The 72,089-nt window shown below is 38.5% G+C and overlaps 4 protein-coding genes across 8 annotated transcripts in view; 3 read left to right on the top strand and 1 right to left on the bottom strand.

Annotated features, from left to right (window-relative positions):
• Positions 1 to 8,778: 8,778 nt before the first annotated feature.
• Positions 8,779 to 44,734, top strand: hipk1b (homeodomain interacting protein kinase 1b). 5 transcript variants are annotated; one of them, XM_056468738.1, is made up of 17 exons: positions 8,779 to 9,081; positions 14,381 to 15,075; positions 16,811 to 17,184; positions 19,168 to 19,291; positions 20,191 to 20,310; positions 23,101 to 23,187; positions 23,272 to 23,456; positions 24,435 to 24,585; positions 27,048 to 27,234; positions 29,212 to 29,330; positions 30,212 to 30,346; positions 34,819 to 34,979; positions 36,922 to 37,074; positions 38,478 to 38,621; positions 38,862 to 39,073; positions 39,547 to 39,674; positions 41,539 to 44,734. In XM_056468738.1, exons 2-17 carry the CDS (start codon positions 14,383 to 14,385, stop codon positions 41,938 to 41,940), a joined length of 3,375 nt encoding a protein of 1,124 aa, XP_056324713.1. In that variant the 5' UTR covers positions 8,779 to 9,081; positions 14,381 to 14,382; the 3' UTR covers positions 41,941 to 44,734. The 5 variants fall into 5 exon arrangements, with proteins under 5 accessions (XP_056324713.1, XP_056324714.1, XP_056324715.1 ...); XM_056468739.1 differs by having other exon boundaries at positions 38,481 to 38,621; XM_056468740.1 differs by having other exon boundaries at positions 34,822 to 34,979.
• Positions 44,735 to 46,723: 1,989 nt separating this feature from the next.
• Positions 46,724 to 53,183, top strand: b3galt6 (UDP-Gal:betaGal beta 1,3-galactosyltransferase polypeptide 6). Its single transcript, XM_056468528.1, has 2 exons — positions 46,724 to 47,030; positions 51,563 to 53,183. The coding sequence occupies exon 2, from the start codon at positions 51,570 to 51,572 to the stop codon at positions 52,575 to 52,577; it is 1,008 nt and encodes a 335-aa protein (XP_056324503.1). The 5' UTR covers positions 46,724 to 47,030; positions 51,563 to 51,569; the 3' UTR covers positions 52,578 to 53,183.
• A 6,093-nt stretch (positions 53,184 to 59,276) lies between these two features.
• Positions 59,277 to 63,420, bottom strand: si:ch211-160o17.6 (protein FAM107B). Its single transcript, XM_056468813.1, has 4 exons — positions 63,396 to 63,420; positions 63,168 to 63,303; positions 59,475 to 59,619; positions 59,277 to 59,378 (listed from the first exon to the last, which is right to left on the bottom strand). The coding sequence occupies exons 1-4, from the start codon at positions 63,418 to 63,420 to the stop codon at positions 59,277 to 59,279; spliced, it is 408 nt and encodes a 135-aa protein (XP_056324788.1).
• Positions 63,421 to 68,966: 5,546 nt separating this feature from the next.
• The window catches only part of tmem167b (transmembrane protein 167B), a 6,313-nt gene continuing 3,190 nt past the window's right edge, over positions 68,967 to 72,089 (top strand). The window contains exons 1-2 of the mRNA XM_056468769.1: positions 68,967 to 69,069; positions 71,344 to 71,475. Of these exons, the coding sequence (XP_056324744.1) occupies positions 69,060 to 69,069; positions 71,344 to 71,475 (142 nt within the window). The 5' untranslated portion in view covers positions 68,967 to 69,059. The remainder of the gene's footprint in view (positions 69,070 to 71,343; positions 71,476 to 72,089) is intronic.

Raw genomic sequence — 72,089 nt, forward strand, 5'->3', positions numbered from 1 at the left:
ACCAGTGGAAGATCAGGCAGTGCCAGGAAGAAGTAGGGTATTGTCTTTGGCAACAATGTCTAATGCAGCCCTCTGCCAACAAATATCACAAGGTGTTTGGAAACTGCTAACTATGATGAAAGACGATGACATCTCTGCTGCTGTGCGGAGTGACTTTTGCATTCTTCAGCTGGCCCAGTCATTTTACAATAAACATGGGCAGGATCCCACTAAATATGACTATATTCGACAGAAGCTCCGGGAAGTTGGAAGACTTCTGCTGATTCTGAGAAAGGAATTTTCTGTACAGACTCTTGAAGATGCTGTAAGACCTGCAAATTTCAATGTGGTTATCCAGGCTGTCAAGAAGGTATCTGGGTTTGATGATGGAAAACACTCATTCCAGACTCCAAGCCTTGCCCTTAAGTTGGGCCACTCACTGAATAAGATATGTGACATTGTACATTGCAGAGCTCTAATGGCAGAAGATGGTAAGGGGATAAAGTCAACCCAAGCATTCAAAAAGCTGTATGATGCAAAGTGGTCTGAACTCGTTTCCCACACAGCTTTGACCACCTTGAATGAGGGGCGCTTTAACAAGCCATCTACCCTCCCTTTCACAGAGGATGTACAATGTCTTCACCAGCATCTTGAAAAGGTTGTTGATTTAGCCTCTGAGAACTTGAAACAGATGCCATCAGCACAAGTCTATGGCGACATATGCAAAGCAACCCTTGCAAAAATAATACTGTTCAACCGGCGACGTGGAGGAGAGGTTGCAAAAATGCAACTCAAAGGTTTTCTAGAGAGGGACACAGCTCCCCTACATAAAGATGTTGCTGTTGGGCTAACAAAGTTTGAACAAAAACTTTGTACACATTTCAGTCGGGTGGAAATTAGGGGTAAAAGGGGGCGAAAAGTGGCAGTTTTGCTGTCACCAGACATGGTTGATGCCTTAACACTCCTCATAAGCAGAAGAAGGGAGTGTGACATCCCTGAGGAAAACCAATTCCTGTTTGCTCGACCAAGCTGTTTGAGTTGTTATAGAGGACAAGACTGTCTGAGGATCTATGCACACGAGTGTGGTGCACAAAACCCGGAACTCCTCCGGTCGACCCAACTGCGCAAACATGTGGCAACTTTGTCGCAGGTGCTTAACCTGAAAAACCACGAGTTGGACCAAGTTGCGGACTTTTTGGGCCACGATATTCGTGTGCACAGAGAATACTATCAACTTCCAGAGGCTACAACCCAGCTGGCCAAGATTTCAAAGTTACTCCTCGCTGTGGAGAAAGATTCTCTTTCAAATCTCCAGGGCAAAACCCTAGAAGAAATTGATATTGAAGGTAATGCTACTAAAGTTGTTTTTTTGAAATGACATTTTGAAGTTTACTGTACGTATATTCATATCCTAAAGATAATCCCTAACGTACGGACCATAGATCTTAACAATATAATGTTCACCAAATATTAGAGTTATCACTATGTCTTCTATTTTTACTCTAACGTTAGCAATGTTAAGCTTACTTGATACTCAATTTTTTTTTAGACAAGTTAGACTTTTCTGATTCGGAACATAGTGAAGACAGTGATGCTGAGGAGGCACATCCACAGACACAAACAGAAACAGGTAAAAACACATAAACATACAAACATCAAATCAGTAATGTCAGTGTAAGAAGTGGGCCATGTGATGCACCAAAACATTATACAGTAGTTCAGAGATGTTACAGAAGCATAATTCATATAGACCAAACACTGCTGCTGTTTGTTATAGTATTTTATTTTTCTATTCACAGATACAGACCCTGCCTTAGGAGGCCCATCTAAAGGTATGACAATACTAAAACTTTAACTTCAAACCCACATATATCAAAAGTATATATACTTTAGAAACCAAAATGAGTGTTATAAATGTTTAAAATTCAGTTTAAATTGCTTTTGATTGCTTAAATTGTAATATTGTGTAAATGATGCAAGTTTTTGGGGAACACCTTACAGTATGGGTACATGAATTACCATGAATGAATGCATAAATTAATAGAGAATTATGTATTACTTCATCCATTAAAATCTCAATTATCAGGAACTAGCATGAGTTCAAAATCTTTTATTCATGACGTCATAGATGAAAAACACCTTAAGACATTCACTAAGAGGAGTACATCATCATGATTAATAGGTTATTATGCATGATCATGATGTTTTCTTTTTCACAGAAAACAAGATTTTTAATATCCATTATGGGTAAAGCTATGCTTATGGTACATGTACTGAATTATTATTTTTTTCAATCAAGTAAGACTGCTTGAATTATTAAAGGAATATACAAAAATCTGCATAATCATGCATGCATACAGGTTAGAAAAGTATATCAGTAACAGTAATTAATGTGAGTTGTGATGATGAGTGATGAGCACGTATATGTCTTCACATCACGTCTTCATAGCAGCCTGCATGTAAAAGGACAGACCCCCAACACTGGGGTATGTGAATTATGTTGACATCCAAATACAGTAGTCATCATTAACTAAGCATTAATTTCTCATGACCTCATTATGTGTGACCCCTCAAGTACGGTGGTAACCTGGTCCACTGGAATACTGATAAACAGTGTGTTATTAAAGCGATAGTTCACCCAGAAATGAAAATGTGATGTTTAACTGCTTACCCCCAGGAGTCAGTGATGTAGATGACTTTGTTTCTTGAGTAGAACACAAACAAAGATTTTTAACTCAAACCGCTGCAGTCTTTCAGTCATATATGGCAATCAATGGGTCCCATGGCTTTGAGAGTCAAAAAACATGCACAGACAAAACCAAATACATGCTCTGGCATAGTAGTATTCTGTCTCGTGTATACGTTACTTATTTGTTTACACAGTGCAGAGAGATTCTGGTTGGGACAGCTAATCAGAATGGTAATTGCCTGTGCTTAAACTGATTGTTGCAAACAAATTTTGTTTAGCCGTTGTATTCACAATCTCTGCACTGTGTAAAGAATGAGTGACATATACAGTCTGTATTTGGATGTAAGACTGCTGTATTTGGATGTCAACAAATTTTGCATACTCTGTGCTGTGATTGGCCAGTGTTGTGCTCTGTCTATATATAGCCTATTTTCATAGGCTACTATGAAGAAGACATGAACTTGATATCTCATATTCAGTTCTCACATTAATTGATATACTGTTCTAGCCTGTATGCATGCATGAGGTAATATTGATTATTTTTCTTTATTCCTTTTAATAATTCAAAATGAATTGAATTGAAACATGTACCATGAGCATAGGTTTATCTACAATGTATAGTAAAGACCTTGTTTTTTGTGAACAATGAAAATCATGATTGTGCATAATAAACATAAATCATGATGATGTACTCGTCTTAATGTCTTAAGGTGTTTTTCATCCATGAAGTCATGAATGAAAGACTGAGCTTGTGTTAGTTCCTGATAATTCATGAGATTCACACTTGCCATGAAGTGTTTCCATGTTTTGAATGTGTATTTTTTTTTAAGATCATTGCATGAAGGACAAATATCACAGCAGGAGGGAAGAGCACGAACAACCTGGTAAAAGCACACAATCATATAAAGAAAGAACACTGTACTAGGGAATTCTTTAGATCAATCATTTTAGCTGGTTTTATAATAAAGGAGGATTTTTTGCTAGAGATTTAAAGTTTCCACTTAAATGTGTAGAATAATTTATCAAATGTTTGAGTATGTTTCATCAGAACCTATATACAAAGCCATACTATTCATGCCACAGGAATGAAGAAAGCTAGGCAGCCTGTTGTGAACCCACCAGGCACCTCAGATGGTATGATCATCTACCTCACTCAGCCAGCATATCCATTAAGGTTTAATTTAATTCATGCAGACCAAGCAATACTTCTGTTTGTTATAGGGTTTTATTTGTCTATTCACAGATATTGAGACTTCCTTTGGAGGCTCATCTCAAGGTATGATGAGAATTTTTTTTTTTTTAATGTTTTCTATATAGGCCTGTCATGATAACATTTTGTTGGTCGATATATTGCCCCATAAAATAATCGCAATAAGTGATATTATTGACATTTTAAGACCGTTTTATGCCAATGAATGTAAAATCATAATATAACAGCATAATAATGCAAGAAGGCCACACACTTTCAATTGATGAACAAAGATTTCATTCATAAATTATTTAGATCATGAAAATTAAGTGTCCAAATATTAGATACCTTAAAAAACTTGAATAAACAGTAAATCCACATTTTCTTACAAATAGAAAAAAGACAAATGGACTAAGAACTGTTATGGAGATTTTTCCATCTACAGATTTTTTCTTTTTTTCCTCTGAAAAATAAGATAACATAAACACTATTGCTGAGAAACACAATCCCTATTTAACATTTTTTATGTTATTGTTTTTTTTATGTAAATATAAATGGTGATGTATTGCATTACCAAAAATTGAGGTCATGTACATTTATTGTGCGATAGGTCGATATATTGAATATTGTGACAGGTAGGGATGCAACAATTATAGATTTTGGTTGTACGATTATAGTCTGAGGAATAATCATGGTTTTGCGGTTATCTTAGTGATTATTATTCATTAATTCATTTCAAAACACTATTAGTTAAGAAAATCATGTGAAAACTCATATTTTAAAGTGTTATTTATTGCTGCTCAGTAACAAAATAATATAGCACAAAATAATGATAAAAAACAAATAATAGTCCATTTCCAGTCCAGTAACAATTTTACACTGAAAATAAATAACAGAATAATAAATTAATAAAAATAAGAATAAAAAAAATTACCTATTGAAGAGAACAACTGTAGTTAAAGGCACTTGTGATCAACTATATTACAAAATTGTTTGGTATTTTCATTGAGTGTTTTTTTTTTTTTTCTTTTTGGACCAGAGTAGAGACATTGAAAATGAAAAAGCTCTAACTGGCTTTTGACTTTACAATATAGCCTCCTTTTGAAAATGAATAATGCAGTACAGTAAGCATGCAGAAATGTAAGCATGTTCACATTCTCAGTACTCAGTCTTGACTGATGAGGAGACAGGATGTGGCCATTTGCGCTAAACACCCTTTCCGAGGGCACACTTGTTGCAGGAAAACCATGGTACTATCTGGCCACTTTTGAAACCATTGGAATGTTTTCCACATGTTTGATAGCATTTCATGTGCTGAAGCTTGTGACCTGTTCTTCTTTGCACTGGTGATTTGCTGTAATAGCCCAGACAGGCTCTTTTTGGTGATGGTGGATGAGGCCCTCACTGCAAGGAAACCAAACACATGGAAATAATGCAAAGCTTTCTTCATATTACTGGCATTGTCTGTTGTAATTTCAGACAGGTTCTCTTTTTTTTATCTTCCAGTCCAGGAGCATGTTTTCTATTATTTCAGTGATATGCTCTGCTGTGGTCTTCTGAAAAAAAAAGAGTCTCAAAACAGTGAGTCTTTAGCTTCCAAACAGTAGAGAGGTAGTGAACTGTAAAGGGTTCTCCTCCACCACCATGGCTGGTCCACAGATCTGTGGTAACCCCAAACCACACACCCTCTGCCAGGTGGTCCTCCACACTTGCTTGTACTACCTTTTACATGGCTGGGATTTTGTTTGTGGAGCTTCTTGTAGGAACATTGTATTGTGGCACTGCCTTTTTCATCAGATCAGGAAATCCAGGTTTTTCCACAATCTGAAATGGCATCATATCTTTGGAGAAATAGGCCACTGCTTTATTCAAATCCTGGGTTTGTTTTGAAGTGCGAGCTTTCATTCATACATAATCATTTTAATAATTTGTAATAATTCGTCTAACACAGTTTGTTTAGGTTGCACTGAAAGCCATGCACAACTCTCACCACTACAGTGTTGATTCATTAACATTTAATTTCCTACCAACATATTTCATTCAAGTAATTTGTCACAGAATTGAACTTATGCATAACCTTTACTTGAGCGTGCAAAGCTGGATGGTGATCCTGCAGGTCCTGCATCAGATTAGATGTGTTCGATCCTTTATCAGCAACCTTTTTATGGCACGTTTTGCAAAAAGTTTTCAGGGGCTTCTTCAGAGGAAACCGTTTCACTGTTTGGTGCCTCAGCCATAGTTAATCCTGTGTGCGTGCATATTAGCCTCGGTCTCTTATAAGCTCTGAACTTTAAGCTAGCGCACAGTTGGCAAAACTTTGTTTAGTTGCAGCAGTTTTGTTTTGTGGAGCGGAAATGCTGTGTTGAGAAGACTTTATGATTAATTAAACATGACAAATTAAACGAATTAAATAGTGACAGGCCTAAATCTATATTAGGAAATAAGCAACCATGAAGTCAGGTCTTCAATTTCATTCTTTTATTTACAATTTGATATGTGATATATGAGGAATGTAACATTGGGCCAACAGTTAAATCCAATTTTACAAGGATGTAACAAAAAAACGTAATAAATAAATTGCTCCTATTACTAAAACAAACATGATTAATGAAAACAGCAGCCCATAATTTTTTACTCTTACGGATTAGTGATCTATACAATAAGACTTGACTAAAGACAAGGGTTGGTAAGAGTGTGGCTGGTTGGGAAAAGAGGCAGAGGAGCTCTGGTCGTCATGATGTTCACCCCAGGGTTCAGGAACCTGTTTTTCTCTTTTGTAGGGAATCACAAAAATTCTGCTGAAAAAAATCTGGACGATGCTAAAAGGAAGCAGAAACGAGCCTGGTCTTCAACTGAAATTTCAGCAGTACAGAGGCACTTCCGCGACCACATAGCAGGGGGTAAACTCGCCACTAAAATTGAATGCCAGCAGTGCAAGAATGCTGAGCATCCAGCTTTGGCTACTCGCACACTCCAAAACATTAGGGATTTTGTCAGGAATCGAGGCTTAACCCTAAAAAAGAAACCTTCTCATTAGGTGTTTTTGTTTTTTTACTTTTTGTTTATATGCAAGCGGAATATTCTTCTGCTGTTGAAGTTTGTTGATGGATATGCTTTTAGCAATGTTTAGTTTAACTGTTATGTTTTAGGAACAGTTAAATTATTTAAGATCCCCTCTTTACACTTGCATTAAGAGCGTTTGTTTTTTCGTTACACACAGTACACAGGATGTTTCTTGATACACAAAATGGTCTTGTGATGTAAAATATTAAGGGCAACTACTGTAATGTTGTTAAAATTAAACTTTGCTCGTTGTTCACAGACCGTGCATACTGTTATATGTCCACCGCTGGTTTGAATGTTGATTCTTTGCTTAAAATATGATCACCCACTCTGGGTTTGTCTGCAAACAACCGGCTAGACTTGCATTGTGGATAGATCGATAGATAGACAGACAGACTATCCCTTATGTCACTCCCAAATAGTACACCCTTGAATACACACTATTAAAGGGAAGGTTTTTACAGTACTATACAAAATTATTTTACATACTTGCACAATGTGTGGACCATGTGCTGAGTCTGACCATTGGTCCTCATAGATCAGGTATGTCCCTTTAATACACAGTCTTTACTATTGTGTATGTGTTAAACCATTGGCCCTCATATATCAGGTATGTCCCTTTAACACACAGTCTTTACTATTGTGTATGTGTTAAACCATTGGCCCTCATATATCAGGTATGTCCCTTTAACACACAGTCTTTACTATTGTGTATGTGTTAAACCATTGGCCCTCATATATCAGGTATGTCCCTTTAACACACAGTCTTTACTATTGTGTATGTGTTAAACTATTGGTCCTCATAGATCAGGTATGTCCCTTTAACACACAGTCTTTACTATTGTGTATGTGTTAAACCATTGGTCCTCATAGATCAGGTATGTCCCTTTAATACACTCAAATGACACTTTTGTGTGTTGTATAGCTAGTGTCCTTAGAAATCACATTAGTCTTTATAATACAGTTTTGTGTCGTAGGCGGGGCTTGTGTGTCAAATTATTAATAGTCCTCATAATTGGGTATATTTTCAGGTTGTTACATTATAGATTGTGTTTTGTGTAAACAAACTTTAAAGTGAAATCTGTGTTGTATGGGTCAAAATAGATTTTTTGATCTTCATCACATCTCTGTACAGCAAGTGAAAAGGGGTGTCCCCCTAATACACCAACACACCAGTTTGGGCTGCAGTGTCCTGGTAATTCACAAAAACCAGTATGTGTGTGTGTGTGTGTGTGTGTATATACAGGTCCCCCTCTGCTAAATGACTAAATGTAAATATAGATATATATATATATATATATATAATATTTGTGAAATAGTGAACACTTTTGTTGATTGTGTACAATATTTACCAACAATATATAAAATTATATTGATGACGATGTCCGAGAAGACGTTAATAACATTAACATCCGTCGTAACATCATATGGTTTACCTAGATCGTGTGTGCCCGAAACGTGTGTGGTTCTGCGGGCCTGCAGCTAGATATTATTGGGCTTAGGGTCAAAGCATAAAAGGGTCAGTTTCAAAGAATTATAAAACATTATTTGTGTGGTATTTTGAGCTGAAACTTCACACACACAAACACACACTCTTTGGACATCAGAGACTTATTTTCCGTTTTGTAAACAGGGCATAATAGGTCCCCTTTAAATGTAATCCTCATTTGTCACTTTGTAAATATTCACTCATAATATAGTCATCTCACTGTACGTCAAGCTAGCAGTGATGTGTTTCCAGTAGACCCGAGAAACATGTTTTTAGAGGGCATGGTGACGGTATTTTCACATCATCAACTTGTAATCTCCCTGCGTGTTACAAAACGTGTTAAGCAGTCTGCGCATGCGCACTTCGGGCCCGTGGACAGGAAGCCTGACCGAAGCAGCTGATAACCAGGCTTCGGATGTTCCGGGGAGCACAAAACAACGGGATTTTAATCAGGGATTTTTAATTCGAGGACAGAAGTCGACGATTTTATGAGGAGTGTGCCTGGACGCCCTTCATAGTCACTGATGGAGCCGTATTTTTATACCGATCGCTGTTTATTGTCGAGTTAACTGTAGGGCCGGAGCAGCTCAGTAACAATGAAGGCCTAGAATCCAGATCTGAGGGATTTAAAGCTCCTCTAACCTCATACACCCGGATCATCAACACGCTCAGGTATTAATATACTTAACAATAAGCATCCATAATGCACATGCCCTCAGAGTGTCTTTAATCACGCTAATTTAGACATATAATGAGTTTGAAAATGTTTTTGGTGTTTGAGAGGTTTGTTTTATTACATCTCTGGTCATTTTTTCCAGCTAACGTTACTTCTCTGGTTATTTTTTATTCACTTAATATTTAACATGTTGCATTGTAACTGTACATTTGACGATTTATTACTTTTCGACCGATATTTTATTTAAGAAACAACGTTACAGCAAAATAATGACGTCTGCAGATACGAAGATAATGTCGTGTAATTAATTCATCGACTGCCATGTTAATGTTTAAAGATATAAAGTAGGAAAAGCATTGTTTGGTCTACATTTGACATTATTTTGTTTATTTTATTTTTATATTTTCTTCCCCTCATTAGCGTTTTCTCGAAAAGGGTGGAGCCGTTTGGTTGTTGTACATGTACATTGGTTTAGTATCGGTTTAAAATTTGGTTTAGACGCATTACTACAAGTGTTTTTTGTGTGGTAATCTTTACATTTTTCGATTGGATGATGGTGATTTTTGTTTTATATGTTTGGATATGATGTGTCTGCACTGCAGTCGCGAGGGACATCCCACATGAAAAAAACACTACAGTGTTTCTGACCCATACTGTTGTAAAGTACTATGACTTTAACACAAGTACTATGTACTATGAAAAGTACTATGACTATAACACAACAGCTATTGAAATATAAACACATTTCCCAATACACAGTTTTCTACAACTATAAGGTATAGTATATACTACTCCAATACACCACAGTTAACTGGTAAAATTGAAGTACAGTATTTATTACACTATCAGTAAGGGTTGGGCGATATTGCAAAATAATTCTTTCATTATCATGTTTCATATCATTCAATATCCATAATTATTGAATATTCTTTTGACAATACATTTAGGAATATTAGGATTTTTTGTAATTTAACCACTTCATTTTAATTTTCCAACATTACTGAGGCAAATCGTTTTAATAGTAAATATATTTATTTTTAATAACTAACTATATGATCTCTTTATAATAATCATAAGTGTTAAAGAGACTTTTTTTTTTTTTACATTTATTTAAAGATTTACAATGGCAGAACAGTGGTATAGGTGTCTCATGTCAACATATACAATAATATAGCCATCTATTATACAATCGTCCATCGGCTAGTAATTCAAGTCTTTTGTGAAGGGTAAAATTAACAAAAAATAAATTAATTAAAATAAAATAAAAATAGTCTTTCAAGATACATTCTCCAAAAACTCCCATAGAGGATTCCAGATATGCCAGAAATCATCAGATTTCTGACGCAAGTTATAAGTCAGTTTTTTCTAAGGGTACGAAAATGGCAATCTGATTTATCCACATATTGACCGAGTAATGTTATGAGAGGACCACAACAAAAGAATACATTTTCTTGCAAGATATGTAAAAAAGTGGTTAAACAGACTCTTAAGCTTGATAAATAAAATGTTACAAAGTGTGTGCAATGGTAAAGGTAGATCAACATCTGTAGGGGGGGTCAATAATAATGATACCGTAAACCTCCAACTCTGTAAACCAAAGAAATTATGATAATCAAATCTGAGCTTTCAAGTAAAGGAACCAACCATTGTTATTCAAATAAATATTATTCAAAAATAATGTGAAGTTGAGTGACTATATTACCCCCTATGCTAAAAACAGGTGTGGTGCTAGTGGCTGGGATGCACAAGAAAAGAAACCAAAAAGCCACTCTGGCGACATCCTTACATCTATTTTTTTTTATTGACAATCTCCTCACTGCTGCTATAGGACACTCATTTTCGCATATGCTGCTATTCTGACCTGAAGTGACAAGCGCGTGGTTTCCTTCGCCATTTTCTATGGCGTCTCTCATAACTAGCCGACCATCATATCTCAGAGGATGACAAACGGACACATCATTGCTGCAGCTTCGATGCAAGCATGCTTATGGAGAAAAGTAAAAACTGATGAAGTGTTTGGGTGCGCTGTGTTTGTCTGCGGTAATTAGTCTACCGTTATTACTGAAATGTGTATATTCCATACAAAGTGTGAAGCTGATTGGTTAGTTCTACTTGCATGAATCGCGGTGCCCTTGTGGCATTCTGAAAAGTTCTGGTGCGTTTCAACTAGGGGTACCTGAAAAATGCACACGTGTCACGTATGCGCCCCTTGCACAACATGTGCGTGTCACTCCCAGTTCCACGCCTCCATTGGAAATGACAAGTCACCCTAAGCTTATTGGCATTGCTTCAAGGTGCGCGCTCAGCAGCCACATTTTAATAAAACTATAGCGCTTCATACCAAACTTTTTTTTAAAAATCATTATCGACAATGTTGTTCGGTCAATAAATATCGATACCGATTTTATCATCCAGCCCTACTATCAGTTCATTAGTTAACATTACAGTATGCTGTATTATAAATAAACAATTGAGGTAAAGTTCGTTTTATAATCATAATAATAATTTGAGAGAAGTATTCTTATAATTTTTAATTCTAAATACTGAAATCATATTAGCAGCTAATGACTATCAAAGTACAACATTGTTCACAGTCAATGAAATAGAGCTAATGTTGTTTTGAAGTCATGTTTACTTGTGACCTAAGACCGAACATTCAAATTAGCGTGGTATACAATATAGAGACGGCTAAAATTAACGAATGTGCAAATATAAAACCAACTTTACCTCAATTAGTAAACAGCGTTGCAAGTACTATACAGATTAACTTGTATATTTTGGTTCAGAAACAGTATTTTATCCACGCTAGTATTTTTATGTGGATCTCTTCAGCGTGTCTGTTTTAAGCCGATAGCTTTATGAATGGTTAAGAATTAGACTAATATCTTGAGTTCTGTCAGAATGCTTTTATTATATTAAAATAAACCCTGTGCTTTTACGATTGCATTCATTGAATGTTTGGTTAGTTTTGTGGAACTTTTAGTGTTTTGTAGATTAGTAGCTTGTGCGTGTTTTCTAGACTTGCTTTAGATGAGAAACAATCTGTGAAGTGTGTTTTTGTCGTAACCAAAACACTGATGGTTACACAATATACCATCGTTAAAGGTAATATTTAAACATGGTTGTTTTGATCATCACTGTCAGATTTTCTGTCTGGTTGTGGTAACATTTCAGCAGGTAAAACTTTATGGTGCAATATGTAAGATTTTTTTCTTATTAAAATATAAATAAAAACATTAGATCAGCGTTCTGTATTTTGAAGACTTGTGTACTTAAATTGTACTAAATGTGTTGAAGAATGTTAAATCCAGAGCAAACATAGCAATTTTAGGAATTCATTTCATAAGAGCTTATGTAATTGATTTCAGCTCATCCACCAGTTCCGCAAACACATTGAAACATACTAATTTTCACAGCGATTGGTTGTCAAACCAGTGGCTTTTCGCTCAATGTTTGAAGAGGAATGTAGAGGAGTAGAGAAATGCACAACCTTTCTAATGCTCTCAGCTGCTCTCAGCAATTTCTCTGTGCCGCTTTACACTGCGTGAGTGTTTATGCTAAACTTCCATATGAATGGATTGAAACATGCAAGTGAAACGCACTGTTACTCAACTTCATACTACTATAAGTTTGAAACGCTCCAGTGTTCCAGTATCTGTGGTTATACTCAGTGAACAGCAGTGAATTTGGTAAACTAAGGACCTTCACGGCCAATCACAATCATTTCTGTTGATCGTGTGAACACAATGGCAGATTAGAACTGTTTAAGAATGTGCGCAACAGCGCTCTAATGTTAGCAAGAAATGGACGTTTTAAAATTTTAGTAACGATTTGTACTGAATACCAGTATCGTGATAACACTAAGACAAACAAAATATCACAATGTCAATTCAATTCACCTTTATTTGTATAGCGCTTTTACAATGTAGATTGTGTCAAAGCAGCTTCACATAAAAGATCATAGCAAATTGAAAGAGTGTAGTTCAGTTTTCAGTGTGGTTTAATAATCACTACTGAGAGTCCAAACACTGAAGAGCAAAGCCATCGATGCGCAGCTCTACAGATCCAATGGCAAGCCAGTGTAGACAACGGTGAGGAAAAAACTTCACCAATTGGCAAAAGTATAGAATTAATAAACCTTGACAGAAACCAGGCTCAGTTGGGCACGACCATTTCTCCGCTGGCCAAACGTCCTGTGCAGAGCTGCAGTCAAGGCGCTGGAAGCTGGCCTCAGCGAAGACTCGTCTGTCCCTGGAGCGTCACAGGAATCAGTTTTGTGCTCTCCACTCCTCCAAGACCTCCACTCTGCTCAGGATATGGTCTCGTCCAGGATATGGAAACCTTGGGATCGTCTCGTCGCTGGTCTTGGATCGAATCAGTGGCGCTGCATAGTCTGAGGGCCTCAAGATGAGTATCCCCAGGTGGAAATGGAGAATAAAGAGAATAATTAGCGTAGCTGCTGTTCATAGTGTAAATGAGATGAAGAAACCTGGGTGGAGCACATTCATGTATAATACCGCTAAGTGATGCATTGAGTGTGTGCTTTACTGAACAGATAGGTCTTTAATCTAGTTTTGAATTGGGAGTGTGTGTCTGAGCCTCGGATGTTATCAGGAAGGCTATTCCAGAGTTTAGGAGCCATAAATGAGAAGGCTCGACCTCCTTTACTTGACTGTGCTATTCTAGGTACTACCAGAAGCCCTGAGTTTTGAGATCTTAAAAAGCAGGTTGGATTGTAGCGAGACAGAAGATTTGTTAGATAAACAGTAGCTAGATTATTTAAAGCTTTATAGGTAAAAGCAATATTTTAAATTCAATATGAAACTTAACAGGCAGCCAATGTAGGGAGGATAAAATTATGGTGATGTGGTCATGTTTTCTAGACCTGGTAAGAACTCTGGCAGCTGCATTTTGTACTAGCTGAGTTTGTTAATAGAGAATGCCTGGCAGCCAGCAAACAGTGCATTACAGTAATCTAGCCTAGAAGTCATAAAAGCATGGACTAGCTTTTCTGCATCAGAGATGGATAGCATACTTCGTAAGCGCTATTTCTCAGATGAAAGAAAGCAGTTTTTGTGACAATAGATGTATGATTTTGAAAAGTTAAATTGCTGTCTTGTATGACACCCAGATCTTTTATAGTAGAGCTAACGCTAACTTTGTATCCCTCTAATTGTAGGTTGAGTTGTGAGATCTGCTGAGTACAGGATTTTGGCCCAATAAGTAATTGTTTCCAAAATCATGCAGCCCTACTCAACTCGGCAATGACAAATCTGGTTTATTTTCTGTCCGCAGGCATGGCTTCACAGCTGCAGGTTTTCTCCCCTCCGTCGGTGTCTTCCAGTGCCTTCTGCAGGGTGAAAAAAATGAAAGTGGAGAGCTGTGCTTGGGATGCGTCCAATGAAGCGTACAGTTCTGTGGGCCAGTACAGCTTCAACCCTGCAGCCGGTCTGTCTTTCGGCAGCTCTGGCCTGGTCTTCCCCCCAGGGTCCCGGGGCCAGGTGGTGGTTCGGGCGGCAGACAGCACCGGGAGCCTCCAGCGTGGGTCCAGTCGCAGAACATCTCACAACAACACTCACCACTCGGAGTCCCACTCGTCCCGCGGGCATAGGTATGGTGGCGTGAAGAGAAAGAATGAGGAGGTGGAGAGTTCTGGCGGAGGTGGAAGCGGAAGTAGCAGCGTTCAGATTCTCGAGGAACTCTCGGCTCCGGCTTTCTCCACACAGACGGGAGGAGCAGGAACCACCGCCCAGTCCATCCCCCACTCGGCCCCCACCACCAAAAGCAGCAGCTCCAACGGGGAAGGAGACTACCAGCTGGTCCAGCACGAGATCCTCTGCTCCGTCTCCAACAGCTACGAAGTCCTGGAGTTTCTGGGTCGAGGCACGTTTGGGCAGGTTGCCAAGTGCTGGAAAAGAGGAACTAATGAGATCGTGGCCATCAAAATCCTGAAGAATCATCCATCGTACGCACGTCAGGGACAGATTGAGGTATGTTATATGCTGCTTTCCAATTCGCATACTATTCGTCCTAAATAGTATTCGAAAAAAGAGTTGGTCTGTTCCAAATTGTAGTTTGAAATGAGTGTTTTTGTTTCTGGTAGAAATAGAAGTAGCTTGTACCTCTTCCTGCTGCATTTCATCAAGCTAAATTTATTTGTTTTAAGTGTATGTGGAGAAGTAAATATTTTGTTGATCATGATGAAATGTATTTTGTTTGAATTGTTTTAAGCGCACCTCTCAAAAATATAACTACACGCTGCAATGATGCGTAGCGCAAGCTCTGTGATTGGTTGGATTATTAGCGGTGATGAGTGTGGGCGGAGCCACGAGCCCGATGAAGCAAGTGTTTACAAGTGTCGAGTCTCGTGAAGGAGCTCCAGATGGAAACTTTTGTTTTGTGTTTACCTTATGATTCAAGTTGCTGCACGTCCGCCGGTTCCCGCCTTTGAATGAGCAAGTTTTAGCTACTTCTACATTAAGGTAGCGTTCAGAAAAAACAAAACCCCCTCGATGAAACTCTATACAGAGGAACATAAAAGTCTACTGCCAGCTAGTGTTTCAGAAGTGTTATTGCAGAGCAACAAAAACGGCATGCAGAAGTATAAATGCACGACTACATGCAAGGCAGGCGCCGTGGGATCACTCCGCAGAAGTATAAATCAGCCTTAAGATTCCCCGCAGTAAATTGCGTGTTGGATATGAATTCGATTAACAAAAAATGCAGCTAAAATCATCAATTAAAGTTTAACATCGCAAATGCGAAGAATCATGATTGTATATAAGTGGCAGGATTATGAATAATAAAACGTAAAAAAAAAAAACTAGATTAAAAACTAGGGAATTGTGAAGTGCTTATTGCTTTTATTTACATAAATATGTAGTTATGTAAAGCATAAAGTAACTGTAGTCTGATTACTATTACACATAGTTTATAAATGTGGAGATTATAGCTGGGTCGATTAGTTACTTATTACAAATTACATGACAACAAAGTTTGTAGCCAGTAGTGTATCTTTGATTACATTCCCATAACTGTGTAATCAGACTACTTTGTGGATTACATTTAGATTTATTTTGTGCTGCCGTTGTGTAAATATGTAGTCACGTAATCCTTAAAGTAACTGTATTCTAACTTTTACAAGTAGGGCTGGGCGGTATATCGGGTTCTGGGGATATATATCGACATGATTTCCCAATGCGACGCAGTATTATCCAATATAGTTTATATCATCATGGTTGAGGCCACACGTGTGCATTCTGCGCGAAACAGATACTCAGATTCTCAATTACTGATTACAAATTACATGACGACAAATTTTGTAGTCGGTAATTTTATGTCTTTGCAATATATTACACAGTTATGGTAATGTAATTGGACTACTTTGTGGATTACATTTAGATTACTTTTGCGGTTACCCTTATTTGATGTCACATTGAAGATAATCTGTTTAGTTTTTTCAGATATAAAGAAAAAATAACTAACTTTTGAAAGCTTTTAACAGTTATTTTTTTACAAATATAATTAACCTGCAGTTTTATTGTGTATATGTGATGTCTGTATACTTATTCAATGAAGTGTATTTTATTACATAACGTTAACTTGATTAAATTGGTAGAATAAAGTCAGATACACTTAGCATGCCTTAAGGGTAAATAAATAATTAGCTAATTTTTATTTCCTTTTTTCTTAGGAGCCACTAATTTGTCATTGTCCCTCTTCTAGGTGAGCATATTGAACCGTCTCAGTGCGGAGAATGCGGACGAGTTCAACTTTGTGCGATCCTACGAGTGTTTCCAGCATAAGGGCCACACGTGCTTGGTGTTTGAGATGCTGGAGCAGAACCTGTACGACTTCTTGAAGCACAGTAAGTTCAGTCCATTGCCGTTGCGCCACATCCGGCCCATCCTGCAGCAGGTGGCCACAGCCCTGATGAAGCTGAAATGTTTGGGTCTCATCCACGCCGATCTGAAGCCTGAGAACATCATGCTGGTGGACCCCATCAGACAGCCCTACAGGGTCAAAGTTATCGATTTTGGATCGGCCAGTCATGTCTCTAAAGCTGTGTGCTCCACTTACCTCCAGTCTCGCTACTACAGGTGAGCAGGGACTGTTTGGAATCTGTAGTGTGGGATCATATAAGGGTAGATTACTTGTGAATTGTAATCAGTTACTGACTACAAATTACATGACAAATTTTGTAATTTTGGAGGGCTAGTAATTCACCTGTATGTGACTTCAAATAAGGGTTAGCACAAAAGTAATCTAAATGTAATCCACAAGGTAGTCCGGTTACATTATCAAAAAATGTGTAATCCAAGATTATATATTACTGACTACAAATTACTCAATGGCAAATTTTGTAGTCAATAATGTACTATTTTGGATTACACAGTTACGGTAATGTAACCAGGCTACTTTTTGGATTACATTTCGATTACTTTTGTGCTAATCGTTATTTGATGTCACATATACGATTGCAATTAGTTTATTATTGTGGAGATCATAGCTGGGTAGATTACTCATGACATGTAATCAGTTACTGATTACAAATTACATGACAAATTTTGTCATTTTGGAGGGCTAATAATTAAAAAATTATTAGCCCACATTTAGATTAATTATTCACAAAATTAATCTAAATGTAATCCACAAAGTAGTTCGGTTACATGACCAAAATGTGTAATCCAAGCTATTATATATTATGTTACTCACTACAAATTACACGACAGCAAATTTTGTAGTCAGTAATATATTATCTTGTAATCAATAAAGTAACTGTAGTCTGATTACTATTACAAGTAGTTTATTAATGTGGAGATCATAGCTGGGTAGATTACTCATGAATTGTAATCAGTTACTGACTACAAATAACATTGACAAGTTTTGTCATTTTGGAGGGCTAGTAATTCAACTGTATGTGATTTCAAATAAGGGTTAGCACAAAAGTAATCTAAATGTAATCCACAAAGTAGTTTGGTTACATTAGCAGAAATGACTAATCCAAGATATTATATTACTCGCTACAAATTACACAACGGCAAATTTTGTAGTCAGTAATATAATATCTTGTAATTCACAAAGTAACTGTAGTCTGATCACGATTACAAGTAGTTTATGAATGTGGAGATCATAGCTGGGTAGATTACTTGAGTTGTAATCAGTTACTGACTACAAAATACGTTATTACAAGTTTTGTCATGTTGGAGGGCTATTAATTCAACTGTATGTGACTTCAAATAACAGTTAGCACTAAAGTAATCTGAATGTAATCCACAAAGTTGTCTGGTTACTTTACCAGAAATGTGTAATCCACGATATTGTGTTACTGACTATAAATTACACTACAAATTTTGTAGTCTATAATATAATATCTTGTAACCATAAAGTAACCGTAGTCTGATTACAAGTAGTTTGTGAATGTGGAGATTATAGCTGGGTAGATTACTCATGAATTGTAATCAGTTACTGATTACATGATGATAAATTTTGGAGGGCTAGTAATTCAACCGTATGTGACTTCAAATAAGGATTAGTAATCTAAATGTAATCCACAAAGTAGGCTGGTTACATTGCCAGAAATGTATCCAAGATCTTGTATTACTCACTACAAATTGCACAGCGGCAAAATACACAACAAAATAAACGATTGTAGTCACTAATGTATTATTTTGTATAACACATTTATGGTAATGTAACCAGACTACTTTATGGATTACATTTTGATTACTTTTTTTGCCAACCATTGTTTGAGGTCACGTATATTGAAGAATACATTTATAATCTTGTCCTATTTTGTCAGATATAAAAATATATTCATTTTATTTTTACAAGAGCCTCAACAGGTTCTTTTGGATTACACATGTCTGCTAATGTAACCGGACTACTTTGTGGATTACATTTAGATTACTTTTGTGCTAACCCTTATTTGATGTCACGTATACGATTACATTTAGTTTATTAATGTGGTTAGATTAATTGTGAATTGTAATCAGTTACTGATTACATGTTACTAAATGTTTTATAAAAGGGAATACTTTTGTGTTTGATGTCTGACAAATGTGTTTTTTTTTTATCATCAGAGCCCCTGAGATCATCCTAGGTCTGCCGTTTTGTGAAGCCATTGACATGTGGTCGCTGGGCTGTGTGATTGCAGAGCTTTTTCTGGGTTGGCCGCTTTATCCCGGAGCTTCAGAATATGACCAGGTCTCAGATACAATCTTATTCTTATTACTGTTAATAGTGTTTCTCAGGAGCCCAATAATGCGGAATGCACTGAACAGTGGCATCATTGTGCTGAACTCACTGTCAAAATCATTTATGTTTGTGTAAAACATTCCACATTTGACTTAATAAAGGAAGTGTATCTCTTATTTTTTTTTGCATTTTAAATTGGTCAAATTTAATGTATTATTAAGAGAACATACTGTATTATGCATGCAGTCAAACATGATATCAGAAGCACAACTGAATGTGTTCACAAATTAAGTCATCCAGATATAATTGAATTTTTACAGTGATGTAGGAAGTGACTTGTGCTAAGATTTCTGTGAGGATTAGTGTTGCTTTGTGTATACAAATGCAGTTTTCTCACAACATTCCTATAAAATATAACTGCATGCTGTTTGTAGTTGCATTAGTGTTATCGTTGGTGCTTAATTTGATCTCTAATAGTTGCATACCATTAGCAAGGTGCTTTCTGTAATAAATGCTTTAATCCAGTGTTTCTCAACCATGTCGCTGGAGCTGATTCAGATCATCAGCTCAATAGCAGAGACTAAAAGACCAGTAATGGCTGTAATAGACAAAGGAGACATCCAAAACCGGCAGTGTTGGTGGTCCTCCAGGAATGTGGTTGAGAAACACTGCTTTAATATAATAATGTGCCTCTTTTGTATGTAAAATGCGTTAAGTAGTTTTTTTTATGTGGCTAAACTGCAGCAGTGTGCTGATATTGTACTGTTATCATATCTGCAGGATTCCTTTAGTGAAACAAGTACAGAACAATGCTGACAATATGCGCAATTATGTCACGCTGTTATTTTATGCTATTTAAACTTAATTAGTTCCTATCCAGTCCTCAAACTCAATTTTTCCCCTTCCAGATTCGGTACATTTCTCAGACACAGGGTTTGCCTCCAGAGTATCTCTTGAGTGCCGGCACAAAGACAAGCCGCTTCTTCAACAGAGGACCGGACTCCAGCTATCCGTTGTGGAGGTTAAAAGTCAGTACATCCTTATTTCATTGAACAGTTCAACTTGAAATTTGAACCACACCATAATTCGAATCATTTTTTTCGTCATTCAAAACTAAGCAAAAAAAAAAATACCGAAAATACTGGAGACTTAAGTTTTAGTTTGTGTTTCAGTGGAGATGGTCTGAAATGCAAGCTTTTGACAACAGAGACATGGCTATCCACAATCACTCTCAGATTGGTCTTCTGGACTATTTTGTTTTAGTAATTTAATCGTAAGTCTCCTCTTATAAGACCATTATGCAAATGATAGACAACCAGCAAAGTATGCGCATGCCCAGTGAGTGTGAATTATAATGGATCATGCTTTTTAGACTATATAATGTTGACAGATTTCTGCACGTCGAATTGCCGTCGGCTGAAGAGAGCACTCTGATTGGTTAATCAGCAGCGAATCAGATTGCAAGTTCGATGTAGTGAAGTGACGTAGGAAGTAAAGAATTTAAGTCAAGAAGGAACACAAAGAAGCGGCTACATTTCTCAAATATTTGCAAATGATATGGATTATTAAATGATCAGATATGTTTACAGGAGTGAAACCCTCCGATGTGAGAGATAATTACTGTGATAATTGTACTAAATGCTGCTTTGTTTACACTTTGTGCGCGTCAGAAGTTAGATTTTTCCTTTGCGGAACGAGAATACAGAGCAGAAAGACACATACTCCTGTGCAGACGCAGGACGCGGCTCTCGTTTCACTTTGCTTTCGTCCGTTTGGTGTGTTAACGAGCAACGTTTGATCCAGATGCGATCCAGTTGAGTTTTGTTGGTGCTAGTTGTTTGGCATCGATTTGGTGTGTCCCAGCCCTTAAACGGCCATTTTAATATGAAAGCACACTAGTGTAACGACACCTATATCTCATTGCACAGTCTTAACGTTTTTCAAAACTGTTATGGTTTCATGGCATGCTAATTGCTGCGTCTTTTCATTGTGTATTTTTACATGTTTGAGAATAATGCGTGTGCTATTCTCTGTTGGCACTTTGAAAATGCAGCTAACTCCAATGTACAAACCTGAGGCAATAAAGTCTTTCAAAATTCTTCAATTCATTCAAACTCTTTTACAGGCCAGGCCATGTGTGTGAAAGTGTTAAATCACCCTAATTATAACTTTTGCTAGCATTTGTATTCCTTGATTCGTACATTTTTTAGAAAGGTAAAACAAAATGTAAACGTTTTTACATTCAGATTACGGTGCATAGATTCTGCGAATAGCCAAAAGTACAACGTATAGGTCAGAGTTATTGATTTTTCTCTTATGCCAGAAATCATTATAATATTAAGTGCTTTTGTAATTGTCCTATTATAATTGTCATCTCAATTTTTTATTTGTAGTTTTTTAATTTGTGTATTGCCAAGAACTTCATTTACATTTAGTCATTCAGCAGTCGCTTTTATCCAAAGCGACTTCCAAATGAGGACAAGGAAGCAATTTACACAACTATAAGAGCAGCAGTGAACAAGTGCTATAGACAAGTTTCAGGTGTGTAAAGTCTAAGAAGCAAAGCATTAGTAATGTAGTTTTTTTTTTGAGAGAGAGAGTGAGAGTACAGTTAGTGGTATAGCCAGAGAGGAAGTTGCAGACTAGGAAGGAAAGTGGAGACTAAATAGTTGAGTTTTTAGTCGTTTCTTGAAGACAGCAAGTGACTCTGCTGTTCTGATGCAGTTAGGGAGTTCATTCCACCAACTGGGCAGATTGAATGTGAGAGTTCGGGAAAGTGATTTCTTCCCTCTTAGGGATGGAACCACGAGGCGACGTTCATTCACAGAACGCAAGTTTCTGGAGGGCACATAAATCTGCAGAAGTGAGAGCAGATACGAAGGAGCAAAGCCAGAGGTCGCTTTGTAAGCAAACATCAGAGCTTTGAATTTGATGCGAGCAGGAACTGGCAGCCAGTGCAAACGGGTAAGTAGCGGAGTGACATGTGCTCTTTTGGGTTCATCAAAGACCACTCGTGCTGCTGCGTTCTGAAGCAGCTGAAGAGGTTTGATAGAACTAGCTGGAAGCCCGGCTAGTAGAGAGTTGCAATAGTCCAGTTTGGAGAGAACAAGAGCTTGAACAATGAGTTGAGCTGTATGTTCAGATAGGAAGGGTCGGACCATTCTGATGTTATAGAGTGCGAATCTGCAAGATCGAGCAGTTCTTGAAATGTGCTCAGAGAAGTTTAGTCATCAATCATTTCTCCAAGGCTTTTTACCATTTTGGATGCAGTAATGGTTGCCCCATCCATCTGGATTGAAAAGTTATGGTGTAGAGTCGGGTTGGCAGAAACTTCAAGCATTTCCGTTTTCGCGAGGTTAAGCTGAAGATGATGATCTTTCATCCAGTGTGAAATGTCTGACAGGCAGGCTGAAATGCGAGCTGGAACCGAGGGATCATCCGGGAGAAAAGAGAGGTATAGCTGGGTATCATCAGCATGGCAGTGGTAGGAAAAACCATGTTTCTGGATGACTGTTCCTAAAGATGCCGTGTAGATGGAGAAGAGAAGTGGCCCAAGAACAGAGCCCTGAGGTACCCCAGTGTTTAGATGCTGTAGATTGGACACCTCTCCCCTCCAAGACACCCTGATTTAGACCACAATAAAGTATTTTCTCCAGTTTTTCAAACAGTTGTATCTCAGCCAAATATTGTTCCATCTTATCAATACAAACCTATTTATTCAGTTTTCAGATTGAGTATACATTTCAAATTCAAACACTTATAGTTTTGTCATCCAGGGTAACATAAAAAACAATTGTTTTTTGTATTTTTTTTTCTAGACCCCATCTGAGCACGAGTCTGAAATGGGTATCAAGTCCAAAGAAGCAAGAAAATACATCTTCAATTGTTTAGATGACATGATGCAGGTGAGTTGAAATGTCTAAAATGCAACGCTTCAAAAGGATCAAATCCTGTAATATTTATCAGTGTAAATTGTTTCTGCTTTCCAGGTCAATCTGCCGAATCATTTAGAAGGGACGGACTTGCTGGCGGAGAAGGCGGACCGGCGGGAGCTGATTGACCTGCTGAAGAGGATGTTGAGGCTGGACGCCGATAAAAGAATCACACCCACAAAGACACTGGCACATCCGTTTGTGACCATGAGCCACCTGCTGAACTTCCCACACAGCTCACAGTATGTCCTTTTAAAGTACACATGAAATCAAAACTAACCGTATTGATTTTATCAGCCCACATTGCTAGTTCTGTGCTGAACAATTCATCTGTTATGTCATTAGGGGAAAAAAAACAATAGTTTGCCCTGTAATTTAGAATTGAAACCTGAAAATGCACTTCCTGTTTGTTTTCAGTTCAATTCTCAGATTTGGGCGTGGCTAACATACTTAACCACGCCCCTCAAGCTGTCAGTTTTGACAAACAGAAATGGTGAGCAGGAGGAGTCTGAGGTTGTAATAGCTCTTCCGAAACCCTTTTTCCGATCTTTCTGATTGAAAAGCCTACTTTACTACATCCAATCAGCTCGCAGTAGAGAAAAGCAAGCCACGCCCACTGTTTTCTCATTTAATATTTCGTTTCTCTAGGAACTGCGTCAAAATATGGGGAAAAAAATGGTCGCAGCTTCCAGTTCATACAGACTTTGAACATACATTCACAACAATTCGCAAAGTGTCCGTCCTAAATAGAAATTAAAAATGAAATTAAGGCAACAGTATACTTCAAATTAAGTTCTTCGTTTAAGGCCTGAAAGAAGTTTGAAAATGCTGAGTGAATGTATACTGTTTTAAACATTCAGACACCCTCACGCTGCAGTGGGCTGGGTTGTAAAGGTGTCACGCCTCTCGAGTAGACTCCTAAACACAACAGCAATGGCGGCTGTGAGAGATAAAGATTTCATTAAAGTCAAGCAGCCGTGTCACGCCACAGTGCTTTCTATTTACCATGGACAAACACTGAATACAAGAATGTTTATCTTCTGGTGTGTATCTCAGAGTCTTTAAAATCTCTCTGCGAGTAATGGTATACCAGCTCTGCTACTTGCTACTTACATCCTTTCAGGACATAGTACACGTAGGTTAATTGGGACGCATCAACAGCTTTGGTTGATTTTTGTGTTAGTTTTTTTTTCTAACTGGTGTTCTTATAACTGTTCCAGTGTGAAGTCGTGCTTCCAGAACATGGATATCTGCAAGAGAAGAAACAGTAGCTTCGACAGTGGGAAGGCTCTGTTTGCTGCTAATACTGTTCCTGGAACTGCAGGAAACCTAACTGTGACCTTCAGCAGCCAGCTTAACCAGCACAGTCAGGTGAGGAGAACTGCCTCCGCTTCAAAACACACACTTCTTCACTGATCCCTATATAGTGGAAGGCAAATGAGTAGAAAAAGGGGGAACAAAAATGACAGCTTCTCATGCTTACCCACATGAAAAAGTACTGTAGTAATTTATTATAAATACTGTTCTGTTTTTGAACCATACTATAGGAAATTACTCGAATAAGGGCGTATTCACACTATGTACAGTTGCCTTGAACCGGGCCAAAGCACGCTTGTCCCCCCTCTCGTCTCCCCCGACGGGCCGCACTCACATTACATTCTGGCATGGGCACGCTTACGTCATCGATGAGGCGCTCTCGCTCTGCACCGTGGAGATTTCTTTAGTTATATCGTCGTTTAAGTAATTTGATTTGCATATTGTGTCAGCCATACAACAGATCAGCCACTTTTGACGCTCATAAACAGTCATAAAGTCCTCGTGCTGCAGGAATTAGGAGGTTTGCTGCAGGTGCAGCTGTCGTGGAGTGAGGGGTTTGCGTCTTCAATAAACTATGACAGTTTGCATTCATTGAACAGTAAGAATAATTAATAAACGCATATGAAACAGTCCCTTAAAAGTCACGTCTCGCTTTCAGTTTCGGGCTTTGGCGCGTTTTGCACTCACACACAAGTGTACCTCACCAAAGCCCAAGTGAACCGGGCTCTGGCACACCTCTTCCAACGGGTCTGAGCCTGATTTAGAGCACTCACACTTCTCAAACGATCTGGGAAATGGGCCTGGGCACGGTTCGGATAGCATAGTGTGAGTAGGCCCTAAATCTGTTGTGGAAAATCTACAATTGCTATGGTAGGACCACTATAGTATATAAATGAATTACCCAGTACTGTTCCAAGTATATATTATATTACAATACATCACAGTTCACTGTAGTAAAAACTGAAGTATGCGACAGTATTTTTACAGTTTATCAGTTCACTCTAGTTAAATATTTGAATAAGTAACTAGTTGTAAATACTATAAAACATACAGTTTAATATACTTTACTATAGTATGGTTGAAAAACACTGTAGTATTTACTATAAATTACTGTAATATCTTTTTAATGGGTATTTATTTTTAATTATATTTTTACATTAATTAATAACCACTTTTACATTTGTTGATAAACATTTAAAAAATTACGTACATGTAATATTTAAATTCAAATAATATAAGAAATAACCTCTACGAAAGTATGAACTTTATTTTTTGCTAACTCCTGTGGTAATCCTTTCTTAAAATAAGAATTAGCTTTTTTAGCGACTCGTATTTGATTGAATGCATCGCATGTACACTCAAAATCAGAGTGGATTGTGGGTAAAAAAACAAAATAGTAGTGAAGGAATTTAGTCATTGGCTGTTCTCAATTCTGAGAAAGGATTTACGTTCTTGTGGAGACCGGTCTTGCCAGGTGTCCTCGGAAGAATGAACTCGGGAGACTGCGAGAACAGGGAACTGAGATGCTACGTTCTTTTGAAAAATGAGATGCTGCGTTCTTCCTGATGGTCACGTGACCATTGCGCGTTTTTTAATGGTAAATTATTCAAACATTACAGCATTCAAACAACTTATTGTATGTATTCAAAATATATACTATGCATAAAAACAATATAATTAAAACAGATTTTAATACGAATTTCAGCAAACAAACACATTTAATTAGTTTATTCCTTTATTAAGATGTCCATGGTAATGTTCACTTTTACCGTTTCATTTAGGGAAACTCCTCCTGAGGTAAATAAGTGATATCTCTGAACTTTAATAATAAATCTAAATAAAATGCTGCGCTTCCCAACTCCAGTCGCAATGACTTCTGGGACTTCTAGAGCGAGATCAGTGCAAGTCAGCATCGGTGCGTCCTCGAAATCAAGAACACATCCAGGAAGTTTTACGCGTCCTCCCTTCTTGTGATTTTGAGTATTGAAAATGAGCTTTGGCAGCTGATGATGACGTTACACGAGGACGTAAGATCGCTGAAGAACGCACATTGAAAAAACAGCCATTTACTCAACACCGACACCTTATATCACAGGTGTCAAACTCAGTTCCTGGAAGGCCACAGCTCTGCACAGTTCAGCGATTGGTCCATATTTTACGTTTCTGTACAGAAAGGTCACGTTTTGATCTTCGATTGGTCTTGCGCAATCACGAGATGAGATTTCGCAGGTCAGAGTTCACCAAGCTTAAACTTTGCAATGCAGCGAACTGCGAAACTTGACGCACGAGCTTGCGTTTCTGCTGTCGCATTCGCAATTGAAGTCTATGGGGCCAAAAGACCAATGTGACCGCAGCTTTACTAAGCTTTCTAGAAACATCCTTGCAGGTGTGTTGACGCAAGTTGGAGCTAAAACCTGCAGGACGCCGGCGCTGCAGGACTGAGTTTGGACTCCCCTGATTTAGTGGATAGAGAGTGGTTTTACAGTCGTTAACACTGGTGTAAATGTTCCCCTCAGGTTCCCTCTGCTGGTGGAGCTGTTCCCCTCCTCAACTACCAGCCGGCTCTTTACCAGCAGGCCACCATAAACATCCCAGGCCTGGCTCAGCCCAGCATCCCCCTGCAGACCCGCTCCACCCAGCTGTGTGCTCAGACCGAACCCTTCCAGCAAACCCTCATCGTCTGCCCCCCAACCACTATACAAGGTGAGCTGGAAGTGGGTTTGATCATTTGAGTTTGATTTGATTGGGTAATTTGAGTTTTATTTACATTTGATTGCATACTAGGAGTAGATCCTCTCAAAGGGATAGTTCACTCAACAATATACATTTACTTTAGTTTCTTTTGTCCATTCTTTCTTGAGATGCATATTATTTTTCTATTTAGTTACTGATGACTGCTTTGCAGCTTTCAGTATTGAATTAAATGATTTATTATAATCTTACATCTCTCTTTTGTAGCAGAAATATTATTTGTTTAATAAATTGACATGCATATAAAAACAACAGTGCAAAATGGATATTTCTTACTGCAATGCTTCATTTTTGTTTGATGCCAGTAGGACTTTTATAGCAGCTAATTCACATTCAAAGCAGCATGATAATGAGAAATGCAATTCATTGTTAGTATTGTTGTCATCATTAATATTTTAGAATTGTTGGACAATCCTTTTGGAAATATTGGGGAAATATCAATAAGTCAGCACAGGATTAGATAGTTGTTTCTGGTTTTTGTTAGTCCTTAGTTAATGTACAATTTGCAGCGGTGTTCATTCATTTTTGGTGGGTTCTCCTAAAGTTGGTGGCATCGGTGCGACTAAGTAAAAGAGCTCAGTTTGAGCCCTGTGTAACTATTGGTTTCCATAGTAGGAACAACAAACACTATATTGCAGCCAATGGTTACACGTTTCCATTTCCATAATAAATTCTGCTGCCTAATCTTGCTAGGCTTTTTTGGCCTGGTAAAATATTTGGACTAAAGTATCATGAGTGTCCAATTTCTGAAATTGAGATTTATATTGTAAATAAATAAATAAGCTTTCCATTGATGTGTGGTTTTTTTAGGATTGGACAGTATTTGGCCGAGATGCAAATTTCTGCAATTTGAAGTTTTAAACTTGCTTAAATAAAAAATATTTTACAGAAATAAAACTTAATTTAATTTTAATACGTTTACAGTTGGAAATTTAGAAAATAAAATATTCATAGAATATCATCTTTACATAACCAGGGCTCGAAATTGCGAGTGTTTCGGTCGCATATTCGCCTGGAATTTTATCCAATCGACCTCAATATATTTGGGAGCATTTGTGCGAGTGCAAAAAATTGTTGCCGTGCGACTGGTTTTCACTGCAAAATGTTCACAGGTGTGCAGATTTTGCAGACATTCACGCAGAATGCATCGTTGCACCTAAAAATGTGAAACGCATCGCTCAGGAATAGTTTACAACTGTCCTCGCGTCAACTTTCTACAGTAAACAAATCCCGCAATGCCTGCCCCGCCTTCAAAATCTTCTGATTGGTGCACTGCTCTAGAACTGAACGTGAATGAATTGGTTAATATCGGCTGTCAATTATTCAGTCAATGCTTTCTGCCTTCAGATGACCGGGAGCTACAGCCACGAAAATGTAAAGTGCTGAGAATGAAAAGCACACCGACAGATTTGGTTTTAGAAACCACCTGAAGTTACCGCCTAAAATTCTGAGTAGTGATACACTGTCAAAGAGTGGATAAGACTCTTAAAAGCGATTCACTGTAAAGTCTGTGGGACAGAGTTTTCAGGTAACGGCGTTTGCCACTGAAGCTACTCATTTAATTTAATCCTTCATTTTTAATAATCAGGATGATTTCAAATGCAATCAATCTGTAATATAAAACTTGTAGTAACGGTGGACATAATTGTTGGGTGCGGCTAAATTTTAGTTGGTGCGACCACATTATGTTACTTATGTTAGTAAGTTAGTAACTAACTTATGTTAGTTAACGAAAAATCTTTAATTTTTACTAATTAGGACATATTGCTGTGTCAGTTTTTTTCCAATATCCTGCAGCTATTACCAAAAATATACCCATGCAACATAAGACCAGGGTCACGTGTTCTGTCTTAAAGTCATCACATTGAGCAATTTGTTGTGAATTAATGTCTTTATTTTTGTTAAAACCTTATATTTTTTCCCTTGCAGGGCTTCCATCTTCTAATAAAACCTCTAGCTATCCTGTCAGGATGGAGAACGGCGTTCCTGTTGTCCAGCAAAACCAGTCCACGCAACCCCTGCAGCTTCAACCCAGCATGCTGACACAGGTATGGCGCACAGCGCATCGGTCTCTCTGGCAAACCAAGTCATTTCACTCGGCGGCCATTTTAAAAACGCCTCTTGGGCATTCTGTTTGAATGGGGAAACATCAAGTTCTCCGAAATTGCTTGCCAAGCTTATAATTAAGTTTCATATTAGGAATCACTAATAAAATTAAACGAGTTTAATTTTATCGATTATAAACGAGTTTAATTTTATCGATTATAAACGAGTTTAATTTTATCGATTATAAACGAGTTTAAACGAGTTTAATTTTATCGATTATAAACGAGTTTAAACGAGTTTAATTTTATCGATTATAAACGAGTTTCATTTTATCGATTATAAACGAGTTTAAACGAGTTTCATTTTATCGATTATAAACGAGTTTAAACGAGTTTAATTTTATCGATTATAAACGAGTTTAATTTTATCTCTTGTCTCTTAAGTTTCATTTCTAAACGTTCAAATCACACCAAATCTGCAGAAACTCGCATCTCCCCTCCTCAGGAGAATCGTCAGTCTATATCGATCGCTGATTGGCTCCTGTACTAGTAGGCGGGGCTTCATTCGCCATATTGACCTTACTCTTTTCCCCATTCAAAACCATACGAGTGACACGTCTTGTGTGTTCTATAGTCTTTGGTCAAACTGACATGATGTCTAACTCTCCGCTGCTTCTTCAATACAATCTGACGTACTGCACATGAGTCCAGTTGACCAGGAGAGGAAACATCAGTTCTTAAATCTGCATGGATGCCTGATTCACTGCTGGAGAGTGCCAGTAAATGAGATCACAGCCTTGTACCCTTGACCCGAGTCTCACCTTTTGTCTAATCTTTCCGTGCTTTTTGCCCCTTTCCTCCTCCATGGTGCACCTCCTCCACAGGGCTCCTGCACGCCTCTGATGGTGGCCACGCTGCACCCTCACCCAGCGGGAGTGGCGTCCCAGTACCCGCTGCCCCTGACGCTGGGCTGTGGGGCAGGACGGCCCGCTCTGCTGGAGCAGACAGCCACAGTGCTGGTAAAGAGAGACCCACCCAGCGCTCTACCACTAACAACTCCATCATCTCATCACTTCTATCCAAAATCCTGCTTTCTTTCTAATCCTGCTTTATTTTGGATGTTTTTCTTATTTCTTTGCGATCGCTGTTTAATAGAACTGATCTTACCTGAGCTCTTTCTGATCTCTCTTTGATAGGCAAGCACCAAATATTTGGCGGATGAAAATTATCGGCTCAAAATGGCATGTTTGGTTTTTGGCCAATTAAGGAAAATGGCTGAAAATATGAGTAGGACCTGATCACGCCGCATGTGCTTTCTGAGTTGAGGCACCTTTTTTTAAATGGTTTACTAATGACCGCGAGTGTAGGCATGGGCTGGTATAAGATTTTGATGGTATGATAACCTTGGATAAAAATATCATGGAGTATGTTTACATGGACGCCAATAATCTGATTTTATTACAATTAAGACAATACCCTGATTAAGAGTCTACCATGTAAACAGCGAATTATTATTATTATTATTATTATTATTAGTATTATTATTTATATATTTATTTATTTTTTATTACCTTAATCCGACTAAAGTCCTAATCGAACTAAACAGAAATTGGATCAAGACATGTGGAGTATGCTGATGTTAGTGGCATTATTGAAGAGCAGTACAGCCATATAAACACCGCAATCAAACTATTACCGTCATATAGGATTTTCGCCGTATTTTGCAACAGGATAGTCTTCACACACACACGGCTGTTTGACATTATTCTCTGCACCTACCGAGTCAGTGAAGGACCACAGAAAGACACATCGTGAAATGCGGCGTTTTTTTTTTTTTTCCCCCATACGGCGTGTGGTCTGATGCATTCAGATTTAATATAAGTGTTTTGCGTCTTCAGAATGTGTCTGTAAAGTTTCAGCTCAAAACACCCATCAGATTTTTCATTATACCTTTTGCAAGATTCTATTTGGTACATTTTTGCACTAGGGGGCTGTTTTGTCGTACTGTGCCTTTAAGGCTAGTCCTCCCCGCCCACCATTGCTACGTGCCTTTCTGCGTGCCTTAATCTCCTCCCTTGGCTGCGTCAGACAACAGACAGACTTAAAGGAAGCAGATCTCACGTAGCGTTTGTGAGAAATACTACAGTAAAAACTTTACCAATGAGTATTTATTGTGTAGTTGCATCGCAGTCACACAAAGTTCACGCGCGCACACAGATACACATGCGCGCACGCACACACAGACAGACAGCTTTGCACTCTTTTTGCACGCATATGTGACAGGCTACAGGTTAATCTCCACTGCTGTATGAATATTTGTTATATTAATGTACAAAATAAACCTGATTTAATGTCCACAAACCGGGATTGAAGCGTCTTCCTTTATAATTGTTCTGACATGCGGCTGTGCTGATGAAGTGAAGCTAAGCTAAATCGCTGTAATTTATCACACACATGCTCTGTTTTAAAACATTTTAAACTTGTGAAACTCACTCTTGATCATGTTTGATGATGATTGATGATCCTAGCGAACTGAACAGGCCTTTTATTCCCGGTTGCTTTGCGCACGTCTGGTCTTGTTTATATGATTATACATGTGACTACCGGGACATGTTAATGCGCACAGCTGTCAATCAATTCGGTGGGCGGGGGGACCGCACTCCTACGTAAAGTTGCGGTCGGTCTGAAAACCGCTCCAATTGGTCCACTTTTATGTTGCTAAATTGAAAAAAAAGGACTGGGTGTGTTTATATCACCCCAACATGACGGTCTATACACCATACATGCACATATGTCTTTCCAAACAGCTTGAAAAGTAGATTTTTCACCATAGGTGCCCTTTAAAACAACACTCCTCCAGCAGTTCATACTTGCATCCAATATCTCGTTTGTCATGGGGACATGAATGAAATGTTCCTGAATGAAAGTGAAAGTGCCAAACTGCAGTTTAAGTTGACAAATGAACACCCAAACTTATATGAAACTCCAGAGGAAACGTAGATAGCGCGGTGATGCAATGACGCTAATCGAATTATGTGCTATAACATGTAAAATTAGATCATGAAAGAAACATTTAAAAGCAACTCATGTAAACGTATAATCATATTACTGTCTTATTCAGATTACTAGCTGTCAAGCGCACCCGTATGCTACGGCGCAGCCTACGCGCACCTCTCAAAAAATGTAACTACACGTCGCAACGGCGCATAACACAAGCTCTGTGATTGGTCGGCTTGGAAGTGCTGACGAGTGTGGGCGGGACCGAGAGCCGCGCAAGTCCGTTGGAGCGACTGTTTACAAGTGTGGAGTCCCGTGAAGGAGCTCCGCATGGAAAGTTTTGTTTTGCGTTCAGAAAAAACAAAACACCAGCGAAGAAACTCGACACAGAGGAATATAAACACCTACTGCCAACTAGCGTTTCGGAAGAGTTATTGCAGAGCTGCAGAAACATCATGAATGCACAGCTACGCGCGTTGCGTGCGCCGTGGGTCATGCCGATCACTTGACGCAGAAGTATAAACCAGGCTTGAGCCAGCTGTTTTTAATGTTAAAACAAATCAATGGAAGTGAATGAGACTGGAAGTCTCAAGCCAAAAAGATTCCAGTGGTTGCGCCTGCTTGTACGTCAAGAATAAGTTCAATACAGTCAAGCCCAAAATTATTAATATCTGACTTCATACTTAACAGTATATGTAACATCATTAATATCATATAATATAATATTTCTATTTTTCAGATCTTAATTTGTAAATCTCTCGTTCTCTAGTCTTTTTTCTTACTCTGTATTTCTCCTTATTCTCCCATTTTGTCTGTTGCTCTCTGTCGTGATTTCCTCCATCAGTCTCTCTCAGTGCAGGTCTGCTACAGGCATGGGAGGCATGTGCTGAACTCTTCTGTGCTTTGCTTGCAGCTTCTAGTTGTGTGAAGAGTGTATTGTTGATCTCCCTCTGACCTCCAGCCCCACCATCTGTTCCTCTTCCTCCTCCTCTTCCTCTCAGGGGAGGACGCTGACCTGGTCTGCAGCTCAAACACACTCTTCATCTTCCTCTCCCTCTCATAGCCATGTCTGTCCGCAGGTACTCTAGTGCAGCCCGTTCTGGCATGGCACATCTTTTGGCCAATTTTAGCTCATTGTTTTCTAACTGCCATGATTCTCCCCAACAGGTTTCCGGACTGCTCTTTTTTTTTTTTTTTTCCCCGGCTCCAAATCCATCTAAATATTAAATGCTTGTGTATGATTTTGGTTTTTCTGCATGCTGTGCTTGTCTTGGCTTTTAAAATCATACCAAATGGCTGCGCTACATCTTCAAGCTGCCCAGGGAGATAATTTGATTGATTCACACTGCAAAAAGAAGAGTTTTGTGTTGTTTCTTGTTCAGATATCACATTTGCTAAATATTGCTACATTACACTCACTGGCCACTTTATTAGGTACACCTTACTAGTACTGTGTTAGACCCCATTTTGCCTTCAGAACTACCTTAATCCTTCATGGCACAGATTCAACAAGATAACTGGAAATATTCCTCAGGGATTTTGCTCCATATTGACATGATAGCATCACACAGTTGCTGCAGATTTGTCGGCTGCACATCCATGATGCGAATCTCCCGTTCCACCACATCCCAAAGGTGCTCTATTGGATTGAGATCTGGTGACTGGAGGCCATTTGAGTATAGTAAACTCATTGTCATGTTCAAGAATCCAGTCTGAGATGATTCACACTATGACATGTGCGTTCTCTTTTTCGGACCATTCTCTGTAAACCCTAGAGATGGTTGTGCGTGAAAATCCCAGTAGATCAGCAGTTTCTGAAATACTCAGACCAGCCCGTCTGGCACCAACAAGCATGCCACATTCAAAGTCACTTAAATCTTCTTCCTTCCCCATTCTGATGCTCAGTTTGAACTGCAGCAGATCATCTTGACCATGTCTACATGCCTAAATGCATTGAGTTGCTGCCATGTGATTGGCTGATTAGAAATTTGCGTTAACGAGCAGTTGGACAAGTGTACCTAATAAAGTGGCCTGTTAGTGTATTTGTAGTATTTTTCAATGTTATCAGACAATAATTTTTATCTGGAGAGACTTTAAATGAAGTAATTTTAAATGTGAATCTTTCAAAAACGTTGGAACTTTCAACTTTAAAGAGTTTTAGATTTTTATTTTATGTATTATTTATTGCTGATGAAGCATTTCTTCTTTTGTGTTCAGAAGTCAAACAGGGCGAGTAAATGATAACATAATTTTCATTCTTGGCCGAACTGTCGCTTTGATTGTGTGCGTTGTTGTCACGCTGCACATTTTTATCAGCATGCTACTTGAAGTTCTGGCATGACAGAATGTGTCAATTCAGGTGTAATGGCCACATCACTGTGATTTGATCAGAGCTGTTTCATTTCCTTCATTTGCCAGTGGTTTTCGTTATCACTTGTTTCCACAGTTTTCTCTGCCCCAGCACCACTAAAGGAGATGTTTTGTGCTCTTTCAGCAGGCCTGGCCAGCGGGCACCCAGCAGATCCTCATACCCTCGGCCTGGCAGCAGGTCCCTGGCATGACCATCCACAACTCCAGCCACCAGCCTGTAGTGAACCAATCTCCTCTGCAGGCCCTGCTGTCCGAAAACTCCACACAGCAAACATCCAGCTGGAGGTCAGAAACTACTGTCATTGTCTGTAAACAGTGAGCTTGTTTAGGGCTGGATGTTTAATCGAAAATAATTAGAAACCAAATTTCTGATTTTAGGAAGGACGTAATTTCCCCATTCGATCTTGTTAAAGGGCACCTATTATCCTGCTATGCTGCTACAAGATATAAAATCAGGGTGTCTGCAGGGTCTAAGTCCAAGTCTAAGATTTAAAGCTCGAAATTTTAGGCCTTAAGTCTTAAATTCGCTGTTCTAGGTCTTAAATATTTGACCACAGGTCTTATTTTTGCAATGTCCATGTAACACTACATCTTATGCAAAAATTATATTATTATCTTTATAATCATTCATTCATTTACTTTTCGGCTTAGTCCCTTTATTATTCCAGGGTCGCCACAGCAGAATGAACCGCCAACTTATCCAGCACGTTTTTACGCAGCGGATGCCCTTCCAGCTGCAAACCATCTTTGGGAAACATCCACACACACTCATTCACACTCATACACTACGGTCAATTTAGCCTTCCCAATTCACCTGTACCGCATGTCTTTGGACTGTGGGGGAAACCGAAGCACCCGGAGGAAACCCACGCGAACGCAGGGAGAACATGTAAACTCCACATTGGAACGCCAACTGACCCAGCCGAGGCTCGAACCAGCGACCTTCCTGCTGTGAGGCGACAGCGCTACCTACTGTTCCACTGCGTCGCCATCTTTATAATCATAATAATAAAATCCAAAAATAATAAAAAACAATTAGTTTAAAAATCTTCAATGATATTAATGACGTAGTTCTGGAAACGTACTACTTCTCTGTTTATCGGTCTGACTTTACAGTAGGTTTCTTAGGTCGTTTAAAAGAATATCTCAATGGCGAACGCGTCAAGTATAAAAGCCTCGTCTGTTTTGTGAGCTGTGCGATGCGGCGCCAGGTAAAAGTATAATTCAGCTTGTTTGTTTATTTCTGTCTTCAGTATCTTCAATTTAAATACATTTATTTTACCACTAATTTTGCAAATTATTATTATTTATTTTTATTTTTTTAAGCATTTTCTCTTTGTGTATGCGTGTGTTTGATATTGTGATATAGGTCTTAAATGTAATACTTAATGCTCTTAAAAAGGTCTTAGTCTTAAATTTGACATTATTATTTCTGCAAAAACCCTGAAAATGCATCTCTGATGTCCCTAGAGTGTGTGTGTGTGTGTGTGTGTATCTGTATGTGAAGTTTCAGCTGAAAACACCACACAAGTAATGTTGTATAACTCTCTGAAACTGACTCTTTTAGTCTTTGGTCCTTATTGTGGTGTTTTGGTGACTGTCACTTTAAATTCAAATGAGTCTGTGCTCTTTTTTTAAATAGGGCGGAGCTATAAATGTCTGTGTGTCAGCATAGTGGCAGATTCAAAAACAAGACTAACGTCCTATGCTAATTAGGGAGAGATTGTCACTAGTGGGCGGGGCTTTCCCCCTCTGATGACACGTTCAAAGGGAGAGTGTCAATCAAAGTGTTTCTGCAGACTTTATCAAGTGTGATTATAAATTATTAATAAATTTATAAATGTTTACCATTAGAAGCTGGATATATTCACACGCTGTTGCCACACAACTGTCTAAACCCCTTATTATGTGATTATTGCATAGAGGGTCTCCTTTAAGGGTCAGTTCACCTTAAAATTCAATTATGGTTTTAATTACTTACCCTAATGTCTTTTTAATACTGAATCCTTTGTTTATCTTCAAAACACAAATGAACATATATTAGATGAAATCTGAGCTCTCCCTCTTATCCTTCATATACTGAAATCATCTCAAGGCATTCAAAGTCTAGATCCAAAAACATTCACTGGTTCAACTGTAATCATACGAAGCTCCAAGAACAATTTTGTGCACCAAAAAACACTGTATTATCATTTTTTTAATGCTGTTTTTTCTCTTCATGATGCAGGGCGTCTCAGAGCGGTCAGCACAGTGGTGTTGTCCAACAGAACCCACACATCCTCAGCAGCCTCAATCCCGCTCATCCCCTCAATCGAGGAGCGTCTACAGCCACTCGCTCGCAGAACAAGAGGAGCCGCATCTGCTGTGACACCAGCAGCGGGTATTTGGGCCCTTCACTTATTTCAGTGCTGGCTTTAAAGTTGTCATGAAACAGAAGAGAAGATTGTGCTTTCTTTCCGCTATCTGTATCACTGTCCACTTGAAATGGTCCTGAAATGAGAGAAAAATAAGGAGGTGCTTGATTTTGTTCTTTGGGAGTTGTTGAAATATGGACATTGACTGAAAGTCCTGCCCTAAATGACTGAAAGCCCTGCTCTTAATGTCTATAGCTCCGCCCTTAATGACTAATAGCCCTACCCTAAATGACTGAAAGCCCTGCCCTAAATGACTGAAAGCCCCGCTCTTAATTTTGGATAGCTCTGCCCTTAATGACTGATAGTCCTGCCCTAAATGGCTGATAGCCCTGCCCTAAATGACTGAAAGCCCCGCCCTTAATGACTAATAGCCCTACCCTAAATGACTGAAAGCCCCACCCTTAAAGTCGAATAGCTCCGCCCTTAATGACTGAAAGCCCTGCTCTTAATATCGGATAGCTCTGCCCTTAATGACTAATAGCCCTACCCTAAATGACTGAAAGCCCCGCCCTTAATGACTGATAGCCCTACCCTAAATGACTGAAAGCCCTGCACCTAAAGTCAAATAACTCCACTCTTAATGACTGATATTTCTGCCCTAAATGACTGAAAGCCCCACCCTTAAAGTCGAATAGCTCCGCCCTTAATGACTTAAAGCCCTACCCTAAATGACTGATAGCCCTACCCTAAATGACTGAAAGCCCCGCCCTAAATGACTTATAGCCCTACCCTAAATAACTGAAAGTCCCACCCTTAATGGCTGATAGCCCTACCCTAAATGACTGAAAGCCCTGCTCTTAATGTCGGATAGCTCCGCCCTAAATGATTGATAGTCCTGCCCTAAATGGCTAATAGCCCAAAACAAGTCTGATAGCCCCGCCCTAAATGACTTATAGCCCTACCCTAAATGACTGAAAGCCCCACCCTTAAAGTCGAATGGCTCCGCCCTAAATGACTGAAAACCTTGCTCTTAATATCGGATCGCTCCGCCCTTAATGTCTGATAGCCCCGCCCTAAATGACTGATAGCCCTGCCCTTAATGGCTGAAGCTAGTTATTAAAGCTATTAGGATTAGGAATGTATTGAAATCTTCTCTCCCTTAAGCTGAATTTAGGGAAAAATATAAAAGAATACAAATTTAAATGGAGGCTAATAAATTAGACTTTTAATGTGTGTGTATGCGTGTCTGTGTTTTAATTGATACTTTTTTTTTAATTGTGCGAAACATTTTACTCCTGTTGGTGCTTTTATGGGATTGAGTAATTATCAGTTTAGTAAATCTGGCCTGTGGGATCTGATGTTGTTTTCTTCCTGAGGCCGTTGTATGCTATAATCTTTATTTTGTTGTGACCCTGTGTGTGTTTTCCAGCAGTGCTCTGGTGGCCTCTCAGTCTTACAGTGCTCTTCTGACTCAGCCAATCATCATCTCCGACACCCCGAGTCCTGCAGTCAGCGTCATCACCATACACAGCGACTCTGAAGACGAGGACGAGCGCAAGTTTCACCCCGCCAGGTGACCACACTCCCTGCTAACATGGGTGTTGTTTTGGAGAATGAGAGAACAGTGGGCGTGGCTTGTTTTTTTTTTTTTTACTTTAAAGTCCTGGAAATGTAATCGAATTTAAGTAGTAAGCATGTGTATGATCCGTGTAGGAAACATATTGGTAGTTTGTTTAGCATGTTTTATGATTTTATCCTTGTGAATATTCATCATTTTATCCCTAACAAACCCCCCCCCCCCTCTCTTTTGTAGCTGCGGCCCCAGCCATAGGACGAATGTGATCAGCTGTTTGACCGTTCATGATTCGGACTCCTCCACTGCCAGTCCCTTAACTCCCAAACCCCAGAACGGTCACATCGGGCTTCAGTCCTCACGACTGGCCAAATCTCTGGCAGTGGTGGCGCCGACTGTCAAAACACAGCCTGTGGAGAGCTCCATATCAGCCAAAATCCCACCGGCTCTAGGCATGTATTCATTTTCTTGATCTGTTATATTTTTTTAATCTTTTTTCATGTCTTTGTCTGTGTTGCGTTGCGATAGGTTGCATTGCGTTTTGTTTGTTTTTTGTTTTCTTTTTTGCTTGTTTCCTTTTAGTTTTTAGTTTTTGTTTTTCATTTTTGTTTGTTGTTTTTCGAATTTGTGTTTGTTTTGGGGGTTTTTTTGTTTAATTTTTGTTTGCTTTTGTTTATTTAGTTTTTTGTATTTGTTTTAGTTTTTGTTTGTTTATTAAACTTTTCTTAGTTTTTTGTTTTATTTATTTTATTTAGTTTTTTAATTTTGCTTTTTTTTCATTTTGTTTTTCCACTTGTTTTTTTATTTTGTTTCAGTTTTGTTTTTTTGTTTGTTTTTTTGTTCTTGTTTTGGGTTTGTTTGCTGGTTTGTTAATTTGTAGTAATATGGAATATGTAGTTTTAAAAGCATTGGTTGTCTGTTTTAGGTCTTCCTCAGAATTACTACATGAAGCCGAAGAGAGCTGCAGCTGCGAGACATCAGAGCAGCTCAGGAGGAAGCGTCAGTGAGCACCAACAGGAGCTTAGCAGATCTCAACCACTAAACCTCAGTCAGGTGAGCACAAACGCCCATGTGTCCGAAACTGATCTTTATCCTATATATATAGCTTCAAAACAGTTTTATGCAAAAAAAATAATTATATAATGTTTATTTAAAAACCTTATTTTTGTAACTTTGTTTTGAATATTAATTACCAATGCTGCTAATATGACATTAAGACTTGGATAAATAAGCCATGTTTTCCTGCAGGTTTTTTGATTTTGTTTTGCATTATCAATGCTACTAACATGGCATTAAGACTTAAACTATAATTTCCTGCATTCCTCTTATTTCAATCTTTGGAAAAAAGTTTGTAAATTACAACCCCAAATCAGAAAAAGTTAGAAAATAAGGGAGTGATTTCTAAATTTGCTTTGACTTGTATTTTATTGCCGACAAAACAAGAAACATTATTTAATTTCTTCATGATTTTTAAACACTTATTCCAATTTTGGTTCTTGCAACACATTTTTAAAAAGTTGGGACCGGAGCAAATTAGGGCTAGTAACCAGGTAAATTTGTGTAATGATGTGATTTGAAACAGGTGATGTCAACAGGTGATTGTAATTATGATTTGATACAAAAACAGCATTCAAGGAACATCCACAAATGCCAGGTAAAACTGTACTGTGCCAAAAGGAAGCCCTATGTTAACAGTGTCCAGAAGCGTCATCGAATTCTCTGGGCTTGTAGGCACCTGGGATGGACCATCACACAGTGCAAACGTCTGTGGTCAGTTGAATCAGTATTTTTGGGGGAAATGAACGCTGTGTGCTTCGCATCAAAGAAGGAAAGGATCATCCAAGTCCAAAAGCCAGGGTCTGTCATGGTATGTTGTGTCCGTGCCCTTGGCGAAGCTCACTTGCACTTCTGTGATGCACTATTAATGCTGAAAAGTACATCGAAGCACAATATGCTGCCTTATTTTCCAGGGACGCCCATGCATATTTCAACAAGACAATGCAAAACCACATTCTGCACACATTACAAAGTCCTTGACTGGCCTGCCTACAGTCCCGACCTGTCTCCAGTAGAGAATGTGTACTGTTGCCCACTTTATCAATGGATATAAGGAGTAACTTTTAACCCTTTTTTATTTTTCCTTAAGAAATAGTTTAATCATGTCAATACTCTCGAGTTCTCCGAGGAGAAACGAGGTTAGGTTATTAACTTTTAAGAGATAGATGGAAATCTGACGCTACATTGGAATCTGTAATAATAACACACAGATGATTGATTTGTCTGACATTAAGGGGGTAGTTCACGCAAACAATGAAAAATTAGTTTTTATGTGCCTCAAGTGGTTTTAAACTTTGAGTTTCTAGTGTTGATCTATAAAAAGAAGATATTTTGAAGAATGTTGGAAACCGGTAACCATTGACTTCCATAATATCTGTATTTCTGTATTTCAAAACCACATTCTGCACACATTACAAAGTCCTTGACTGGCCTGCCTACAGTCCCGACCTGTCTCCAGTAGAGAATGTGTACTGTTGCCCACTTTAAGACTTGTTTGCAGGAAGAATGGGATAAAATTACACCTGAAACACTTCATCACTTGTCCCTAAATGCCTTTTAAGTATTGTGTAAAGGAATGGCAACATTATAAAGTGCTAAATTCTTTACCGTTACACCTTTTTTGAAATGTGTTTATTTAAAAAAAGAAAAACTATAAAAATCTTGAGGAACTCATGAAATAATGTGTGTTTTATCATTTGCAATGAAATACAAGTCAAAGTAAATTTAGAAATCACTACTTCCTATTTTTATTAGCGTTTTCCATACTGACCCAACCTTCTCTGATTTGGGGTTGTACTATTTTTCATCGTTATTTCTGTTAACGAATTTAACACTCAACATCCTCTCTCCGTCTTTTCAGACCACTGTCTCCTCGTCTCAAGCACCGCCCGGAGTCGTCCCGTCATCTTTGCGCCGCCAGCACACGTACCCACCGGCCTCATCCCATTACTGCCTGCAAGAGGCGCCGTCGTTCACCAGCACCCCCAGTCTATACACCTACCCCAACCCGGCGTCCCACATGGAGCACCTCCTTGTCCAGGGCTCCTCCCCCTCAATCCACGCCCCGCCCACCGCTCACTATGCAGCCAGTCTCATCCCAAAGGACAGCATTGGGGGTGTGGTCCACGGAATCTCCGCCCACTACCAGCAACATTACCCCGCCCACCCTTACACCAGCACCACTAGAGAGAGCGGTGGGGGCGGGGCTTACAGCGGGTATCAGCTCAGCCCCCGTAGGGTCCCGCAATACCCCTATATTTGAGAATCACAGACACATTTACAAACAAAACAACCCACCGACCAATCAACTGTCAGCTGCTGGTTTTTATCCGTCGTATTTATGTTTTAGAGCGTTCTTAATTAATATTGTGCATCTTAGCTGAGATTTTCTTACTCCTGACATGTTTTAATTCGTAAGCAATAGAGGAATCATGCTGACATAGAGGATCGAGCTAGTAGTCCAGACTAAAATCCTTACACTAATCCTTCCTTATTTTAAACTCCTTAATAAATTCCGTGTCGTGTTTTTTGTTTCGTTTGTCGTCGTCGTAGTAGGATATCTTCTGCTTTTTAAGTTATGTTTTGATCGTGAAGCTGACTGGTCACTGTACTGGGAGGAGGTGTTGATGGAAATGAGGGAGGGAAAAAAATGTATCATGTACCCTAATCGTATTGTTATTTAAGTTAGCGCGCTATATGTTAGTGGAATCAAAGTCCTGGTAGAGTCGTAGAGTGTATGTTGTGAGGAATATCAATGGATTTAAGGAGTAACTTTTAACCCTTTTTTATTTTTCCTTAAGAAATAGTTTAATCATGTCAATACTCTCGAGTTCTCCGAGGAGAAACGAGGTTAGGTTATTAACTTTTAAGAGATCGATGGAAATCTGACGCTACATTGGAATCTATAGTTATAACACACAGATGATTGATTTGTCTGACATTAAGGGGGTAAATCACGCAAACAATGAAAAATTTGTTTTTACTTGCCTCAAGTGCTTTTAAACTTTGAGTTTTTAGTGTTGATCTAAAAAAGAAGATATTTTGAAGAATGTTGGAAACCGGTAACCATTGACTTCCATAATATCTGTATTTCTTCTCCTATAGAAATCAGTAAACCTCAAGTGGAACTAAACTTTTAAGTTTCTTTTATCTGTTGAGCGCTAGGGAAGATATTTTAAAGAATGTTGGAAACCGGTAACCATTGACTTCCATAATATCTGTATTTCTTCTCTTATAGAAATCAATAAACCTCAAGTGGAACCAAGCTTATGATTTTCTTTTATCTGTTGAGCCCTAGGGAAGATATTTTGAAGAATGTTGGAAACCGGTAACCATTGACTTCCATAGTATGTATTTTTTCTACTATGGAAGTCCGTGACCTTCAAGTGGAACCAGAGTTTCAAGTTTCTTTTTTCTGTTGGACGCAATATATTTTAAACAATGTTGGAAACTGGTAACCATTGACTTCCATAGTATCTGTTTTTCCTGCTATGCAAGTCAATGGTTACAGATTTTCAGCTTTATTCAAATTATTCTGTTGAACACACACAAAAATAATAATAATGAAACTTGAATGTTTGGAACCACTTGAGGTTCGTTGACAACCATAGAGAAAAAAAACCCTGTACTATTTAAGTCAATGGTTACCGGTTTCCAACATTCTTCAAAATATCTTCTTTTGTGTTGAACAGAATAAAGAAACTTGAATGTTTGGAACCACTTGAGGTTCGTTGACTACCATAGTGAAAAAAAACATACTATTGAAGTCAATGGTTACCGGTTTCCAACATTCTTCAAAATATCTTCTTTTGTGTTCAACAGAATAAAGAAACTTGAATGTTTGGAACCACTTGAGGTTCATTGAATTCCATTGAGGGGAAAAAACAGATATTATGGAAGTCAATGGTTACAGGCTCCCAACATTCTTCAAAACATCTTCTTTTGTGTACAACAGAATAAAGAAACTCAAATGTTTGGAACCACTTCAGGTTTGTTGACTTCCATAGTATGTTTTTTTTTTTTACTATATAAGTCAATGGTTACAGGTTTCCAACATTTTTCAAAATATATTTTGTGTTCAGCCGAAGAAAGAAACTCAAAAGTTTGGAATGACTTGATGTTCGTTGACTTGAAGTAGAAAAAACAAATACTATGGAGGTCAGTGGTTACCGGTTCCTAACATTCTTTAAAATATCTACTTTCGTGGTCAAATTAATCAAGAGATTTGAAAGTTTGAAACAACTTGAGGTTCGCTGACTTCCATATTAGAAAATACAAATACAATAGAGGTCAATGGTTACCGGTTTCTAACATTCTTCAAAATATCATCTTTTGTGTTAAACAGAAAAAGGAAAATAAAGTCAATGAACATCAACTCGTTTCAAACTTTTTCAAGCAGAAAAACAAATACTATGGAAGTCTGAGATTACCAGTGTCCAACATTCTTCAAAATAACTTCTTTTGTGTTCAACTGAAGAAAATCAACACTCAAAGGTTCGGATCGACTTGAGGTTCATTGGCTTCCATAATGTTTTTTTTTCTACTATGGAACTCAATGGTTACATGTTTCCAACATTCTTCAAAACATCTTCTTTTGTGTTCAGTGGAAGAAAGAAACTCAAAAGGTTTGAAACGAGTGAGTAAATGATGACAAAATCTTCATTTTTATGGTGGACTGTCCATTAAGCGTGGTTTGTTTGCAGCATTTATTAGTAGTCTGCTTATCAAACTAGAGTGCACCAAAAAGTTGCTGACCCTGATGCTGTGTGTGTGTGTGTGTGTGCGGTCAGTGACGGATATTAATGTGATCTGTGGTCTTCTGCTCTAAACGACACTGTGACTGACCGCTGCGGTCCTTCTTGTTCTGCTCTCAATAACATGACGTGCCTTCACATTCTCTCCAACGCGTTTGGCTGTGTTTTTGAGTTCAGAGAACGTTTAGCATCAACCAAGAAAGTACTGTACACATTTTGTAATGTCAAACAACGATGGAAATAACAAAAAAAAAACACCTCCATTGTAATGCCATCAATAAACAAACATCACAAAACATCCAATACTTCTGTCTGCTTGCTGTTTTTAGCTTTTAATGTTAGAATCTTTTCTATTTTCAGTCATTATTAGCTTGTGAATGCTGGTAGTTCAAATAATCACTGAAATACTGTAATAAGGATGGTGCTATATGATTAATTATGAGATTTAAGGTTAATTTTACAGGATATTTGAACTACCAAAATCTGCTTCGTCTTTAAATGCAGTAATCATGATTTATCCTAATTACTATAGTAATTTATAGTGTTTTTGACTGAGCCGTACTGTAGTAAAGTACTTGAATTAGTTCATAGTGGTGATTCTAGAGTTGCTAGGTTAACCCAACTATTGTAATATGAACAAATTACCCAGTAATGTAGTTTTCTACAACAGCATTGGGATATATTGTACTACAGGGTGGGCCATTTATATGAATACACCTTAATAAAATGGGAATGGTTGGTGATATTAACGTCCTGTAATACTACACGCACATTAGTATATGTGAGGGGGCTTGTAAACAACTCATGAAAGAATACAGTTACGTTAAAATCAAGCACACCATTGTTATTTCTTGTGAAATTCCCAATTTAATTAAGGCATATCCATGTAAATGGTCCACCCTATACAATATACCAGTTTACTGTAGTAAAAACAAAAGTATACTACAGTATTTATAACATTTATGATAGTTTATACTATAGTGGCTATGCTGTAACATTCATTAAGGTAGTCTAAATGCTATTATATATACAGTATAATACGCTTTAGTACGGTTCAAAAACGCTACAGTATTGCTACACTACACTAACTGGTCACTTTATTAGGTACACCTTACTAGTACCAGGTTGGACCCCCTTTTGCCTTCAGGACTGCCTTAATCCTTCGTGGCATAGATTCAACAAGGTACTGGAAATATTCCTCAGAGATTTTGCTCCATATTGACATGATAGCATCACGCTGTTGCAATCTCCCGTTCAACCACATCCCAAAGGTGCTCTATTGGATTGAGCTCTGGTGACTGTGGAGGCCATTTGAGCACAGTGAACTCATTGTCATGTTTGAGAAACCAGTCTGAGCTGATTCGCGCTTTATGACATGGTGCGTTATCCTGCTGGAAGTAGCCATCAGAAGAGGGGTACACTGTGGTCATAAAGGGATGGACATGGTCAGCAACAATACTCAGGTAGGCTGTGGTGTTGAGACGATGCTCAATTGGTACTAATGGGCCCAAAGTGTGCCAAGAAAACCGCTGATACAAGGCAGGATGGATCCATCCTTTTTCATGTTGGTGTTGACGCCAAATTCTGACCCGACCATCCGAATGTGGCAGCAGAAATGGAGACTCATCAGACCAGGCAACGTTTCTCCAATCTTCTATTGTCCAGTTTTGGTGAGCCTGTGTGAATTGTAGCCTCAGTTTCCTGTTCTTAGCTGACAGGAGTGGCACCCGGTGTGGTCTTCTGCTGCTGTAGCTCATCCGCCTCAAGGTTTGACATGTTGTGTGTTCAGAGATGCTCTTCTGCAGACCTCGGTTGTATCGAGTGGTTATTTGAGTTACTGTTGCCTTTCTATCAGCTGGAACCAGTCTGGCCATTCTCCTCTGACCTCTGGCTTCAACAAGGCATTTGTGCCCACAGAACTGCCGCTCACTGGATATTTTCTCTCTTTCAGACCATTCTCTGTAAACCCTAGAGATAGTTGTGCGTGAAAATCCCAGTAGATCGGCAGTTTCTGAAATACTCAGAGCAGCCCGTCTTGCACCAACAACCATGCCACATTCAGTCACTATGCCATGAAGCATTAGGGCAGTTCTGAAAGCAAAAGGAGGTCCAATCTGGTACTCGTAAGGTGTACCTAATAAAGTGGCCGGTGAGTGTATAACACATATTAACAAAACCGTCAACAACACCGAAAAACGTCCTTTTTTAAATTTGTTTATTTTACTTCAGACACGATGATCATCCAGTCCAACAGGAGGCGTCAGTCGTCGGTCAGTCTGAGCAGCGTTCCTTCTCGGTTTGCTGTAGAAATGGACGGGAAGTGCAGCGCGTTAAAACTGAAGAAATAAATAATGAGGCGTTCAAAACTCTTAACGTTACACGCTGTAAGCTTGAGTCTGACACCTTCAGTCATTGCTGCAGGTCTGTGCCTCTGCTAAATGTAAATATTGAACGCGTTGTCAGGAGAAGTGGAAGCTGTGGTAAATCTCCAGCTCGTTATCATCATCATCATCAGCTGCAAAAACAACACAAAACAGCATTTTCTCATCAAGATGAGCAAGAAACACAGTCAGTGATCAGTCTGGAGGAAATACACAAGGTAAAAGACGCTAACATCTTTAGCTCAGCGTGCACGGTTATGTTGCTTACAAGTTTTTTTACCTGGTGGCCAGAATAATACAGTATTTTCATATATTTACTGTTTTGTTATTCTCTTAATATATATATATATATATATATATGTGTGTGTGTGTGTGTGTGTTTGTGTGTGTGTGTGTTAGCCGGTGGCCAGGATAATATAGAATTTTTTTTAATATTTACTGTTTTATTAATAATATTTTTTACCTGGTGGCCAGAATAATGAAGTACTTTTCTTATTTAATGTTTTATTATTCTCTTATTCATATATTTTTAACCGAATGGCCAGAATTATATAGTATGTTTTATATTTGCGGTTTTGTTATTCTCTTATTAATATATTTTTAACCTGGTGGCCAGAATAATATAGTATTTATATATGTATTTAGTGTTTTGTTATTCTATATATATATATATATATATTTACCTGGTGGCCAGAATAATATATCTTTTTTACATTCATCATTCTTTTATTATTAATTATTTTTTCATGGTTGTCAGAATATATATATATATATGTATGTATGTATGTGTATATATATATATATATATATATATATATATATATATATATATATATATATATATATATATATATATATACCCCATTTAAGTATTAGTAGACTGTCTACTTAATATCTGTTGATACTGCTGCTAAACAGACATTTGACTGACTATAAGAAACTTTGCAAGTACATGTCAACTTACACTAACCCTACCCCCAACCTAACAGTCTACTTATAATCTAATGAGAATTAGTTGGCATGTAGATGCAATGTAGCTTAAATTCAACAAACGGACCATAAAAAATAAAGTGTGACTTATTTAGTTATATTCACTTTACTTTCTTATATATAATTATTATTTGTGGCTAGGCTTGTGCCGGTATTCGGTAATGCGATAAATCACGGTAATGAATATGCACGATATTGTTATCGCGGGCACTTCAAAATACCGTGAAAAATAATAGATCCGAATTTATATTCTTAGAACGCGCCTTAGCTTATTTTCCATCAACCGCTTGAAGAAACACTGCGTATATGCTGCGCAGAACTGATGCGCACTCTGATGTAAACAATCCCCACATGTAGAAGCCCTGTGTGCGCAGTGCGCGCCGCCGCTGCCACCGCACTATAATCCTCACACGCAGGCCATCTGGCAGACTGGGCACTTTCCCGGTGGGCCGACGTACTTTTTGGGCCGGGCTGATCATCGTCTTATGATCTGATCGGCCCATAAAAGGCTTAGCAGCCTATCGGTTTTTTCTGCCTTATTGATTGACGCTGCTGTGATCTGTGACTCTCTGAAAGTAGATGCTTTTTTTTCCCGGACAGACAGACCGGGCCGGTCCATGTGACACCCTGCAGCCCATTGGCTCTTTTCGGTATTGACATTGGGCTGGCCCAATCACAAACTCCTATTTTGGACTCCGTGTGAGCGTGCGTCGTCTGTGTGTATTTGTCAAAATAGTCGAGAGTCAGAGAGAAAAAACGCAAGGGAGGCGCAGAGAAATCGCGGGAAATACACCGCGTTTCATTTAGCGATTCTGAAAAGTTCTCTGTTCATTCTAGTACACGGCTAAAAACGCAAATCACGTGACCACACACTCTCTGCCCAGAGCTGCAGCCACTAGTTCAGCGGGTGAGCATAAACCCCAGGTCAGAGTATAGTACATATCAGACAGTTCATCTGCTGGGTGATCTCATCTCACTATAGTTGTTAAACGTAATATTGAATTCATCTTGTTGTCTCTATCTAACAATTCTTATGTCTTTTGAATCACTTGTTCTCAGTTAACTGTTTTGGCTGAGTGCAAAGATAAGCTAATATATTAATTTATGTAACCACATACACTGATTCTGCAAATTGACTGATTGCTAACCTTTATCGTTTAAATTTAATGTACGTTATACTGTTATAATGGCCATTATTGGTTATTAAAACTCATATTCTGCAAAAGAGACAGGGTAAAGTTCATTCTTTTCAATGGAAATGAAAGGAGACAGTTATATTAAAGCCCTGTTTTATTATAAATATGCAGTGTGAAGATGATGCTCATAAAAATATGCAGCTACACGAGGCTGTTTGGTGTCTGTTAATCATAATATCAAAATGAAACAAATTTGACTTATATTATGTTTTCATTGTTTAGATCTGTTCCCTCTGAAGATTTACCCATGCATTAGCAGGCAGTTTTTGGTTATGTTTATTATTGAATATAGGCTGAGTCAATAGTGTATTGAATAAGCTAAATTGGCTGTAGTGTATGAGTGTGTGTGAATGAGTGTGTATGGGTGGTTTCCAATATTGGGTTGTGGCTGGAAAGGCATCTGCTGCATAAAACATGCTGGAATAGTTGGCAGTTCATTCCACTGTGGCAACCCCTGATAAATAAGGGACTTATGCGAAGAAAAATAAATGAATGAATAGTGTATTTTTTTAGAACTCAACAAATATCTTTATGGACAGCATACAGAAATTAAATTGAGATTAAAGTTTGTATTTATTTATTTATTTCATATATATGGCTTTTGTGTTTTATAGAATATGAGTTGATAAAAATATTGGACATGCATAGATAGATAGCATTTTGATTGAATTTACTGGGCCGCTCTGGCCCAAAATGCCAGGGCAGATTTTTTTGCCCCAGTCCAGCCCTGCTCACACGAAGAAGAAGCATGGCGGAAGGAGGAACGCTGCCGACAATTTATCCCCCTTCAAATAGGTTAAAGTCAGAAGTTTGGAAATATTTTGGGTTCCAAAAAAATGCAGAGGGATTACGAAGACGGTTTCCCTTTTGCACATTCACTTTGATATAATTGCTCAAGTTTACTTTTATATTGTGTATTGTTTTATTTATATTTATTTGTATTTAAATGTTTGAAGTACTTTTAGTTAATTAAAAAGTTATTAAAGTTTTGTTATTGAAGTTTTTTGTGTTTTTTTACCTGTTTCTCTAGTAAAATTACAATATCGTGATAATACCGTATACCGTGATAAAAGCTCAATCAATTAATCGCAGCATGAAAATGTGATACCGGCACATGCCTATTTGTGGCCTTTTGTGGGCTTATTAATTGATGCTTTTTATGGGGGATGCATTGAATTTTTTTACAAATCAAAACCCATTTAGACATTGACCAATAAAGTAAAGCAAAAGCATAATAAAGGGTGAAAAAGCAGTCCCTCACAGACCTCTAGGCTGTTGTTCTGGGTCCGTATGGGATGACTTTTATGTTCGAACCTGGAGTCTCATTTATAAATGACTCTAAATAAACATATTTAACTTAAATATTGACTTAATCGAACCACTTTAAATCATCAAATGAGCCATAATCATTAATAAATCAATTTACATTTATTCTGCCGTACCTTCACTTTTAGGAAGATTTCTAAGCAGCGTTTTGTAAATGAGACCTCTAGACTGTGGTCCGCCTGTTATGGCTTGTTTCCACTGTGTGGTACGGTACGATTCGGTAGGCTTTTATGGCCGTTTCCACTGTCAAAAGTCGTACCGTACCACTTTTTCGGCACCGTTTCGAAAGGGTACCAAAAGGCGAAGTTAGACGCGCAGCTGAATGCTATTGGTTTACAGAGATACGTCATTCGCTTACGCAACAAGCCAGAATGAAAACAAAGGAACCGCCATGTTTAAAACACACAGTGAGAGATTACAGTGGAATTATATATACGTATAATAACGAGCCAACAAACAAACCTTGTCGTCGTCTTGATGAACAGCCACAAAGCCAAGAAGAAGAGCAGATTTACCCTGTGCCTCTTAGTTTTTTACGAGGCAGTCTGAAGCGCAAGCGGTTTCGCTTTCTTCCTTGCGCTCGCCGTGCGTCTATATCTGAAATAACGAACTTCTTGAGCTGATGATAATAACGTGTGCTTGATTATTGACGTGCTATTGAAATGAGTACCATTGGTAACCTTTAGGTAGTGGAAACACAAGCCTGATAAAGGTGACCTGTACCGACCCGTACTGTACTGTACCAGTCAGTGGAAATGAGCCATTAGTGACCTTTGTCGTAGAGCAGTGTTTCCAAACCCTGTTCCTAGAAGCACACCAACAGTACATAGGTTTTAGAGCAGGGGTCACCAAACTTGTTCCTGGAGGGCCGGTGTCCTGCAGATTTTAGCTCCAACCCTAATCAAACACACCTGAATGAGCTAATCAAGGTCTTACTTGGTATACTTGAAACACCCAGCCAAGTGTGTTGAGGCAAGTTGGAGCTAAACCCTGCAGGGACACCGGCCCTCCAGGACCGAGATTGGTGACCCCTGTTTTAGAGTCTCTTCTGATGTTCTGATGAGCTTATTCAGGTGTGTTTGATTAGGGAGAGGTTGAAAATGTGTACTGTTGGTGTGCCTTCAGGAACAGGGTTGGGAAACATTACCCTGGAGTGCCACATTTTTGGCCGTGGTGTGAACAACAGACCTTTATATTTCATGCTATATAAAAGTGTTCAAATCTCTTCTGTTCCTCAGTGACATTATGAATCTGCTCCGTCTCGTGTGTCGTCATAAGACAGCGCTGGCTCTCGGCGTCCTCCTTCTGTTCGCCGTCGTCCTTTTATTCCTCGCCAAATGTACATCCGAGACGCTAAAGCCGGTCGAGTCTCCAGGAGCGGCTCCGCAAGCAGAATCCCACCAGAAGCCACTGGCAGGACCTGCTCGTCCCAAAGAGCTCTCCGCGTTCCTGGTCATCCTCATCACCACCGGGCCCAAATACACCGAGCGGCGCAGTATTATCCGGAGCACATGGCTCACCAAAAACGACCCTGAGGTGCTCTACTGGTTCGTAATTGGCACCGAGGGATTACCCGCTGAAGATCTGCAAAATCTGGCTACCGAACAAATCCGTCACCACGACCTCCTCCTGCTCCCTGACCTCCGGGATTCATACGAAAACCTGACGCAGAAGCTGCTTCACATGTACTCATGGCTGGACCAGAACGTGGAGTTTAAATTCGTATTAAAAGCCGACGATGACACGTTTGCGCGCTTGGATCTTCTTAAAGAAGAGTTGAAAGTTAAGGAACCCAAGGAGCGTCTTTACTGGGGGTTTTTTTCTGGTCGCGGAAGAGTGAAAACGGCTGGAAAGTGGAAGGAAAGTGCATGGGAATTGTGCGATTATTACTTGCCCTATGCTTTAGGTGGTGGATACGTGCTTTCTGGAGATCTCGTGCGATATATTCGTCTGAACGTGGGATTTTTGAAGATCTGGCAGAGCGAGGACGTGTCTTTAGGAGCGTGGTTGGCTCCGGTGGATGTGAAGCGGCTTCACGATCCGCGCTTCGACACGGAGTACAAGTCTCGCGGATGCAGCAATAAATATCTGGTCACTCACAAGCAGAGTTTGGAGGACATGCTGGAGAAACACCAGACACTGCAGAGAGACGGACGCTTGTGCAAAGAGGAGGTCAAATTGAGGCTGTCTTATATCTACGACTGGAGCGTCCCGCCGTCGCAGTGCTGCCAGCGGAAAGACGGCATCCCGTGACTCTTTCACACCCTTCGTCTCATGCGTTTCTTTCTTCCACATGATATTTATTTATTTATTTATTATCAATGTTGTGCGTCAGCCCGCAATACCAATACTTAACCTTTTGAAAAGGCCTTTTAAGTGAGAATGATGGGAGGTTTGTGTTACAGGAGAGCTGCTCTTATGGAATTTTAATGCAATTAGTTGAGTTCACTTTGAAAACTTGTGGACGCTGATCGCCTTAAATGGTTCGTTCACTCAAACATGTAAATTAGCCCATGATTTACCAACCATCAACACATCCTTGGTGTATATGACTGTTCATCTGTTCATTTCCACATGTATTCTTTCAGCCGAGTCCAATGCGAGTTATTAAAAACTAAAAATGTTATGCTCTTCAAGCTCCACAATAGCAAAGTGCCTCAAGTTTGGGTGAATAAAGGTCTCCTGTAGTGAACTGATTGGGTTGTATTGTAAGAATTACTGTTTTAAATGTTAGGAATTTAATAAACGAGAGACTACCTTTCTGGCAGGTGGTGTAGAATGTATTAGAGCTGTGGTCATTTGATTAAATAACTTCTTAATCGGTTAGTTTTTAACCAGCAGACGGCGCTCTAGACTATTTTATAAGTTAACAGCAGACGGCGCTCTAGGCTAGTTTTTAACAGCAGACGGCGCTCTAGGCTAGTTTTACCAACAGATGGTGCTCTAGGCTAGTTTTTAACAGCAGATGGCGCTCTAGGCTAGTCTTTACCAGCAGATGGCGCTCTAGGCTATTTTTTAACCAGCAGACGGCGCTGTAGGCTACTTTTTACCAGCAGCGGGTGCTCTAGGCTACTTTTTACCAGCAGCGGGCGCTCTAGGCTAGTTTTTACCAGCAGCGGGCGCTCTAGACTGGTTTTTACCAGCAGATGTCGCTCTATGTTAGTGTTTAACAGCAGATGGTGCTCTATGCAGTAGACAACATTTTAGGCTACTTTTTAACAGTAAACGGCGCTTTACGCTAGTTTTTAACAGAAGACAACACTCAAGGCTATTTTTTACCAGCAGATGGCACTATAGGCTAGTGTTTAACACGGATGACAACCTAGGCTAGTTTTAAACACTGGATGATGCTCTAGGCAAGTTTTTAACACAAAATGGCACTCTAGACTAGTTTTTAACAGTAGACTGCGCTCTAACAGCAGACGTTGTCTAGGCTAGTTTTTAACAGCAGACAGTGCTCTAGAATAGCTTTTTAAAATAGATGGCGCTCTAGACTAGCTTTTGAAAGCAGATGGCGCTCTAGGCTAGTTTTTTTTACAGCAGACGGCGCTCTAGGCTAGTTTTTAACAGCAGATAGTGTTCTAGGCTAGTTTTTAACAGCAGACAGCGCTCTAGACTAGCTTTTGAAAGCAGACAGGACTCTAGACTAGCTTTTGAAAGCAGACGGCGCTCTAGGCTAGTTTGTAACAGCAGATGGTGCTCTAGGCTAGTTTTTAACAGCAGACGGCACTCTAGGCTAGTTTTTAACACCAGACAACATGGTATGCTTTTTAACTACAAGAGTTTTCATAGTGAGCTGTGTTTACATTAATCTCTTGACATAAAATCCAACTTAAAAACTGGCCTAGAGTGCCATCTGCTGGTAAAACCTAGCCTAGAGCACCATTTACTGGTAAAAACTAGCCTAGAGCGCCGTCTGCTGGTAAAAACTAATCTAGAGCGCCATCTGCTGGTAAACACTAACCTAGAGCACCGTCTGCTGGTAAAAACTAGTCTAGAGCGCCGTCTGCTGGTAAGCACTAACCTAGAGCGCCGTCTGCTGGTAAAAACTAACCTAGAGCACCGTCTGCTGGTAAAAACTAGTCTAGAGCGCCGTCTGCTGGTAAACACTAACCTAGAGCACCATCTGCTGGTAAAACCTAGCCTAGAGCGCCGTCTGCTGGTAAAAACTAGTCTAGAGCGCCGTCTGCTGGTAAGCACTAACCTAAAGCGCCGTCTGCTGGTTAAAAACTAGCCTAGAGCGCCATCTGCTGGTAAAAACTAGCCTAGAGCACCATCTACTGGTAATAACTAGCCTAGAGCACCATCCTCGGGTAAAACCTAGCCTAGAGCGCTGAAGTAAACTGCACTTGTGCTACATTTGGCTTCAAATTTCTCACATTGGATTCGACTGAAACAAGAAACTTATACAGTTAGGATGCCTTTAGGATGAGTAAATCATGGCATAATTTTCATTTCTGAGTCTTTAAATTTAACAAGTGAATTAACTCATAATTTTTGAGTTGACAAAACTAATCAAAATTAGTAGCAGTAACTGGAGGATGATGAAGTTCTGTGTACAAAAATCTTTAAGTAGACTGAACTAAGATCTCAGCCAAGTTTTCTTAGTAAGCTGGCTAATTTTAGTTGCTAATTTTAACTAGCTTTGTCAACTCAAAAATGATGCGCTAATTTACTTGTCACAAAGTTAACATACTATGTTTGAACTGTTATGCTAACAAAGCATGTTTTTCAGTACATCGTTTACGTGTCCTTCACTTGTTAGGGTGATTGAGCCTGGGGGATTGTGGGTTAAGTCATGATTCTGCTGTATTGTCTGCATACTCCTCCGAGATACTTGACGTCCGCTGGCAGAATTCTCCATTATTTATCCTGAGATGTTTAAAAGTGTTTCTGTTATAATAAAATTATTACTTCATAAATGTGAAGCAGGAATTGACGGGTAGCACAAATGGTTTATTAGCAGGAAAGATACTTGAAGACAAACGTTCATAAACCTAGCCTATGCTTTTCCCGTCATTGTGATCGAGAAACTCAACGTTTTGTTTGTTTCTTGCTGTTGTTGCTCCTAAATTTGCCATATAATGATGATGATGATGATGATGATGATGATGATGATGAACCTGACCTGAGAATTTGGCCACCAGGTTTGGCTGTATTTCTAGTATTTTACGTGTTGTGACTGACTTCGTTGTAAATAATGTACCTCAAATTTTATTAAACGTTTCTTTGTTTGTGCCGTTTTTACACCACATCATTGCCTTGCATGAATATTAAAAAAAGAAAAAACTATGTATATGGCCTCACAGCTAAATACTTCATTAGGGCTCAGTGGTTAGCACAGTTGCCTCACAGCAAGAAGGTCGCTGGTTTACGTCCCGCCTGGGTCAGTTGGCATTTCTGTGTGGAGTTTGCATGTTCTCCCTGTGTTGGCGTGGGTTTCCTCCGGGTGCGCTATAGGTGAGTTGAATAAGATAAATTGGCCATAGCGTATGTGTGTGTGTGTGAATGTGAGTGTATGGGTGTTTCCCAGTTCTGGGTTGTGGCTGGAAGGGCATCCGCTGTGTAAAACATATGCTGGATAAGTTGGCGGTTCATTCCGCTGTGGCGACCGCTGATTCATAAAGGGACTAAGCCGAAAATAAAATGAATGAATGAACTTATAGTGAACCATATACACTAGATATCGCACACGGACCCTGAACATGCGTCAATAGCGCCGCCACATTTGTACAGTGCTTCCAGGAAAAATGACGTTCAGCTGCACTAGTCAAGACTAAAGCCTGTGTGAAGCTGCTGGACTTTAGCGCTGTGTACAGGTGTAGTAACGAGCAAACAAAGAAAGCAAAGCATAAAGGCAGAACATTTCATTGGTAAGATTTAATTTGTTACGATTGTGTATGTTACAAAGTTTTGTGCTCAACAAGTAACGTTATTGATGATAATACAGTCGCTTACTGCCCTGACCATAAGGAAAAGTAGCACAAACTTTCACTAGATGCTAGGCTTATGCTAGTTTTGTTGATTAAAATCAGCAAATAATGTAAATTAAATATGACAACAAGATGTTGCGGTACCAGAAACTTGTATTACTGTCGGCTAAGTGAAAACCGATTCATTCACAAACGAATTGCTTCCTCCATTAGTCAGAATTATTAGCCCCCCTTTAATTTTATTTATTTATTTTTTCTTCTTTTTTATATATTTCCCAAATGATGTTTAACAGAGCAAGGAAATTTTCACAGTATGTCTGATAATATTTTTTCTTCTGGAGAAAGTCTGATTTGTTTTATTTCGGCTAGAATGAAAGCAGTTTTGAATTTTTTAAACACCATTTTAAGGTCAAAATTATTAGCTATATATTTTTTCGATAGTCTACAGAACAAACCATCATTATACAATAACTTGCCTAATTACCCTAACCTGCCTAGTTAACCTAATTAACCTAGTTAAACCTTTAAATGTCACTTTAAGCTGTATAGATGTGTCTTGAAGAATATCTAGTCTAATATTATTTACTGTCATCATGGCAAAGAGAAAATAAATCAGTTATTAGAGATGAGTTATTAAAACTATTATGATTAGAAATGTGTTGAAAAAAAATCTTCTCTCCGCTAAACAGAAATACTGTATATCATCTCGACCATTTGCATATTTTTCAACAATTGTACTGAACAATTTCTATAAAAACAGAGTAAATAAACATCTACACACAATTACATGAGTAAATAGATAGACTGGGTGATGAGCAGTGGTGTAGTCGGGGCTGTACGCACGTATACTCAGTATCCCTACTTTTTTACACTAGCTGTTTGGGTGTTACGACTTCTGAGGATCAATAATTGCGTATACCCTTGGTATACTCACTTGTTTTGCTGATTAGACTTCCCCTTTAACTGTATACCAAATTTTTTTTTTACTCTCATCCTAATTTGTTGCAATTAGTGCAGTTTTGTTTAAATTTTGCGCCATTTCCCGCCCCCTGACGACCTCAGCAGCTGTGAGAAAATATTGTGGGTTTTTCGAAGCTAACTGAATGATGTCTCGCTGAAACGTTCAGGTAAAATTATAAAACAGAATGGGCGGGTTGGGTGGGTATAGTACACAACCTTTTTTTTTTTTTTTAGGACTACACCACTGATGTGGTGATGAGTTTTCTACTGATGATGTTCACAAAATCACATTTATGTTGTTTACACTGACACAAGAGTAGTAAACAGTGATCATTTCATTTTGTGCTGACTCCAGTGTTTAAAGGGCACATAGTAGACCTCTTTTTTATGATTTAATATTAATATTCTGGTTCTTCTGAGTGTGCCAGTTTAGGTTCAGTTTAAAACACAATTCAGATTGTTTTATTATAATGTGTTAATAAGTGTCATGTTGGGGGCGTGTCCACAGCTCGCTGATTTAGGGGTGTGTTGCTTCACATGTAGATTAGTTTCGACTTCCCGCCAACGTAACAAGGGGGCGGGGCCATGAGCTCACCTTCTCTGTGTTTGCAACAGTCTGACAGACAGACTGCGAGAACGGGCTGGAGAGAGAGGATCACCACCGTACATGTACGACTCGGACACAGACCAAGCAGAGAGTACAAAATCATTTGTGTCTTTGTACAGTTTTACAGCCAACTGTGTGCTAGTTTCAAGTGCCGAGCTTGTACACAGAAACTAATAACCACGCACACTGAATTAACTTTGACTAAGACACCGGATGCGCCGCTCGAAGCCGCGACACGGCACACCAGACACTCTCTGTGGCGCGGCAGAAACATGAAGTGTCCCGAATCGTCGTGCCACGCATTTTTAAATTCTAAACATAGGTTTCTGCAGCGGTCCGCGGCGCCCAGCCGTCGACTTGAGTGTACCCTGATAGAAACCGATGTTTAGAATTCTAAAACGCATGCTAGTTAAGATCACAGGGAGCTTCTGGGATCGCGAGAAATGCAAACGGCTGAAGTATAAGGTAGACTCAATGAGAAGTACACACGTTTGCAAACCTACCTAAAGATACAACCAATAATTCCGATTAGAGTGATAATGTGGAGAATATTGCTCTTGTGTTGAGCCCAATGAGCCTTGCATCTAAAAATAGAGCTAGCGTGTTCCTTTAGTGATATCGCTTCAACTCACACTGAAAATGGCGGACGTGAATCAACAAACTGAGGATATGATGACGCACCTGTCAATCAATATTGGTGGGCGGGGGGACCGCTCTCCTACGTCAAGTTGCGGTCGGTTTGAAAACCGCTCCAATTGGTCCACCGTTTTTATGTTGTTAAATTGAAAAAAAAGCACTGGGTGTGCTTATATCACCCCAATATGACGGTCTATACACCATACATGCACATATGTCTGTCCAAACAGCTTCAAAAGTAGATTTTTTACCATAGGAGCCCTTTAAAGTCTGAACTTGTCTATAGTGTATTTAGCTTAAAGTATCTGTGAAATTCAGGTTGGAATCAGATGTTTGCATAGACCCATTCATTTTCCTTCGGCTTGGTTCCTTTATTCATCAAGGGTCGCCACAGCGGAATGAACCGCCAACTATTCCAGCGTATGTTTTATGACCTTCCAGCCGCAACCCAGTACTGGGAAACACCCACTCGTTCACACTCATACACTCCGGCTAATTAAGTTTCTGCAATTCCCCTATAGCGCATGTGTTTGGACTGTGGGGGAAACCCGGAGGAAACCCACACCAATACGGGGAGAACATGCAAACTCCACACAGAAATAACAACTGACCCAGCCGGGACTCGAACCAGCGACCTTCTAGCTGTGAGGCGACAGTGCTAACCACTCAGCTACTTTGTCTCCCCAGAATGGTGATAGAAAAGGTTATGTATGCACAAAGCCAGGGTGTTTCATGTGGACTGGACTCAATTTTGACAGCGAGTCATGAAAATCAGTTCTTCATAGAAGCAGTTTCAGGAAGTGGATCATTGTGGATTCAGAAGCCTGTGATGCTGATGTGTCTCAGGTTTTCTCGCACTCGAACAAACTCCGGCATGTTTCGCAGGTCTTCTCTGCGTCTCAGCTCTTCTTGCTCATACTGTATGGAGAGAATGAGTTTACTAAACAACATGGTTTCCATCTACTACGCTATTTGCAGTGTTTGGAAACCAAATAAAGATCGGCGAACACACACCGCCTGCAGTATCTGGCGTCTCTTGCTCAGCTCTTTCTCCAGGTCGGACGGCGGCTGTGAGGCTTGTTCTCGGTCTCGATGTTTCTCCAGTCTCCTCTGCTCCAGCACATGCTTCAGCTCCGGCTTCCTTTCAGGCAGAAGACCACTGCAAACAAGGCATACAGCAAACCTGTCAACATTGGGATGTGAAAATAAGGGATATGCCCACCATAATAAGGGATTCCCCCGACAATTACTAAATAAAAATCCCCAAATTAATAAATCTGTTCATTTGGAGCTGTTTCATTGTAAATAAACAGTTAAATGGTCAGTAATATGTTTTATTATTATTATTATTATTATTATTATTATTATTATGTACAAAGGAAAAATTAAATAGTATACATTAGCAGCAAATACATTAGCAAACAGTTCAGCTTATTCCCTACTGAAAAATCCAGCTTAAACCAGTCTAGGCTGGTTGGCTGGTTTTAGCTAGTTGACCAGCCATTTCCAGCCTGGTCTTAGCTGGACATAGCTGGTTTTGGCCGGGCTCCCAGCCTGGCTAGGCTGGTCAAGCTGGTATAGTTTGTAGCGCCTGATTAAAAATATAAATATATATAAATGCAGTGAAATCTCATATAAATTTATGTAATTTAAAAGAATGTTATAATGACATAAACTATTTTAAATTCTGTATTTCGTATACTGATGTACAACTAAAGGCATGTGTAAAGCTTTTATTTTAGATAATATTTTATTTTAGCACCTACGACGTGCTACAACTTATGTAAATATATAATGTTTCATAAAAACGTCAAAAAGGCATCATTTAATGTTTACAAATGTAGCTACCGATAGTAATGTTACTAATATGGTTAGTGTTGTTAAAATGTCAAGACTGAGAATAGACTATAAAATGCACCAAGTATGATTGTAATGTGGAGAAGTACAATAGTTTTTGATCAGGCATTCAACGCAGACGATCCATTGGGGTCCTAAGCGGACTCGATTGCAGGGGAGACCCGATTTCTCATGACACCAGTTCCTTAATGTTTATTGCCACCCTTCAGAGAAAGACTGAAAATCCGGGAGAAATCCCGGAAAATACTTTTACGGGATAATAGCGGGATAGAACTGTAAAATACGGGAGAATCCTGCGAAAAAACGGTAGGGTTGACAGGTATGGCATACAGTTGAGGTCAAAATGATTAGCCCTCCTGTTAAATTTGACATTTTTTTTTACATTTTTTTCCCAAATCCTGTTTAACAGAAAGCAGATTTGCTCAACTCTTTTCTAAATATTAAATTTTTATTGACAGATTTCCAGCAACTGATCTCTTTTGTCTTCGTCTTGATGACAGCACATAATAGTTTATTATATATTCATTCATTTTACTTCAGATTAGTCCCTTTATAAATCAGGGGTCGCCACAGCGGAATGAACCACCAACTTATCCAGCAGATGTTTTACCAAGCAGATGCCCTTCCAGCTGCAACCCATCACTGGGAAACATCCATACACACTTCCATTTACACACATTCACTACAGACAATTTTAGCTTACCCAATTCCCCTGTTCCACATGTCTTTGGACTTGTGGGGGAAACCGGAGCACCCAGAGGAAACCCACGCCAACACGGGGAGAACATGCAAACTCCACACAGAAATGCCAACTGACCCAGCCGAGGCTCAAACTAGCAGCCTTCTTGCTGTGAGGTGACAGTGCAAACCACTGAGCCAGTTTAAAGTGACATTTAAAGGCTTAACTAGGTAACAAATATTATAGGAAAGCTCTCTCTCTCTCACACACACACACACACACTGGCTCAGAGAAATGTGTCTTGGCTGTTTTCGAACAGTAGGTCAGAGGATGTGCTCCATCTCTTCCAGGAGGTCAGAGGTGTCTGTGCTGATTGTGTCCAGACGGCGGAGGCCGTGCCCTGGGTAAGAGGCTCGCTCTGATCCTGCTGGATTGGCCCTTTGGATCACTTCGCTCATCCACACAAATGGACCTGCCAGATGAACGCCGCTCACCTTAACGTTTATTTTGCAGGATCACAGTGCTTATCACTGGGTGACGAGCTGTTAAAATATGCTGAAAGCGTTATGTATATCATTCATTCATTTTCTTTTCAGCTTAGTCCCTTTATTAATCTGGGGTCGCCACAGCGGAATGAACCGCCAACTTATCCAGCATATGTTTTACACAGCGGATGCCCTTCCAGCTGCAACCCATCACTGGGAAACACCCATACACCCTCATTCACACACATTAACAACGGACGTTCTAGCTTACCCAATTCCCCTATAGCGAATGTCTTTGGACTTGTTGGTGAAACTGGAGCACCCTGAGGAAACCCACACCAACACAGGGAGAACATACAAACTCCACACAGAAATGCCAACTGACCGTTGGCCACCGGTACTGTTTCAAAAGTATCAATTTAGCACCAATATCGAAATACCAAAAGCCAGCTGGCCCAGCTGGGACTTGAACCAGCGACCTTCTTGCTGTAAGACCACAGTGCTAACCACTGAGCTACCATGTCGCCCCATAAATTCAGTGTGTTTAAACATAATTTTCTTACTATAAATAAAACCAAACAATTGCTGTTATTTAAGTTAAACCCTGGAATTTATTTCTTTTATGCCACAAATACAGCCATAACATTTTATGAATTCCAGTCCCTCCGGGATTTTGCAAGTGCAATGGTTCCTGAGAGCAAAAAAGATCCACTTTACAAGTTTTTTGTGTACTTTCACATCAAAATCAAGGATTTAAAGTGAATAATACTATAGGTTTTGAGAAAAAAGGTCACAAACTTATAGTTACTGTTGCTAAACCACGATAACTCTGAATACAACATGGTTTTGCTATAAATAAAAACAAAGAATTGCAGTTACTTTAGTTATCGTATCGAAATAACCCCAAAATGATACCCAAACCTAATTTTAAACTATTAAAAATACTCATAAAAGTAACTTTTTCTAACTTTTCAAGGTTGAAAGTTGTTGGAATAAAGATTAAGATCCCATAATGCAATTCAAAAGCAGAAATAAACAGGGAAAAATAAAAACATCAATCATAAAATACGGAAAACTGCTAATTTAGGAATATTTTAGTGTATGCTGCATCACCACTAAGCCACCACAAATACATTTTACAATAGGGGAAAAGCTCAAAATGAGTCAGTTAATGCCTACAATTAAAGCTAACAGATGCTAACGTTAGCTTAATCGATGTTCAACACGCACAAATCTTACAGTTAGCCATTTTGCAAAGCGTCTTACAATTGAGGAGGCATTCAGCGATTCAACAAGAAGAGGCAATACACACAACCAGGGGCGTAGCGGACGGGGGGGATCCGTCCCCCTCACTTTTAGAGACAGACCATTTAGAAACATGTGATTAATAATTATATGAACATATAATTATTATTAAATAATAACTATTAATGTCCGCTACGCCCCTGCACACAACAAGTGCTAATTATGCAAAGAAACTGAGAACTAAACGCTAGAAGGGAGACCACTACATCCAATCAGCTTGCAGTAGAAAAATCAAGCCACGCCCACTGTTTTCTCATGTAATCTCCCGTTTCTCTAGGAACTGCGTCACAATTTGAAAAATAAAAGGTCGCAGCTTCTGGTTCATGCGGACTTTAAAATCTCAGAACATTTAGTCCAGTGTTTCCTGACCCTTAAACTCACCATCTGTGGCTGACGATGAGCTCGCGGTGTAATCCCCTCCGACTGCAGGACTCCAGCACGGGGTTGGACAGTTTCTTCGGACGGATCAGACTGTCTTGGTCTTCATTGGTCGGATGTGACGCACTGCTGGAGCTCTCTGATGGACAGAAGTGATGGGGTCAGAGGACTGTTTGTGTATAATCACCGATCATGGATGTTGTAAAGACATTTTAAAAGGCTGGAAAATACCTTTTCTCTGATTCTTGTGCGCCATTCTTTGAGAAATAACCTTATTGGCAGAGTAAAAAAAGAGGATTCAGGTCAAACAGAGTCAAAACTGACAGAAATATTGTAACTATTCAATGTATTTAGAAAGTTTGTATGAATTCCAGTAACTCCTGGGTTAATTTTCAAAACGAAACACAGAAATTAATGCAAATAATGCCAGACGTTTTGAGAAATGCAGTCACAACATTATTTATAATACGATTTATGTAGCATCGATAGATTACATTAATTGTAGCATACTTGGTAAACACAAATTAAACATGGTTAACATTGCCTAATCCCTTTATTTATCAGGGGTCACCACAGCGGAATGAACCGCCAACTATTCCAGCATATGTTTTACACAGCGGATACCCTTCCAGCCGAAACCCATCTCTGAGAAACATTGAGGTCAGAATTAAAAAATCTAAATAAACAAATATACCCTCATCAAAACTACATTTAATAGATAAAGAATACAGTAAAACAGCAATTCAATGACATTTGATTAAAACTGAAGAAATATTACAGCAATGTATAGTAAATACTACAGTAATACACCGTGAAATAATAATAATAGTAATAATAATAGGTTACTAATTATAATAACTATAGTTTTAGTGACATAAAAGACTGGAGTAATAAAATAAATACTATAGTATTTTATAGTAAATAGTGTTTTTGTACCATATTATAGAAAAGTACTTCAATTATTTGTACTATAGTTCTACGTTAATACAACAGCTATAGTAAAATAAACGAACTATACCCAATACTAAGATCTCTACAAGTGTATATTATAATACACAACAGTTTACTGTAGTAAAAAAGAAAGTACAGCACAGTATTTATTGCAGTTTATCCGTTCACTAAAATTAATACTACAGTATTCTGTAGCATTCATAAACAAAGTGATGTAAATACCATATAGTATATTACAATTTACTATAGTATGGTTTAAAAACATTATTTACTATAAATTACTATAGTATTTTTAATTACTCCAGTCTTATTATCATTAAAACTACAGTAGTCAACATTTGATGTGGATCAAAAAAAGTTTTCGGACAACTTTAAATGTTAACATACAGTATATTATCATTAGTAACATATATTATAATTAATTTTTATAACGTCTTTAATTTTATATATATATTTCAATTGCATGTTAGTAACAGAAAATAACTTTAACACTCCCGATAAATTCATATCTATGTTGCAAGCAAAACATGCAGTCTGGTACATGTATAACTCACTATAAAGTCTATACAGTACGCATGTTAAACCTTACCTGTGTCTGGTAATAGAGCAGCATGCTGGAGTGCAGAAATCAGCACAGGGAGACTCTTAAAGGTAAACCTGTTGCTCCGCAGCTTAATGAATGTAATGCCATCAGATTTACCTGAGTAATACTGAACGCCCAGCAGGGAGCAGATGGAGGATTTACACACAGCTTCAGTCCCATTAGAAGCAACCTGCTTTGTGCTGAGAAACGTCAAGCTGCTAAGAGCCATTGTTTCCGTAAACAAGCGGGGGGGGGGGGGTGTTTTATATTGGAGAATCGTATTGTTTTGCGTGTCTGGCTTTTTTTCTAAGGCTCATGTTTAAAGGGCACCTATGATGAAAATCAACTTTTGGAAACGGTTTGGGCAGAACTGTGTAGTGTGTCCACTGTCATATTGGAGTGATGTAAACACATTAAGTCTCTTTTTTTTAAATTCCCTGACATTAAAATAGGATGTAAATCCCAGTGATTTTGTGGCACACTGCAACATGACGTAGAAGTGCGGTTTTCCCCACACACTGAATTGATCGACAGGCGCCATGTTTCTATAATAACAAGTATACATATCATCACCTTAGAATTATAAGGTTCAACCCAACACAATCTCACGGCAATTCGTAACTTTTTGATTTAGTGGCTAATTCATATGAATTCGTACGATTTAATTCGTACATTTAAGTACGTTTCGCTCATCCCCCAATGACGGTTGGGTATAGTGGTGGGGTTTGGTGCCACGCCCCTTTTTTTAAATCGTACAATTTCGTCGTACGAATTAGCCACTAAACTGACAAAACGTAAAATACTCACGTTTTCTCGTGAGATCAGGCTAGTCTATCTGCGTTCTAAATGATTTTGAGATATTGAACTTCATAGGTTTTGCATTCTATAAAGCAAACAACATGTGTGTAACAGTTCTCTTTCGTACAATAACATGACTGACACATTTGCAAATTGGAGTAAAATAACCACGGTAAATGCAGATAGAACCTTCTCATTCTGAAAAGTCATTTTCCACTTGGAATTTTAAGTATCTATCTGGCAGATCATTCATTGAAGCATTACTTATCATGAATCAGAATCAGAAAGAGCTTTATTGCCAGGTATGTTCACACATACGAGGAATTTGTTTTCCTGACAAAGCTTCTACAGTGCAACAGGATAACAGAGACAGGACAAATAATAGATAATAAATATATAAAAAAAAAATACAAGTAAGTAGTGAATGCAAATATACAGATTGACAAGTGTATGTACAGCTATATTACTATATACAATGTTATATGTGCAGCTGTTATGTGCAAATTGGCATGTAAAGTGTGTTGTTAAATAAGTGTATACGTGTATAAAAGTGTATGGCAAGTAGTGATGTTGGTTCCACAATTATTATCATCAAGTGTTCATGAGATGGATTGCCTGAGGGAAGAAACTGTTTCTGTGTCGGGCTGTTCTGGTGCGCAGTGCTCTGTAGCGTCGACCAGAAGGTAAAAGTTCAAAGAGGCAGTGTGCTGGGTGTGAGGGGTCCAGAGTGATTTTGGCAGCCCTTCTGCTCGCTCTGGATAAGTACAGTTCTTGGGGAGTAGGAAGGGTTGTATCAGTGATTCGCTCAGCTATATATATATATATATATATATATATATATATATATATATATATATATATATATATATATATATATATATATATATATATATATAGTTGGTGTTAACATATGCTGATGCTTAAAAAAGTTACATTTTTGCTTTCTGTAACATTTATTTCATGTTTTAGGATGAATATTTTTTTCTTTTTAAATTAAGCATACCAGGCTGTGCTAAATATTTAGTTCCAGTGCAGCTTTTAATTGTATCTTATTAATATGTTAATATTTATTAAACTTTATGCTTTATATGAATTTAAGTATTTGCCCTTCAAGGCTTAATATTAAATTTAAAGACTTTAAAAGAAACAGACGATGACCAAATGAGTTTAATAAACACTGAAAAGTGTTTCACTGACTAAATGTAAACAAATAAATATATTTCACATTTTATATATACATTTTGAAATATTCATTTCCTTTTCAACAATGTAAAATTTAACATTTCATCTCAATGTCGGCGACACAGTGGCGCAGTGGGTAGCACGATCGCCTCACAGTTAGAAGGTCGCTGGTTCGAGCCTTGGCTGGTCAGTTGGCATTACTATGTGGAGTTTGCATGTTCTCCCCGTGTTCACGTTGGTTTCGTCCTGGTGCTCTGGTTTCCCCCACAAGTCCAAAGAAAAGCGCTACAGATGAATTGGATAAGCTAAAATTGGCCGTAGTGTATGTGTGTGAGATTGAGTATGTATGGGTGTTTCCCAGTGATGGGTTGCAGCTGGAAGGGCATCCGCTGCGTGAAACATATGCTGGATAAGTTGGCGGTTCATTGTGCAGTGGCAACCCCAGATTAATAAAGGGACTTATTATTACTTTTAATTTTGTGTGGTGTGGCATTATTTAGTCGACTCTGATGTTGTGTGATTTTGTCTTTCTGTTGTTTCCTGCTGTCTGGTGAAATAGAGTGGGGGAACTATGACCTTGTAGGCTAATCGGCTGCTAGCATAAAACTGGTTCCCTCAATAAAATCCCCATAGGATTTTCCCATAGGCTTTTCGAATATTTTTAATAATAAGCTCTGTGCTCAAGCACTGTTCATTACACCTACACGTTTTGTCCAGCCGGATAATCCTCACACGAAAATACAACTTTGAGCACTTTTGGATCTTAAATGCAAAGGCAAGAACTGAAAAGCTAACATTAGGCTACAAACGAACTACAGTGCTTTCGGGGCGCTCGCCTGTGACGTCAGCACCACCCTGCTACGGACAACTTTTCAATCTTATTTTTTAGAAATAATGTCCATGACAGAGTTAATCTCTCTGTTTATTATATTATAATCCACGCTATACATTATAAACAAATAAATACGCAAATACACATAGACCCACGTGCCTTTTGGATCGTTTATACGTGGGAAATACATCTGTTTTGCTTTACAGTTGTTGTATATGTCCTTTATACATTTACTGTAGTAATATTTTATGATGGTATCTGTTTTACTTATTTCGTCCACCACCACCTCTGCTAATAGTGGCATTAGGACGTACGCTAATAAAACATGTCAACAACACAGCAGCGGCCAACACTGCCAGACGACAGATGAGCACCTTATGCTGCTTCCCTCTGCCAAACACTGTGATGGAGAGACCTGCCAGGATCTGCAGGAAGCCATTAGGAGTGAACAGGAATATCTCAGAATTCTGTGTCTCCACTAAAAGCACACGTTCAGCTCTGATTCTCAACCTTTTAAGAGAGATCCTAACCACCTGGTCGACCTTTTATCCATATGTTATTATTATTATTATTTTAATTGCTTATGTTATTGCTATTTATCAGAGTTGTGTCATTATTCAATGCAAGACATGGGCTAAATATATATTTCAAGGAGAACACCTTAAAGGTTTAAAGATCATAGTCAGTTACAGTAGTGTGCTATTATGACTATGATGAAGAGAACAGCTTGTGAGCTTTACACACACAAAAATGCTGGGTTGAATTAACCCAATGTTGGGTCAAATATGGACAAACATTATGCTTTTGGTTCGTGCTATACACTGCGCCACCGTGATGGCCCATTATAAAACATTATTACACATTATTAACTATAATTAATTTAGCATATGAATTATATTCTTGTTGCAGCTGACAATGCATTCGCTCCGCTGTGGTGGCTCCAGATTAATTAAGGCACTAAGCCGAAAAACAAATTAATGAATTAATTATATTAATATAATTTTCAATATGAAATATATTTTTGATAAAAAACCTGTTAGCAGTCACTTTATACTACTATACTCTGTATTAAGTATTTAGCATTTGTTTGTTTATCTGCACAAAGTACTATTTGGTGTAAACCTTTGTTTTTATTTTGCAGTATAATATCTTGCGAAAACCATTGTATATATATATATATATTGCGTGGATTATCTGTCAATATGACAAACAATAATAATAAAAACATTCTGTTCTATTCAACACACATTTTAATCTACATACATTCTTTCCTAATAATAGCTAATAACAAACAGTTGTTTTCTATATTTAAATATACATTCTATTCAAATATACAATTATACAGCATATAAATATATATTTTGTTGTTGCTATTATTATTATTGTCAGCAACAGCAGCTTTAAATATGTATGTTGATTTCCCATAATTCCGTGATAGCGGAAGCGTTCCGGAAGTCTGTGCTGTGTATGCGGAACTGATGAAGAGAGTAAATAAAACCCTACTGGCAGCTTGAACTTCATCTCAACACAGAATTGAAGAGCAGCGAAGATGACAAACGGTATGATCATGAACCATTGCCTTATAAGCACAGCTGACAGGAGGAGTTTGAGTTGTTAAAGGGGGATTTTCATTCAGCTGTATGTGTGTGTAAGTGAGTGTGTGTGTGGACGTGGCTCATCAATGTCCGCAGCTGCTTTCAACTTCACTGTAAACATTTATAATGTACTTTAATCCTTTCTGAATAGAAATGTGTGTCAAGATATGAAGTAGGCGTAATAAAGCCGAGCTAGTAGTCATGTCTGGCTCCTTTGCTAACGTCAAAATAGTGTACTATTACTAAAATATCGAGAAACGGCTTTCATATTCCATGTTTAAAATTCTATCTATCTATCTATCTATCTATCTATCTATCTATCTATCTATCTATCTATCTATCTATCTATCTATCTATCTATCTATCTATCTGTCTGTCTGTCTGTCTGTCTGTCTGTCTGTCTGTCTGTCTGTCTGTCTGTCTGTCTGTCTGTCTGTCTATCCGTCTGTCTGTCTGTCTGTCTGTCTGTCTGTCTATCTATCTATCTATCTATCTATCTGTCTATCTGTCTATCTATCTATCTGTCTGTCTGTCTATCCAGCTATCCGTCTATCCGTCTATCTATCTATCTGTCTGTCTGTCTATCTATCTATCTATCTATCTATCTATCTATCTATCTATCTATCTATCTATCTATCTATCTATCTGTCTATCCGTCTATCCGTCTATCCGTCTGTCTGTCTGTCTGTCTGTCTGTCTGTCTATCTATCTATCTATCTATCTATCTATCTATCTATCTATCTATCTGTCTATCTGTCTATCTATCTATCTGTCTGTCTGTCTATCCAGCTATCCGTCTATCCGTCTATCTATCTATCTGTCTGTCTGTCTATCTATCTATCTATCTATCTATCTATCTATCTATCTATCTATCTATCTGTCTATCCGTCTATCCGTCTGTCTGTCTGTCTATCCATCTATCATCTATCCAGCTATCCATCTATCTATCTATCTATCTATCTATCTATCTATCTATCTATCTATCTATCTATCTATCTATCTATCTATCTGTCTATCTGTCTGTCTGTCTGTCTGTCTGTCTATCCATCTATCCATCTATCCGTCCGTCCGTCCGTCTGTCTATATATCTACCCTTCTATCTACCCATCTATCTAGCTGCTAACTTTGTATCCCTCTAATTGCAGGTCGAGTTGTGAGATCTGCTGTGTACAGGATTTAGACCTTATTATAAGTAATAATTCTGTTTTGTCTGAGTTTAAGAGAAGAAATTCTTTAACATCTTTAATACACTCAGTTAGCTTGGACAGTTTAGACATCTCGTCAGGTTTAGTTGAAATATATAATTGAGTATCATCCGCATAGCAGTGAAAGCTGATCCCATGTCTTCTAATAATGTCTCCCAGGGGTAGCATCTATATTGTAAACAGCAAAGGGCCTGAAACAGATCCTTGAGGCACCCCATACTTTACTGGACTGACTTGTGAAAGCTGCCCATTAATATTCACAAACTGGTAATGGTCAGCTAAGTATGACTTAAAGCATTGTAGAGCCTGTCCCTGGCCACCTGTAGAGTTTAAACATAACTTGTGCCGTTTTAAATTTTAAGTATCTTCAACTTTAAAAATAAAGAATGGTCCGAAAACCCCACAGTTTCTGTAAATCTACATTTCTAAAATTGGTAACCGTAACAAGTGCAGTTTGTTGCACCAAATATTGATTTGTTAAGTCGTCTGAAATAAAACACTGGTATTGTGTTGTCTAAAAATCTTAATAAATAAATAAATAAAAAGAAAATAATTAAGAACATCCTATAATTTAGCATTTTTGTTATTCTGACTAATTGTCAATTGTCTAAATGACAACAGTTTAATTATTTTTATTGAAATGTTAAAATATTTGAATATACCCAGAAGCCAATTCTAATAGTTCCCTCAGTTAGTTTTAGTTTTGTGACTCTTATATTTGCTTAAAAGGCCCCTCATATATTCATTCATTCATTTTCCTTCAGCTTAGTCCCTTTATTAATCAGGGGTCACCACAGCAGAATGAACCGCCAACTTATCCAGCATATGTTTTACGCAGCAGATGCCCAGCTGGGGCTCAAACCTGCCACCTTCTTTGCTGTGAGGCGACAGTGCTAACCACTGAGCCACCGTGCTGTCCTTCACTCTAAATATTTTTCTAACTATTTATTTAATTAGTTTAATAACACAATTTTTGATAAAGAGCTTATGATAATGGAGGTACTGATTATTGTAATATATATTGTGTTCACAGTGTACTCTTTCGATGGCATTCTTGTGTTTGGACTTCTGTTCATTTGCACGTGTGCGTACCTGAAGAAGGTTCCTCGTCTCAACGGCTGGCTCCTGTCTGAGAAGAAAGGTGTGTGGGGAGTCTTTTATAAAGGTAAGAGGTCTTCCATTAGCCATTACGATTCCATTAACCATTGTTTTGCTATTAAATTAATTCCAAAAATCAATAAATAGGTTTATTATATCTCACTCAACGCTCTATTATTTATTTATATAATAACACAAGCTCTGTCGGCAAGAGACCAGCCATGTATTCGGTTTAAACATGGCATAATGCATTAATAAAGTTTTATATATAAAGGACTAAGATTATTTTAAAAGTAAATTCTGTAAATTCTGTACCTCATTAATAAAATATATTTGCTCAACATCTAAGCAGATGAATACACTGTATTCATATATAATAAATTATTTAACCACAGCAACATTACATTAAAATCTAATTTATAATCTGTATATCCTGCATTTTGCGTTCAGACAAGCTGAAGTCATTGCTTAGTAACACATAGAAAACAAATTGCGCCAGGCTTTGACTTTACTGCATTTCCCATTTCAATAAGAATCCCACATAAAGAGTAAGTGCACTAATGCTTCTTAATCTTTATTTTAAGATGCAAATAAGGTTTATTTTAAATGTTTATAATTAAAACTATATTTCAATGGCGATTTATTTCTCTTCAGAACAATCGCAGTAAGAGCTGAGTGATG

The sequence above is a fragment of the Danio aesculapii genome, chromosome 11 (genome assembly GCF_903798145.1).
Source record: "Danio aesculapii chromosome 11, fDanAes4.1, whole genome shotgun sequence".
Classification (NCBI taxonomy): domain Eukaryota; kingdom Metazoa; phylum Chordata; class Actinopteri; order Cypriniformes; family Danionidae; genus Danio; species Danio aesculapii.

What these genes read in the sequence shown, in the direction of transcription:
- b3galt6 (XM_056468528.1), top strand. Translation starts at nt 51,570, where the DNA reads ATGAATCTGCTCCGTCTCGTGTGTCGTCATAAGACAGCGCTGGCTCTC.
- hipk1b (XM_056468738.1), top strand. Translation starts at nt 14,383, where the DNA reads ATGGCTTCACAGCTGCAGGTTTTCTCCCCTCCGTCGGTGTCTTCCAGT. An exon ending in AACTTCCCACACAGCTCACA is followed by an intron (nt 23,457 to 24,434) that starts GTATGTCCTTTT and finishes TAACTGTTCCAG; the next exon opens with TGTGAAGTCGTGCTTCCAGA. An exon ending in AACCACTAAACCTCAGTCAG is followed by an intron (nt 39,675 to 41,538) that starts GTGAGCACAAAC and finishes CCGTCTTTTCAG; the next exon opens with ACCACTGTCTCCTCGTCTCA.
- si:ch211-160o17.6 (XM_056468813.1), bottom strand. Translation starts at nt 63,420, where the DNA reads ATGGCGCACAAGAATCAGAGAAAAG. An exon ending in GCACAAGAATCAGAGAAAAG is followed by an intron (nt 63,304 to 63,395) that starts GTATTTTCCAGC and finishes TCTGTCCATCAG; the next exon opens with AGAGCTCCAGCAGTGCGTCA. An exon ending in GACGCCAGATACTGCAGGCG is followed by an intron (nt 59,379 to 59,474) that starts GTGTGTGTTCGC and finishes CTCTCCATACAG; the next exon opens with TATGAGCAAGAAGAGCTGAG.